This window comes from Leptonychotes weddellii, chromosome 5, assembly GCF_054177405.1.
Source record: "Leptonychotes weddellii isolate Sample4059 chromosome 5, ASM5417740v2, whole genome shotgun sequence".
NCBI lineage: Eukaryota > Metazoa > Chordata > Mammalia > Carnivora > Phocidae > Leptonychotes > Leptonychotes weddellii.
The window spans coordinates 15,183,750-15,249,312 of record NC_138373.1 but is presented as its reverse complement, the minus strand read 5'-3'; the positions used below and the strand labels follow the sequence as shown (position 1 = coordinate 15,249,312).

The 65,563-nt window shown below is 50.6% G+C and overlaps 8 protein-coding genes across 13 annotated transcripts in view; 4 read left to right on the top strand and 4 right to left on the bottom strand.

The window, feature by feature from the left end:
- The window catches only part of LOC102737498 (sesquipedalian-1-like), a 1,175-nt gene extending 437 nt beyond the window's left edge, over positions 1–738 (top strand). Inside the window, exon 2 of the mRNA XM_031033188.2 lies at positions 1–738. This exon is cut by the window's left edge and continues 75 nt beyond it. Coding sequence (XP_030889048.1) covers positions 1–566 — 566 coding nt within the window. The 3' untranslated portion in view covers positions 567–738.
- TBC1D10B (TBC1 domain family member 10B) lies at positions 729–11,152 on the bottom strand. The gene is made up of 9 exons (XM_031033179.2): positions 9,907–11,152; positions 6,921–7,020; positions 6,518–6,625; positions 6,321–6,427; positions 3,382–3,496; positions 3,190–3,255; positions 2,821–3,010; positions 2,324–2,478; positions 729–2,239 (listed from the first exon to the last, which is right to left on the bottom strand). The coding sequence occupies exons 1-9, from the start codon at positions 10,857–10,859 to the stop codon at positions 1,616–1,618; spliced, it is 2,418 nt and encodes an 805-aa protein (XP_030889039.2). The 5' UTR covers positions 10,860–11,152; the 3' UTR covers positions 729–1,615.
- A 3,591-nt stretch (positions 11,153–14,743) lies between these two features.
- On the top strand, positions 14,744–17,228 carry MYL11 (myosin light chain 11). Its single transcript, XM_031033190.2, has 7 exons — positions 14,744–14,851; positions 15,459–15,554; positions 15,805–15,880; positions 16,077–16,181; positions 16,288–16,366; positions 16,850–16,898; positions 17,029–17,228. The coding sequence occupies exons 1-7, from the start codon at positions 14,849–14,851 to the stop codon at positions 17,131–17,133; spliced, it is 513 nt and encodes a 170-aa protein (XP_030889050.1). The 5' UTR covers positions 14,744–14,848; the 3' UTR covers positions 17,134–17,228.
- A 398-nt stretch (positions 17,229–17,626) lies between these two features.
- SEPTIN1 (septin 1) lies at positions 17,627–34,829 on the bottom strand. 2 transcript variants are annotated; one of them, XM_081819711.1, is made up of 11 exons: positions 34,773–34,829; positions 21,236–21,326; positions 21,051–21,137; positions 20,700–20,823; positions 20,250–20,384; positions 20,038–20,155; positions 19,048–19,149; positions 18,829–18,928; positions 18,427–18,592; positions 18,096–18,186; positions 17,627–17,990 (listed from the first exon to the last, which is right to left on the bottom strand). In XM_081819711.1, the coding sequence occupies exons 1-11, from the start codon at positions 34,812–34,814 to the stop codon at positions 17,904–17,906; spliced, it is 1,143 nt and encodes a 380-aa protein (XP_081675837.1). In that variant the 5' UTR covers positions 34,815–34,829; the 3' UTR covers positions 17,627–17,903. The 2 variants fall into 2 exon arrangements, with proteins under 2 accessions (XP_081675837.1, XP_006738046.1); XM_006737983.3 differs by lacking the exon at positions 34,773–34,829 and adding an exon at positions 21,500–21,649.
- On the top strand, positions 29,573–34,147 carry ZNF48 (zinc finger protein 48). Of its 2 annotated transcripts, none has more exons than XM_081819710.1 (3): positions 29,573–29,761; positions 30,301–30,394; positions 31,534–34,147. In XM_081819710.1, the coding sequence occupies exons 2-3, from the start codon at positions 30,316–30,318 to the stop codon at positions 33,333–33,335; spliced, it is 1,881 nt and encodes a 626-aa protein (XP_081675836.1). In that variant the 5' UTR covers positions 29,573–29,761; positions 30,301–30,315; the 3' UTR covers positions 33,336–34,147. The 2 variants fall into 2 exon arrangements, with proteins under 2 accessions (XP_081675836.1, XP_081675835.1); XM_081819709.1 differs by lacking the exon at positions 29,573–29,761 and adding an exon at positions 29,835–30,133.
- A 3,523-nt stretch (positions 34,830–38,352) lies between the features above and the next one.
- Positions 38,353–49,787, top strand: ZNF771 (zinc finger protein 771). 4 transcript variants are annotated; one of them, XM_031033177.2, is made up of 3 exons: positions 38,353–38,443; positions 39,100–39,247; positions 45,691–49,787. In XM_031033177.2, exons 2-3 carry the CDS (start codon positions 39,107–39,109, stop codon positions 46,501–46,503), a joined length of 954 nt encoding a protein of 317 aa, XP_030889037.1. In that variant the 5' UTR covers positions 38,353–38,443; positions 39,100–39,106; the 3' UTR covers positions 46,504–49,787. The 4 variants fall into 4 exon arrangements, with proteins under 4 accessions (XP_030889037.1, XP_006738042.1, XP_030889038.1 ...); XM_006737979.3 differs by lacking the exon at positions 38,353–38,443 and adding an exon at positions 38,613–38,743; XM_031033178.2 differs by lacking the exon at positions 38,353–38,443 and adding an exon at positions 38,710–38,850.
- Positions 48,687–51,753, bottom strand: DCTPP1 (dCTP pyrophosphatase 1). Its single transcript, XM_006737978.3, has 3 exons — positions 51,591–51,753; positions 50,750–50,860; positions 48,687–49,180 (listed from the first exon to the last, which is right to left on the bottom strand). Exons 1-3 carry the CDS (start codon positions 51,689–51,691, stop codon positions 48,880–48,882), a joined length of 513 nt encoding a protein of 170 aa, XP_006738041.2. The 5' UTR covers positions 51,692–51,753; the 3' UTR covers positions 48,687–48,879.
- Positions 51,754–59,959: 8,206 nt separating this feature from the next.
- Positions 59,960–62,235, bottom strand: SEPHS2 (selenophosphate synthetase 2). Its single transcript, XM_006752407.3, has one exon. It carries the CDS (start codon positions 62,070–62,072, stop codon positions 60,723–60,725), a length of 1,350 nt encoding a protein of 449 aa, XP_006752470.2. The 5' UTR covers positions 62,073–62,235; the 3' UTR covers positions 59,960–60,722.
- Between the last annotated feature and the right edge of the window lie 3,328 nt (positions 62,236–65,563).

Genomic DNA, 65,563 nt, shown 5'->3' with positions numbered 1-65,563 from the left:
AGGCTCCAGACCGGGAGGGCATCTTGCTGAAGAAGGGAACCCGAAATACCAGCTATCAACGCCGCTGGTTCATCCTCCGGGGAAACCTCCTCTTCTACCTGGAGAACCAGGCGGACCACACCCCCCTGGGCCTCATTCTCTTGGAAAACTGCCAGGTGGAGCCGCGCCTTGGGGCCACAGAACCCTATGCCTTCACCATCCTGACCCCCAGGGCTGAGGGCACAGGTGGGCGGGCCTACAAGCTGGCGGCAGAAAACCAGGAAGAGCTGGGAGCCTGGCTGTGGGCGCTGGCTGGGGCGAGCTGGAGGCGGCTGGTGGTGCTACTGCCCCCCCTGGAGGCCCGGTACCGGGAGCTGTGCCAGGCAGCTGGCCAGGAGCCCAGCTCACCCCCAGAGGACTGCAGCTTCCTAGCCACCCTCAGTATCCCCTCCAGCTTCCAGGAGTTGCACGAGCACTTTGGGAAGGAGATCCGGGTGTTGCAGGTGGTACGCAGAAGGCCCCAGGCCAGTGCCAACGGAAGCAGCAGATCCCAGACACAGGAGCAGCAGGAGCTCAACAGCTGTTGATGAGTGACTGAAAGATGGACCAAAGGCCAAGAGGTACCTACCTGCCAAGACCAGCCAACTGCCTCAGGAGACACCCAGATCCCGGCCTGCTCCACTGTTTCCCACCCCCTGCCCAGTCCTTATTCTAACCCCCATCATCAAATAACAAAGCAGGAGACAGGCCCAGGTACAACAGCAGGTTCTTTTCTGGTTCCTCAAAGCGCCGCACAGGGTGGGAGCAGAGAGAGAAGAGAATGTAAACATTGGGTTCCACCCCCTGGAGCTCAAGGGAAGACCCCTTCCCCAGATAGGGGCTGGAGGGGGAACAAGGTGAAAGGTGGGGACCCTGGTGGAGACAAAGCAGAAGCCTGAGAATACACAGGAAGGTGGGTGAAGAGGAAAGAGAGCAAGGAGGATGGCAGGTGGGGAGAGGTCCCGGGAACATGGCCTGTTCCAGTGCTTGTCCCCTTAAATAAATGAGTGCAAGAACATTGTGGAAGGAGAACTGAAGGACAGAAGGTAGAGCGAACACCCCCACCCTGGACCCACCAGGTCCTCTGTACATAATTACAACACAGAGATGTCCAGAGTAGAGCGAGGAGAGCCTCGGCCCCCAGGCACGAAGAGGGGGAGACCAGCAGAGCTGAAGAAGGGAAAAAGGAACCCAGCTCCACTCACGGATAAGGGGAGCAACTGGTGTAAGAATCTGAAAACTGCTGATTCCCATCGCCAAGTCACCCCTGAGGTGACAAAAGGCCAATCAGGACTGCACCTGGGAAGGACCCCAGAGGGAATTGGGGCAGGAGTGACAGAAACCCCAGCTGGGCCCAACTGGAGGTAAGGGGGCTCCAGATTTGTTCACGGCTACCCCGAGGAAAGGCAGCTGCCCCGTGCACTCACTGTCCCAGCTGTGTAGGGATCAGCAGCTGGCAAGGAGATGGGGAGCCAAACCGCTTTCCCCAGAAAGAGTGACGGCCTGCCCAAGAAGCTTGGGGCAGCACCCCAAGCCGGGCCTGCTCTTGACTGAGGAAAACAGAGGGAGGCCATGCAGTCCAGCCCCGAGATAGAGGTCAGAAGTAAGCATCCTGCCGGGCCTCAGATGCCGAGGACCTGTCCCCACCATCCTGGGGGCCTGGGGGCCCATCTGCCTTTCGACGCAGCGAGAGCTTCCTGCCTTGGGCCTTCTTTTCCTGCTTCTGCCGCTCCTTCTCCTGCTCTTTTTCCCACTTCTGCCGCTCCTTCTCCTGCTTTTCCCGTTCTTTCTCCTGTTTCTGCCGTTCCTTCTCACGTTCCTTTTCCTGTTTCTGCCGCTCCTTCTCCTGCTTTCGAGTCTCCTTGCTGGAACCCAGTGGGGTGCTGTTGCCAGTAGGTGAAGGAAGGGATGGATGCAGTCCCTCAGCGGTGACCACAGGCCCTGGGGCAGGCCCAGCGCTGGCCCTGCGGGCAGGAGGGGGTGGAGAGGGGGCCCCCCCGGCTGCCCGGGAACCTCGGCTCTTGAGGCCAGGGAGGCTAAGAAGGCTGGAGGAGGGGCCCAGGGGTGGCTGCTGCCGCCGCCGCTCCTCATGGATGGCCCGGGAGCCGTGCAGTCGCCGAGAGGGCCGATACTGCAGCTCCCCCCGGGTTTCCCGCCACTTCTTGAGCTGGGCCGTGTTCTCTCGCTCAATCAGTGCTTCTGTCACCGGGAGGGTGGTCACCTAGACCGAGAAGGAACGGGGAGGGTGAAGGGGAGGGCGGGGACGCGCTGAAGCAGGTGCGGGCGGACTCAGGCCGCGGCCTACCTCATGCACCAGGAAGTCCTCCTGCATGCACTGCGGGGGCAGGTTGCGCAGCTGCTCCATGGTCTCGTACATGCCCTGGCAGGAGCGCAGCTTCTCCACCGAGCCCAGCGTGTGCCGCAGCAGCACCAGGGCCACCCGGAAGATGATCTTGACGCCTGAAGGGCACGGAAAAGGCAGCACGGGAGATCAGGGCTGGGCTCTCAGCCCATCCCATTTAGAAGGGACTCACGCGCCCTATCCCTGTCTTACTGCCATCCTCACGGATGGGGAAACGGAGGCCCCACGGAGGGAAATGAGCTGCCGTGGGTTTCAGGCTCCTGGGAGGGAGAGGAGGCTCCGGAATGATGGCAGAGCCAAGACCAGGCCCCAGTTTCTCCAGCCCCCGGACGGCGGACAGGGAAGCCTAGGCCTCAGACGTACCTTCGGCAGCAGGCCCCTCTCTGGCAGCCACCGTGGAAACCCCAGACCCCGCATGGCCTGAGTGGCTCCAGAAGTACCTTCACAGAAGAACATATCCCAGACGCGCAGCACTGACGCCCAGGGCAGGGTGCGGGCGAAGATGCACATGAACCACTCGGTCATGTAGAGCACGGGGTCAATGCGCTGCCGCCGCAGGTGACGGTGCGCCAGGGGGGAGGCCCGGCGCAGCAGCGCGAAAAAGATTTCTCCGTCCAGCTGAATGGCCTCCTGCAGGCGGGAGAGGCCGTGAGAGGAGGCCTACGGTGCCCCCGTGGGGTAGCACTGTCCCTAGGAGGGGTCCTCACCTCAGTGGGAGAGGCCCAGAGCAGAGGGACAAAAGGGCAGCAGGTGGGGCAGGACAAGGACCTCCCTGCAGCCTTGGGTGCACCCAGCCTTCAGACACTCACCAGCCCTGCGCTGTAGTAACCGGGGAGGTACTTGTCGCAGATCTGCACCAGGCACCAGAAAGCTTGCTGAGGAGGGCAAGAACAAGGGGCAGGGGGACAGGACCTGAGAAACAGGGAGTAGAGTGCTCCCCCATCACCACCGTAGGCCAAGGTCCTCCCAGGCCTCCCCAGCCAGGACCAGGGTATGCTGACCTCAGCAGGCATGTGCATGAGCAGCACGGCGGCCACTGGGGCCTGGGCCTGGCAGTAGCCCTCATCGGGCCGGTAGATCGTGTAGGCCTTCAGGATTCGGTACAGGTCCTGTTGCCTGTGGGTATTGGGAAAGACCATGCGGGCAACCAGCGGAGGTGGGGGCTCTCTGCCCCAAACTAAGCCTGCTCCCCCCAACCAGCCCCATTCCAGACCCCTCCCAGATCCAGTTCCAGATTAACCTCAGAGCTTCCCCACCACACACCTCCACTGGCGTTCCTAGTGCTGCCCATCAAGGTGAAGCCAAAGACTCCGACCATGAGCAAAGCATTCCAGGCTTCAGCCTTCCACCCTTGCCTGCACACCCCACCTGCTCCCTACCCATTCCCCGCACAGGCTGTGCTCTCTCTCCTTCATCTGCCACCATCCCATAGACCTTCAAAGTCACCTTCTTCAGGGAGCTTTCACTGCCCGCAGCATCAGCCCTCCTGTCGCACTGAATGCTTTCAGTACCTCAGAGCAGGGGCTCTCCCAGGGCAGGGCTCCCCTCATCTGCCTCACTGGATTGAATCAGGTCCCCGTCACCATGTCCAGTGGGCCCTGGTTCTTGGAAGCCTCAGTGAAGGCTTGGAAAGCCAGCTGTGCCTCAAACCTTTCTCTTGTCTCTGCATCTAAAAGAATAAAATCTCTGCCCTAGACCTGCTCCTCTTTCTTGAGGGCACCCCATCACCGTGTCTGGGAATCCCATTCAGTCAGCCCCACACTGGAAAAGAGAGCCCTACTTCACTCCCCGTGGCTGAAACCAAATCTTCTCAACACTACCTCTTGATTTTCATTCATATCTGTTCCTTCTCTCTGCCTCCACAGCCATTCCGTAGCTCAGACCTTCATTTCTTACCCAGAAAAAAAGTAAAAATGACCTCCTCTATCCCAAAATTCAGTCATTGAAGTGTGATCTTCATTTGTGCTTTATCTGCATACCTCCCTGCTATTTTTCACTTCATCTTTTTTCTCCACTTTGCAACAGCATCCATGAAATGACAGGTTGGATGCACTAGTTATTTTTTACCTAATACCTATTAAAATAAACATGTAATTCCCACAAGCTCCCATGCTTCATTCACCTACCTACCTGCATGTGTCCCTGCTTCCTCCCCTGTTGCTGTGGGTGAAATGTCTGTGGTCCTGGCCAAACACAGCCTTTCCACTTGGGCACTGCACTCCATCCACTCTTACCTACACGGGCCATCACCCCAGCAAGCCTCCCACCTCTCCTGCATCATCAGTTTTTCTCTCCCTACTAGATCATCCCCATTGGCATACCAACATTTGTTATTTACTCTTGCTTAAAAAAAATGTCTCTTGACCACCACCCCCCTTTCCCCTCCAAACACCATTTCTCTTCTTACCTACTCAGCAAAAACTTCAGGGTACAGACTCACTGTCATCAAGCTCTTTCCTCCCATTCTGCAGTCAGGCTTTAACCGACTGCCCTGTGCAAAACTGCCCTTATCAAGGTCACCACTGACTGCCACTGTGCTGAGTCCCGAGGTCAATCTGCAGACTCGACTTTACTTGACCCATCAGCAGTATTTCATACAGCTGGTCCTGAAACCCCTCTTTAATTTGCTTCCAGAAACCGCACTGCCCTGGTTTTCCTTCTACCTCTCCAGCTTCTGCTTCTAGTCTCCCTTGCTGGTTTGTTCTCATCTTTCCATTCTTGAAATGTTGGAGCAACAGGGCTCAATCTTTGAGCTTCCTTTTGTATCTACACTTGCTGCTTTGATGATCTCATCCAGTCCCATAGGTGAGTCCCGTCTAGAGGCTGACAACTCTCAATCTCCAGCTTACCCTCACTTTAAACTTCTCCCCAAATTCCAGGCTTGCATATAGCGTACATTCAACTTACTTGACATCTCCATCTGGACATCCAGTTAGCATTTCAAACCTCATATTCCAAAACTGAGCTCCTGATGTACCCCTCTAACTTCTTTATCCCCATTTTGCCCATCCACATCAGTATATAACAATTCCATTTTTCTAGTTTCTCAGGCCCAAAACCTTTAGAGTCAGCCTTAATTGTGCTCACTCTCTCTCCCTCTCTCTCACACACTCCACATCTAATCTGTTGGCAGATCCTTTTGGCTCTACCTTCAGAATATACCCAGAACCCAACCACTTCTCCCCATAGTTCCATGGCTACCAATCTGGTCTATCTGTCATGGTCTCTCTCCTGGATTATGGAAATGGTCTCCTAAAGGGTCTCTCTGCTTCTGTCCTTGTCTCCTTATAGTCTATTCTCAGCACAGCAGCCAAGACGATCCTTTCAAAACACAAATCAGATCAGATCACTTGTAACCCCATCTCCGTTCGCATTCTCTATTCCCCTTTCTTGCTTTAAACTCCTCTTTCATACCATTTCACATGCAACATACTTTTTCCTTCTTTGTCTTATTTATGTATTGTCTATCCCCACTAAAATGGAATAAGCCCCATAAGGGCAGGAGTTTTTGTCTCTTGTTAACTGCTGTCATCTGTGGCTAGACCAGTGCCTGGCAGATAGCAGGTGTTAAGTGTTTGCGGAAAAGATGAACCAACTGATGGAAAAAAGTCCACCTGAGAGCCACCTAATACCATCCTGCATGTAACTAAGGACTGATATATATACATCTTGGGGAAGCCTAGCAAACAGAACAAAAGCACAAGTGCCTGGGAACAGTTTTTAAGGGCCTTTGGTAATCTGGCCCTAAACTGCTTCTCCAGCCTCAGCTCTACCCAATCGCACATCCCAGACAGAGCTTACATAAACCCCCGGCCAGGAAAACCCTGCCCCCTGCTCTGTTCCCATCTATCCTTCAAAACCCAGTTCAGATGCGATCTCTTCGATACGTCGTTGTGCCTCCTGCACCCCCTCCAGAAGCCACGCGGTCAGGCCATCTCACCCATGCCCCCCTCGAGCGGCAAACATCTCATGGAAAGGGAACTGGCGGTGCAGGTCCTTCTCAATCACATCCAGCCACTTGGGGTCCCCAGGCGCCCGTTCCAGCTCCTGCAGTGGGACAGCAGGGATTAGCTCAGGATCTGGAGGGGACTGATGATACCCTTCACACCACGTCACATCCCCATACCCTGGACACACCTCAAACTTGCCGGGGTTCTGCTCCAGGAGTTCCTTGCTATTGGACAGGTACTGCCAGGCCTTGGCTCTGAGGGAAGAGGGGATCCCCTTCCGGCAGCGCAGCTTCACCTAAGACAGAACGGCAGGCAGGGCAGCAGCTCCAGGGGCTGGCAGAGCCTCCAGGCTTTCCCCAGCAGTCCTCGGGCTTCCTGGCACACCCCTCACACATCCCATTGGCTTGACTCCACTGGACCTGGCTTGGCCTTCTATCTTTAAAGCTACTCCTCCCTCCAGGCCCAAGGACCACCTGCCCCAAGTGTGGCCTAGAGAGCAAATACTAACATGGCTTCCCTGGACCACATGAGCCCTCCCTGCCCCCTTCCCAACCTGTCCATCACCCTGCCCACCACTCAGCCTTCCAAACCTTCTGGAAACGCCGTGACAGCCACTTATCCCAGTTACTGAACATCTCCAGCCATTTGAGCTCCCGCTGCCGAGCCACATCTACAGGAATGGAGCTTTCTCTGCAGGATGAAGGGAGCATGGAAGGGGTCAGGAGTGGTAGTGTAAAACATGGATTGCTGGCGGAACTGAAGCAAGCCACCTCCCCGATTTCAAATGAGAGACTGTGAGCTACCAAATATCAGGACATCTGGCCGCTTAGCCATCCACAGTCTAGCTTACCACACTGAAATGACTCCTCTTTGGAAGGAATCTCTGTACAGATTGTGTTCTCATGTTGGATCTCTATACATGCTGGGTGTGTTGAAATCCTGCTTATGGCACATACAAATTTGGGGAGAGGGTACAGAATATTTAAAAACCACACTTTGCATTAGACCTGGGTCCAAGTTCTAGCTTTACCACTTACTCACTGTGTGACCTTGGGCAAGTCACTGAATTCCTCTGAGCCTCAATTTCCACATTTGTAAGATGCAGAGGTTATAGGAGAGAACAAACAGCAAGTGCTCAGTATTGGCAATTATTATCCATAAAAGAAAATACAGAACAAATATATTTCTCTGCCTCCTTAGAAGCAACTATCTGAGTCTCCTCCTATCAGACTCTTGAGATCTCCTGGGCCATCTGCAATCCCCTCTACCTCCTCCTCCCTGAAATCACCCTAGGTTCCCAAGCAAATGAAGTTTTCCTTGCACTGTTTGGCCACTGTTCTGTCACAGCCTCACACTCAAGATGCCCCTTGAGTCTTGAAACAGTTACTTGTAGGAGCCAGTACTAGGAGGTGAGTGGAAGAAAGAGCTTGAGTTTCCAGACAGACCTGAGCTCAAATCCCAGTTCCATCCATTAGAAGTTGGGGAATCTTGGCAAGTAATAACCTGAGTCTCCTCCTCTTCTATAAAAAAGGGATGTCACCACCTACATCACAAAGTTATGAGAGGACTACCGAGAAACTATATAAAGGACTGGTAAATGGAAGGGCTCTTTAAATATTAGTTTCTTTTGTCTTAGAAGCCCCTTAAACACCTCTCATTAATTTCTATCTAAGTCAGTTCGAAACTCTACTAAGGATCAGGAAGAATAAGATAATATCTTTCCTGCCCTCAAGAAGGTCACAAGCTTGCAGGGGAGATAATTGCAATGTGGTATGGGAAATGCAATGATAAAAATGCACAGAAGAGGCACCGACTGGAGTAGGGGCAGTGGGTATCAGAAAAGGCTTCCCGGAGGAGGAGATATCTGAGTTATAAGCCACGAAGGACTGAGTAGAACATACTAAGACAAGAAGGGGGAGAAAGGCATTCCTGGCAGGTGGGAAAGCCTGCGTAGCAAGGTGGAAAGACTACAATCCGTTCAACAGGACCACAGTACTAAGTACATGGTTAGGAGTGGTGAGAGAGAACACCAGAAAGGCTGGCAAAGCCAGATACTAAGGAGCCTATCTGCAGAATAAAGCACTTGGGACTTCATCCTGTGGCCAGTGGGGAGCCTCTACAAGCTTTTAAGGTAACATGTGCCCCAGTCAGTCTTGCCTCAGAAGTATATTCCTCCAGCACAGAAGATAGATTTTAGAGGGACAAAATTACAAAGCATAGAAATAGCAACCAGCACGGTGCCTGGCACACTAGAGGGGCTCACTAAAATCTAATTCAATCCAAGTTCCTTAGGGCAGCATGGTATTGAGAAAGCCTGTCACACAGATCCAGATGTGAGTGGGGCAATCACTCAACTGCTTCAATCCTGTTTCTTCACCTATAAATTGGGTACAATGCTTCCTCCGTGCATGGGAAAACACCAAGGTCAAACTTCAGTTGCCTTCCTAAGACCATGAATGTCGGTGCTCAATCAAAGGTTTTCTGGTTTTTGTTGGATTATAAAACATGCTTAGAATATCCTCCCAAGTGTTTCCCCCAACCCAGACAGGTGCCCCCAACCCCAACACGCACATACACAACTAAATCCTACATTTAGTCAGCATTCGGACCAGCCTCAGCTGACTTCTGAGTGGGCAAAAAGATCCCTTCCCTAGGTGCTCACAAAATCCTGTGATGATCTCTAGGCTAAACCTTATATTGAAATCAACTCTTGAAGTATATGTTTCTCCCTCCAGATGATGAGCGCCTTGAAACAACTATTTTATCCAGCACAGGATCTGGCACCTGGGTGCTCAGGTGATGCTGTAGGTTAAACTGACCAGCAGGTTAAAGAGGTACAGGAACAACGAGCAGGATCCAGAGAGAGGGAAGGAAGAAGTCAGAGGCAATCACACCCCTACATCAGGAGTGACTCAGGCCCCTGGAGGGAACTAGGAAAGAGTAAGCCGGGCTGGGGAGTTGAGGAAATGGGGAAGAGGCCTCCTCCAACCCTTTCCTTCAGTAAGAACACAAGACTGCCCTTCTCTGTTTTGCAGGGGAGCCTTGCCTTCAGGGTCTCCCCTCCATCAACCAGACTTCCCCATCTCACCCCCCCATCAGACCTAGGGCTATGGGGGAAGGGAAATGCCTGCATCCCTCCCAGACTCCTTCCCCCTCAGGGACCAAAGATCTCTACCAGAACCCCTGCCCAGCCAGCCTTCCAGAATATCTGGCCCACAGCTGGAGTTTCACATCAAGAACCTGGGACGACCTTAGGTATCATGTCATTCAACCTTTCACTTTATGGAGAAGGAAACTGAGGCACAGAAATAGGGAAGACACTAGCTCAAGGGCACACAACACACTAAAAGCAAAGCTCAGACCCAGAACTGACACCCGGTCTGAAACCCTAACAGGCAAGTGCCACCAAAACCTCAGGATGCACTAGGCATGATAGGGATCACCAAGTATCTCACTCCTGCTGGAGCCATTCCCCTGGAGCCTCGGCTGCCAGAGTCTGGGCAAGGTGTATCATTTCCTCCTCCCCAACCTCTGCTTCCCTGAAGCAGTCCCACTGGGTGCCCACTGGGTACTCACAGACTGCCCGAATACTGGCTGCCCCCAAGGAAGCCATACTTGTCCGTCTTGCGCAGGGCCAGCCCATTTATCTCCGAGTCTGAGCCCATGGAGCTCACATCATCTGCCAAGGACTCCAAGGTCCCAGACATGAGGCTTACGGAGTCCAAGTAGCTCAGAGTGTCCGGGGCCTGCCCTCGAGGCCCAGAGATGCCGGGTCCCAGGCTGGACGTGGAGCCTAGGTCCTGAGAGTTTTCAGCAGGCTCCGGGGCTGGGGTGACCGTCACGACAGCTACCAGAGCCTCACATGTCCCTGAAGGCCCTGGGCCAGGCCCTGAGGGGTCCTCTAGAGCCTGTGTAGTTGATGCTGATGTTGCTGCTGCAGCTCCATGTCCACTTGTCACCTGTCCTGCTGTCACTGCTGCAACCCGCGCAGTCACTCCTGAGGCAACTGTGGTTCCCGGCTTGGGGGCAAGCGGGGGTTTGGCGGTCAGAGCCCCAGGAGCCGTTCTGGAAGGGGTCCTGGTGGGGGTCCCGGTGGGGGTACCTGGTCCAGGGGTGGGGGAGGCTCTAGCCTCCTCCGTCTTCGGAGAGTCTGCCCCCGGGCCCAAAGCCATGGACATCTCGGCTCCTGCCACTGCCGCGGGCACCAGGGGTTCTGAGCCAGCGGAGACCTGCGCCCTCGCGGCTTCGGATGAGGCCTCCAGCGTCAGCACTACCACTGTGCTGCTCGAGACGGTCGGGGTCGGGGCCGGGGCCGGGGCCGAGGTCTGGGTGGGTCCCGGTACCCAGGCGGGCTGCGCCTCCCCGGGGACCACCAGGGTGACCGGGGCCGAAGTGGCCGTGGTCACTGGCGGCCCCGGAGCCACCACCACGACGGGTCCGGCCCGGGAGCCGCGGGGCGGCGGCGAGGGGGCCGCGGGGGCGCCATGACGGCGCGGCGGGGCCACCAGGGGCGCCGGGCCCGTCTCCATGGCCGCGGGCCTCCCCTCACATCCCCCCGCCGGGGCGGCCGCAGAAGGCGCCGCCCCTCAGGCCGCTCCGCGCCGCCCGCCAAGGAAGGGGAAAGGCTAAGGGCGCGGCCCGGCGCGCGTCGGGGACGGGGGCGGCGCGCGGGCCGCCGCCCGGCGCGCGGAGGCGTGGCAGGGGTCCCGGGGCGCCAGGCGCGGGGGTCCCACTCGCGCCCTCTCACCCCTTGCGCTCTCTCACCGCCTCCCCCTCCCTCCTGCTTCAGGCGAGCGGCCGACCTCGCGCCTGCGCACATGCCCCAGTGCCGGCTAAGCGGCCAGCGTTTCAGCGTTTCACGCCTGCGCGCGGGCAGTCCCATCGCGCTCCTTTTTTTTCTCCCGCCTTGTCAGAGTGTTTGGACGAATAATAGGAGAGAGGGAACTGGGTTTCTGCCAATCGTTGGAAGGGTGGGTGGGGTTGGAGGTGGGAAGGGGCTGGGTAATTTGGAAAGAGGAAATGGAGAAGGCGGAGGGCTATAAGACCAATGAGAGGGTGAGTGAAGGCAGGAGGAGGTGGAACGAAAGAGATAACTAATAGAAAAGCGGGAAGCTGAACCTCCTGGCCAGTAAAAATGGCTGGAGAGTGAATGACCACGGAAGAAGGCGGGTGCTGCGCGAGAAGAGGCGAGCCTGGCCAATGGAAACAGTAAAAAGGGAGCCAATGAAAAAGGGGAGTAGGCGGAGGTCAAGTTGACAGACAGTGGTGTCTCTTTGGGCGGTGACAGACAGCCTCCGCAGTCAATAGGAAATGCTGAGGAATTCTTTAGATCTCCCAAGAAGGTCAAGAAAGAATGACAGCTGGGCGGAGGGGGGCCGCGGGCCATAATTGCTATTAATTTGCATCGTCAGCCAATGAGCGTATTCCCACACTTTAGCAACAGGGAAGGGAGATAGACGGCTGTCTCAGCCAATGGCAGCATCCAAAGGGTAGGGGAGCTGCCAGCAGGCGGTGCCAGCCCAGGGATATCGGTGACAACCGGAGACAAGCGCAGGAGGGGGTGACAGTTGGGGACAGCGCCGAGAGGGGGCGGGGGCCAGGGACATTAGAGCAGTCCTTAGCCAATAAGAGCGCCGCGCTGCTTTGCTTGAGTCCTTTTTGGGCTGCCATTCTCTCTCTCTCTCTCTCTTAAGTAGGCTCCACAGCCAAGGTGGGGCTTGAACTCACGACCCTGAGATGGAGAGCCGCATGCCCCACCGACTAAGCCAGCCAAGGGCCCCCTGGGCTCCCCTTCTCCATCCAGAGCCGCCTCACTCTGGTGGTCTGTAAGACCCCACCACAGATCAGTGCCCTGATCAAGTACTCTCAACCTCCACTGTCTCTAATTTTCATTCCGACCCGCAACCAACCTCAACACTCAAAGCCCCTACGACTATTACCAGAGCCCCCAAATCCTCTAAGTGACCCATCTCCCTGGATCCTCCATTTCCTATGGGAATCCCAAGCCCTAAGTCCTTCTCCTCAACACCTCCCCTCCCCCATCTATCTCATCTCCTCCCCAGAATCCAGGCTCTAATTCCTTGGACCTCATCCTCTGAGTGCCCCCCCCCATTCTAGTGGGTATCCTAGACCCCAAACCATGAATTCCCAGTAACATGAACTCCCATATCTGTGTTCTTATTCTTTGGGGGATCCAGGACCTGTCCCATCAACTCCTCTCCCATCACTGCCACACCTCTCTGTACTCCTCATTTTCTGCTAAGAAAGCAGACCCCAATCTCATGAGCCCCCAGGCTACCATAGATCACAAACACAAAGCCCTGACTTTAGGAGTCCCATCTCTCTCTGACCCCCATCCCTTTGAGCCTCAGGGTTAGAGGGCCCCAACTTCCATACAGAATCCACCATCCTGAAATTTCAGTCAGGCCTAGCTCCCAATGTCCCAGGTCCTCCTTGGTTTCTGAGTTCTCTTAGGCTACTCGTTCCCAACTCAGACCCAGATCCTGTGTATTCCCAGTCAGTGTCTGAGTTAGATACACAGCTCCTGATCTCCTTCTCCTCAATTTCCCCACTTTCCATTTGACCCCAGCTACCTGAGCACTTTCCCCCTTCCCCTCTTTGGAGTTTTTCTCCCCTCCCAGAACCCCGGATTAAGTGGGCTCCTCCCTGGGCCTAGACCCCCATGGTAACCGTATAAGGTGAGGCAGCTGTCGATTGAGGCAGGGAGGGGCCAGTGTAGGAGGCCAAGGGCAGCTGCTAAGTTTAGGGTGGCTCCTTCTCTCTTCTTAGAGACAACAGGTGGCTGGGCCCCAGTGCCCAGAAAAGAAAATGTCTTAGAGGCATTGGCATGAGACTGGAGGAGGGCAAAGGGAAGAGTCACCTTCCTCAGGACATCGGGTCCTAGAGGGAGCAAGAGAAGGAGGAGATGTGTGTCCTTGCCAACCTTGGCCTCCTGGGGCTTCCTCAGCCACTATTTCCCTAGGAGAGGGTACCTCAAAGTCACATAGTCAGCCAAACTGGTTCTTGCCCAGAATGAAGAAAGGAGCCACTGGCCATCCCAGCCACCGGGAGGAGGTGACCAACTAGCTTCCCTCTTGGTATTTGGACCCCCCTCTGAGTTCCAACTTTCACAATAGGATCCAAAGAAATGATTATGGACTCACATTAGATTATGTTCTCCTGTTTCAAACTTTTCCAAGGCTCCCGAGGTCTCAATCCTCAGCCTGGCATGGAAGACCCTCCAATTTCTGGTCTCCAGCCTGCACCCTCTGCTCCAGCCCCATCACCATTCTGACAACCTGATTTTTCACTTCTCCAGGCCTTTGTCCATCTGTGCTCTCTGCTTAGCATGTCTGCCCCTCCACTTTCACCTGACTTACTTTTCCTGGCCTTCATAAAGTCATCCCCATAGTCCCACACAGGGCTGCTATGCTCTCTACTTTTGTGCTCCTAATCAGCTGTTATGACATTTTCTGCCTTTATCCTGTCTCCACAGCTAGGCTGTAAGTCCACCAAGGCAAGGCATAAATATCAAGGTAATGATTATATTTCACTAAACTGTTTCCAAATAGTGTTCATATCCACAAGTTCTGTGGGATGGGGAAAACAAGGCCCAGGGAGTTAAAGCACAAAGTGCAAGATCACAGAGCAGGCTTTCTGCTCCAGGCTGTCTAGCCTCTTTCTACCTGGTCATTCTATGCTTGGCGTCTTTTCTTGAAACATCCTCCCTGCCCCCACCAAAGGGGTCGTAGAAGACCTTCTTGATTCTTCAGCTTCTCAGACAGCTGTCTCCCTTTCGACTCTGCCACTACCCCACAAACATACATATACTTGACTGTGAACTCCACAATGGGAGTGGGGGACTATGCTTGCCAGGGGGCACCCATGAGGCAGAGCCCAGTGCCTGGCATACTGTAAGTGCTCAATAATTTTACTGGCCTTAAATCTGGAGGGGTGCCTGGCTGGCTCAGTTGGTAGAGCATGCAACTCTTGATTTCTGGGTTGTAAGTTTGAGCCCCACGTTGGGTGTAGAGATTACTTAAAAATAAAAAATCTTAAAAAAAATACAAATAAATAAAAACATAAAAATGTTAATTTCAAAATAAGGAATGTTTTTAAAATAAATAATAAATCTGGACCCACCCCACTCAGGGGTACAGGGGCCTGGTTTATCTTTCTCCCAGTACAATGCCTCAGTTTGGGTCCTCTGAACTCTGGCACATTCGAGCCCCCTTTTGGGAAAGAGAACATCCCTTCCTGCCCAGGTCCTAGTGAGACATGCATCCCAAGACCCACTCCCTCCTCCCTCCCTGGGCTCCAGCTGCTGCCGGCCCCAAGAAAGGAGAGGCCCTGAGCCGGGCTATTTTGGTATCTGGGGTGGGCACCCACAGGGCTAAGGTTACCCTGGTATGTTGAGGGCTCCCTGGGGCAGGACTATATAACCCCAGAGGGACCGCCACAGGCTGACTCTGCTCCTTTCCAGCCAGAGCCACTGCCTTGCCCCCAGGAGACTGAAGACATGGTGAGTAAGAATCCCCCAGCCCCTACCCAGATCCCTCAGACCTCAAGGCAGCCTGACTTTTTAAAAGAAAGTACCTGATTCCCAGTCCAGTAAGAGGAAACAGATGAATCTTCCCTTTTTTGGCATTGCTAATGAGGAGCGTACAGAACGATGGCCTAAATGACCCAACCCAGTCTGCCCAGACTCTCCACTTACAGGAGACCCATCCCTCTCAAAGCATGCTCCATACCTTCCTGCACTCCCTCTTCCTAAAACCCTCTGGGACCAATCAGACAAGGATTCCAACTCCCATTTTATAAATGGGAGAGCTGAGGTTCAGACAGGGTGAATAAGTAGATCAGGGTCGCACAGCAAGTCTGGGACTCAGAGGAGGCAAGCTCAGGGCACTGAGAAGGGGACTCGACTTGTTCAGTAGAATGGAGGGTAGGAATTTGGGGATGCAACCAAAGCAAGTCCCTTCAGCAAAGAGCTCATAAGGAGGGGAAAGCCTAGAACCAGAAGAGTTGCTTTAGAAAAATGACTCAAAGAACCCTGAATCTAATCCATTGCCTCCAGAGAAGAGGAGGGATTGGCCCATGGACCCCTTTACCCATCCCTCAACTCCCAGGCACCCAAGAAGGCCAAGAGAAGGGCAGTGGCAGAGGGCGGAAGCTCCAACGTCTTCTCCATGTTTGACCAGACTCAGATCCAGGAGTTCAAGGAGGTGAGTAAGGGGAGAAGGGAGACTGAAGACTAACCAAAGGCCCCCCCCTGCCGCCCCTCCCCCCCAACACCCCCTCCCTGGAATGTGCACCTGTTTGGGGGGAGGGGAAGGGCTTAGAACTCGTTGCTCCCCTCCCCATTTGGCATGCAAGAGAACAGCTGGCCGGGGGCCAGAATCTGATCTGCCTGGGGTAGGGATGCTGAAGCCTGGCCATGGGGGAACTAACCCCCCCCACCCCTGCCTTCCACAGGCCTTCACTGTAATCGACCAGAACCGTGATGGCATTATCGACAAGGAAGATCTGCGGGACACCTTCGCAGCCATGGGTGAGCCCCTTATCCCACCCATAAAGATTCAAGGCTACAGAGTCCTGGGAATTCAGAAGCCTTGGGTTTCAGCCCTGCCGGTTCCACCCTGGGCCTCAGTCCACCCAGACGAAAATGGGTGGGATGGTCTGAATTTATGGGAAGGATCAACCCTTGGCCGCAGGACCCCACTCCAGCTTCCCCCACCCTGCTCCAGGGCGCCTCAATGTGAAGAATGAGGAGCTAGATGCCATGATGAAGGAAGCCAGTGGTCCCATCAACTTCACCGTCTTCCTGACCATGTTTGGAGAGAAGCTCAAAGGTGAATGAAGTGTCCTGAGTCTAAGCCCCCAGCTGCCCCTCCCCAGACCTTTCAGGGACAGACCCTTCAGGGACCCTTTAGCTTCATGTGCCTTCTGATCCTCCAGGTGCTGACCCTGAGGACGTGATCACTGGAGCCTTCAAGGTCCTGGACCCTGAGGGGAAGGGCACCATCAAGAAGCAGTTGTAAGTGACCCTCTCCAGCTGCTCACACAGAGAAAGCCTCCTTAAATTCTTTTTTTTTTAAGATTTTATTTATTGGGGGGCGGGGTGCAGAGGGAGAGGGAGAAGCAGCGACCAGACAACCAGAAGAAGAGAAGGGCTCAATCCCAGAACCCCGGGATCATGACCTGGGCCAAAGGCAGCTGCTTAACTGACAACCCAGGTGTCCAGGCCTCCTTAAATTTTTAGCAAAGGTTAGGTATTAAGGGAGGGGATAAGGGAAAAATTAGCACTGTGGAAATGGGCTATAGGATTACATTTTCACAGCACATATGGGAAGGGAAGAGCAAAAGCAGTGAGGCCAGACTGATTGGGAGACCAGAGAGGGATCTAGAGTGACTTGGGTTTTCAAGTTGATACTAGGAATGGCAACCAGGATGAGGTGGGAGGGAGTGGAAAGGAACCACGAAGCCCAATCTCAACTCCCCATATGTCACCTCTCTCCAGCCTGGAGGAGCTGCTTACCACGCAGTGTGACCGCTTCTCCCAGGAAGAGGTGAGCGGGGGTGGGGTGGGGGTGGGGTGTGTGTGTGTGTGTGTGTGTGTGTGAGGGCCCGGGAGAAGCAGAGGGAGGGGGAAGGGGAGCATACGGAACCGGTAGGAGACGCCCCTGAATCTTTCCCCAGATCAGGAACATGTGGGCAGCCTTCCCCCCCGACGTGGGAGGCAACGTAGACTACAAGAACATCTGCTACGTCATCACGCATGGCGATGCCAAAGACCAGGAGTAGGGGACCCACCCTCTTAGGCCTCTGCTGGCCAACGCCTTGCTGCCAGTCCGACCCCCCACCAGACTCTAATAAACTAAACTGGTCGTTGTTTCTTAGCGGCGGCGCCTTCGGTGCGTTTGTGGTAGAGGAACTCAGGTGGGGCGCGGGGCTGAAACACAGCCCCGCACGAAGCCAGCGCCCAACAAATGAATGAGTAATTAGTGGCTGGGAGGTCTGGGTGGGGCGGTTTCGTTCCACCAGCTACACCCGCCACTTACTCCCGCTGGGAAAGGAAGACTCGCGTGGCCTCGGGGAAACTGTTTTTTATTATTATTATTATTTAAGATTTACCCATTTATTTATTTGAGACAGCGAGCGCGCGAGCAACGGGAGGTTCAGAGGGAGGGGGAGAGAGAGAAAATGTCTAGCCGACTCCCCACTGAACAGGGAGCCCAAGGCCGCTAAATCCCAGACCCTGAGATCATGACCTGAGCCGAAATCAAGAGTCCCACACTTTAACCGACTGAGCCACCCAGTAGCCCTGACACTGTTTTTATTGAAGTCACAGCTTGGGTGAAGAGCGGCGGGGGTGGGGGCCAGGGGCGGGGCTGGAAGCTGGGGCGGGGCCGGGTGGGGGCGGGGCCAAAGGCGGGGCCACAGATTTGGGATTGGGAGAACCTGTTAGCCGGTGAGCCCCCCTGCGGGGGCGGGCCTCTCAGGCTAGGGCTCCAGGATTGGATAGGAGACCGACTGAAGGCGGAGCCGAGGTAAAGGAGGGCGGGGCGGGGTCCTCAGAGTGCGTCCGACTGCTCTCCCTGAGTCTGGCTCTGCTGCATCTGGGCCTGCATCTTCTCCAGCATCTCTTGCATGCGGCGCAGCTGTGCGGGGCAAGATTGTAGGCGTGGGATCGGGGAGGCCAGAGAGGGACTTCGAAGAGCACTTGGGGCCTTGGGGGGAGGAGGGGGAGCGAGGTACTTGCTCACCTCTTCATCTTTCTCGCGGATCAACTTCTCGGTCTCGGCCAGAGGCAGCATGGGCAGCGGGATCTCTGTGGCGCTCTGGCGGGAGAGCTTACTAGGGGGCATGGGAAAAGGGACAGGGAATCAAGGGCGGGACCCTCCGTTGTGGGTCGCAGAAGCGGGGCAGGGCGTGGGGCGACGTTGGGGTCTAGGAGGCAGGGCCATATGTCCTTTCAATGCCGTAAGCAAAGTGGGTGGGGGGAGATTCTGGAAGAGTCGTCTGGATGGTGAAGGCCGGGTCCGGGACAGTGAGGCCGGGCCTTGGGAGCCCCTGGGACTCAGGTCGGGCTCTCACCTACGGCTGGCTCTATCACGAGCCCCAGGCCGGGCCAGGCTCTGTAGGCAGCGGGCTCGGTAGCCCTCGTAGAGCAGATCGTGGGTCACCTCCTTCAGGTCCTGCAGGTGTGTTTGCACCAGCATCCGTCTCAGGTTCAGGAAGTCGCAGTGATGTGGGTTCTCCACTGAGGGGCGGACCGGCGAGCGTCAGGGAGCTTCGGGTCCAGCCCTACTGGCCGGGTCCAGTCGGCCCGGAGTCCTGCCCCGGCTCTAGGTGAGGGTCAGCAGTCCAAGGACCCCTCTTTTGGCCCTTAGGACCCCCGGGACGAGAGATCGCCCCAACTTCATATGTTGGGTGCGGTTGACTCAGAGGCATTCTGGGCTCCCTGTTGGCCTCAGAACGCATGCCCACCTTACTCACCCTCCACGGTACCCCAGGAGTAGCGGCGTCCCCTCACGGGTCGGGTCCCGCCGTCCCTCACGACCTCGCAGGAGCCAACGACTGCGAAAGGGATGCTTTCCTGGAGGGCAGGAGTCAGAGGTCACCGTTGGACGCCCCTGGGCAGAAACCTCGTTGTCAGCCTCCACCTCCTCATCCGCCTCCCCCGCTTCTTTGCCCCTTCCTCCTTTGCCTCTGCACCTTCATCTCTGCATCCTGCCTCTTGAAGTCTTCATCCTCATCAGAGTCACAGTCGGGGAACTGGTAGATGTTTATCTCCTCCTCTTTCAACTGGTCCCGGATCTGGGAGCAGACATGCACAGACGGTGAGAAACAGAGGCTGTGCGTAGCAGACACTGCATGGCTGGACACTGAGATACAGGTTCCAGGTGGTCAGAGACAGAGAGGAAGACATGAAAGACAGAGATGGTAACATACAGGATGCCCCAAACCAAAATCTCAGAGGGGCGCCTGGCTGGCTCAGTCAGTAGAGCATGTGACTCTTGATCTTGGGGTTGTGAGTTTGAGCCCCACAGTGGGTGTAGAGATTGCTTAAAATCTTGGGGTGCCTGGGTGGCTCAGTGTGGGTTAAGCATCCAACTTGATTTTAGCTCACGTCTTGATCTCAGGGTCATGAGTTCAAGCCCCCGTGTTGGACTCCGTGCTGCGCGTGGAGCCTACTTAAAAAATAAATAAAAATTTAAAAATAAATAAATAAATAATCTTAAAAAAAAAACCCTCAGACGATGAGAGATATAGATGGTGAAAAAGAGACAAAGACACCCTAACAGGGACGACTGAGGCCTGGAAAGATTGTAAAATGAAGCAGACACCAGAGGCCCAGGAGAGAGAGGCCTAAGCATAAACAGTGGGAGAGGCCTCTGAAGTCACGAGGTGGGTCAACATCCTGGGGCTGGAGGGATATCAAGAGTCATCATGCCTTTGCTGCAGCCCTCAGACAGGCCTCAGCCAAGCATCCAGTCCAGGGATTCTATTCTGGGCCTCCGGAGACATGGCTCCTTTCAGCCAGCTTACTACCCACCTTCCTCAGAAACTTTCTCCCACAATGTCTCTTGACACATTATACTTCCAAAAGGCGATCCCAAGATCAAAGAAGTCAAAGCTGAGTTCATGTTTGATAACGACTTCTGGCTTCACGTAGGACCAAAGATCAGAGGTCACCAGACATACCTTCTGCTTGAGGGCCTGGGTTTCCTTAGGCATCAGGGCATCTGCTTTGCCAATGACTGGGATGATGTTGACCTTTTCGTGAACTGCCCGGAGGAAGGCCACATCTAGGGGCCGGAGCCTGCACAGAGTGATTGGTCAGGGCTCAGCCTTAGGCCACAGAAACCCTCCCTCTCCCTCCCCAAATACCCCAACCCCCCAGGGTGTCCCCAGACCCTCGGCCAAAGGGTGAGATGAAATAGAGGCAGCAGTGGACACGGGAATCCTGAATGTTCTTCCGGTTCAGGCCACTCTCATCCCTCAGATACTGCTCAAATTGCTCCTCGATGAAGTGCACCACAGGGAGCCAGCTGGGGTGTGGGGCAAGAGAGTAGGTCAGAGATGAGGGGCCACAGGGCAGGGAAGGGGCCAAGGTTAGCCAGGACTGTGGGGGTAGGAACTAGCTTCTTGGGGTCCAACCAAAGACATCAAAGGAGATTGGCGGGGTTTAGGTAAGATGTCAGGAAGCACAGGGCACTCTGGGCCACATGGCCACCAGAAACAGGCCCCACCTTCTGGGGAGGGCAGGGGCAGAGCAGACCAGCCCTGGAACTGACTGACCCCTCAGTCTTCATAGAGTAGCCACATTGGGAAGCTTAGTCCCCGCTCCTTCCCCTGCTCCTCACCAGTCTGAGCAATCCACAGAGTCCCCAAAGCCAGGTGTGTCCACCAGGGTCAGCTTCACCTTAATACCCCCCTCCTCAATCTCCACGCCCCGGCGCTCAATGGTCAGTGTTTGTGTCAAGCGAGCTGTGGGGACGGGGAGAGGTCAGGGAGCTGGGTAGGGGTCTGAGCCAGGACTGATTTCCTTTCTCAGAATCACAGTTACCCCCACTCATTTTTCAGGGGAGTCTCAGAGAAAAGCAGTGAGCCACCCAAGTCCCCCAGAAAGTCAGGGGAGACCCAGATGAAAAGAAAGAGAGTGCAGCCTGGGGATGGGAGAGACAGAGTCCCTGGAGAGGTCAGGAGGGTCTTACCACTGGCTTCTGGCAGTTGCCGGTCCTCATAGAGATTGGTGAGAAACAGGCTGTTGATGAGGGTGGATTTTCCCAGGCCTGACTCCCCTGTAGGCAGGGCAGACCCACCTGGTCAGGTGAGCAGACAGCCAGGGTATCTGGAGGAAGCCTCCCCCAACCAGTCCCCTGTCCAAAACCCATCGGACCTGCCACCATGAGTGTGAAGTCAAAGCCCTTCTTGACGGACTTGCGGTGCAGCTGGTTGGGGAGGGCGGCGAAACCCACATACTCCTTGTCCTGTTGGTGGGGGACAGTGTGAGGCTGCTGGGAGCGGCGGGCTGGGCCCCCAGGATAACCTGACCTTGTGGGCGAGGAGAAGTCAGCCTGCTGTGGGTTGACCTGAACCTGGCTACTCTGGGGGTTGGGGGCTGAGGGCAGAGATGTCTGTATTCTGGGGCAGAAGGACTCACCATGGCCCTGCTAGCTGTCGCTGCACCTGCTGTCTCTCCCCACTTCCTCTGGTGGGGCAGGAAGTTGGTGTGGCAAATAAGGGGGCGGGCAATGTAGGAAGCTGAGATGCTCAAACTGGTGGGGAAACCCAAGACCAAGAATACCTGGAGTTCTCACTTCCTGGAGCCCTTTGGCTATCCCCCCCATGGGAAGCTTCAATACCTCAGTTCTCTGCACACCCTTATTCCATGCCCCCACTGTAGCCCCATCACCCGGGTAGATGGGGTGTAGGCAGAGAGGAAGGAAGCAGATTGGCGTCTCTAGCAAGTGAGATGAAGGCTTTGACTGGGATGGTTAAAAAAAAAAAGTTCCCAGGGTCTAAGTGGACCAAAAATCATAATAGGATTAGGGGTGGAAGGGGCCATTAATTTTCCTTACCAGCTCATGCAAATGATTCTTTTTCTTTTTTTTCATGCAATTGATTCCTTTTTTTTTTTTAAGATTTTATTTATTCATTTGGGGGAGAGAGAGAGAGAGAGAGCATTTGGCACATGAGTAGGGGAGGAGGGGGAAAACGGGGAGGGGGGAAAGGAGAGGGACAGAGGGAGAGAGAGGAGCAGACTCCCAGCTGAGCAGGGAGCTCACCTTGGGGCTTGATCCCAGGACCCTAAGATCATGACCTGAGCTAAAGGCAGACACTTAACCACTGAGCCACCCAGGCACTACTTCATGCAATTGATTCTTGAAAGGACTTCAAGTCTTTGGACATCACTGCCAGAGAGACCTTCCTTTAGAATCCTGGCCAAGGCAGTCCCCTGCTCTAGCCCCTTCAGGGACCTCCCAGTAACTTCAGAATTAAGTCTGAGCTCTGGCCTGGCAGCCAGAGCCTTCCACATCTGGCCTCATCACCCATCCCTCACTCCTCCTTGGAGAATGCCCACATCCTTCACTCTGCCCACATTGAGCTTTTTATTTTTTTTAAGATTTTATTTATTTATTTATTTATTTATTTATTTATTTATTTATTTATTTATTTATTCGACAGAGAGAGACACAGCGAGAGAGGGAACACAAGCAGGGGGAGTGGGAAAGGGAGAAGCAGGCTTCCCGCCGAGCAGGGAGCCCAACGCGGGACTTGATCCCAGGACCCTGGGACCATGACCTGTGCAGAAGGCAGATGCCCAACGACTGAGCCACCCAGGCGCCCCCACATTGAGCTTTTCCTTCTGCTCTTCCAGATCCTTCATGGGTTTGATTCAAAGATCTCTTCTTCCTCCTCTAGGAAATCTTGCCCAACTACCCCAGGCACAGTCATTTTCCCTCCTCCAAACTCTCTAACCCCTTCCACAGACCTCTCCCCAGTGCTTGCATTTATTTATCTGGCTATCTTCTCTACCGGCTGAGCTTTCTGAGGTCATGGACCATGTCCTCTTCATTTCTATATCTTCAGTGTCTTGCCAAGGCCTGCCGCAAAGCAGGTGCCAATAAATAATATACTAGATGAATGCGTGCATGGAGTAATGAGTGAATGAAGTTGGTCAGGGCCCAAGGCTAGCAGAACATGTAAAAGGAGCCTTGCTCTGGAGGCAGAAAGCTCTGCAAACCTCAGTTCTCCCACTTACTACGGGACCTTGGGCGAGTCATTGGACCTCTCTAAACTCCATTTTCCTCATGGTAAAATGAAATACACACATTTCCACTTGGTTATCAGGACTCGAGTAGTTTCAGATGACATGAGCTTTGGAGTCAAATCAGCTGTATGCACAAACCCTGACTTTAGCCTTTATGACCTGAGTCACCTCTCCAGGCCTCTAAAGCTTGTCTTCCTACTATGGCCTATAAGGCCCTGCTGGATCTGGATTGCACCTACTGCTCCACCTCATTTTCTTTCTCCACTGCTTGTGGTTCTATTTATTATTTCCCTGTTAGCCCCTGTTGCGGACTCAACTGTGTCTCCCCACCCCTCCCTGCCAAATTCATGTGCTGGAGCTCTAACCCTCAATGTGACTATATTTGGAAATAAGGCCTTTAAGAAGGTAATTGAGGTTAAATGAAGTCATAAGGGTGGAACCCTGATCCAATAGGTCTGGTGTCCTTATTAGAAGAGACACCCATGATCTCAGCCCAGGCACAGAGGAAAGGCCACGTGACCACGTGAGGCCACAGTGAGAAGGTAGCTGTCTGCGACCCAAGGAGACCAGAAACCAGCCCTGCTGGCACCTTGAGCTTGGACTTCCAGCCTCCAGAACTATGAGAAAATCAATGTCTGTTGTTTAAGACTCCCAGCCTGTGGTATTTTGTTACGGCAGCCGGAGCCGACTGATTCAGCATTGTAGCTCACTCCTACCCCTTATCCTAAGGCAACCACCCTAATGTGCTTCATGTGTAGTTTTTTGGCTTGTATACATTTTGAAAAATGTGTAGTATACAGTGCATGTTTACACAAAGGGTTATATATATATATGAATACATATTTGTTAACTTTTTCATTCAGCACTATCTTTTTAAAACTTTTTTAAAGCTTTTTTTTTTTTTAAGTAATCTGTACATCCAATGTGGGGCTCGAACCCATGACCCCGAGAGATCAAGATTGCATGCTGTTCTGACTGAGCCAGCCAGGCACCCCCTTCTGTACGATTTTTTAAGATCCATCCACGTTGCCATGTGTCTATCTTATTCTTACTCAAACTCATTTCTATAACTGTCCCCTTCATGTAACCTTGGACATGAAGTCCAGGACCTCTCTGGGCCTTACTTTCCTTATCTTTCAAATGGGATTGGAGAGGTGCCTGGGTGGCTCAGTCGGTGAAGTGTCTGCCTTCAGCTCGGGTCATGATCCCACGGTCCTGGGATCGAGCCCCACGTGAGGCTCCCTGCTTGCGGGAAGCCTGCTTCTCCCTCTCCCACTCCCCCTGCTTGTGTTCCTGCTCTCGCTGTGTCTCTCTCTGTCAAATAAATAAATAAATAAAATCTTAAAAAAAAATGGGATTCGAATCTCCTGCCGCATTAAACTCAGAAGTTGTGCAAGAATCAGAGGATTATAGAGACATCGTGATTAAGAGATGTATGATCTTGCTGTGTGATCTTGGGTATCTTACTTTTACTTCTCTGTGACTTCGTTTCTTTATCTGTTAAATGTTAAATTAATAATTCTACCTCTTAGGGTGACAGTGGTCTAATTATATGGTCTAATACACATAAAGCTTTTAGTTCAGTATCCAGCGTACGAGATGAGCTCCCACAGAAAGCTAGTATTGCTAGCATTACTTGAGCGGAGGACTGTGTCAGTACCAGCGTCTCAAATCTAGTGACTGCTCCTTGCTGAGGATCCAGACAGTGGATCGGTCGGGGATTCGGCCATCTGGGGAGACAGAGACAGCCACTAGTAAGTGTGCCAAAGAACACTGGTGCTAAAAATGTTGCGCAACAAGGATATAAACAGAGGACTTCAAGAAGCCAAGGGAAAGGATAATTATACCCCTCCTCACTCCACCGCAGCCTTTCCTCCTGCATTTCTTATCAAGCTGAACAGGCCTTATGTCTTAATTAAAACTCTGAGCTCCTCCCCCTTTGCGCTGCACAAATACATTTGACTCTTGACCAACACTGGTTTAAACTGGGGGGGGGCACTTACATGCAGATTTTTTTTCAACAAATACAGTATTATAAAGGTATTTTCTCTTATGATTTTCTTTTTAAAATTTTTATTTATTTTTTAAGAGATTTCATTTATTATTTGAGAGAGAGCGAGAGAGCAGGAGAGCATGAGCCGGGGGAGGGGCAGAGGGCAAGAGAGAAGCAGACTCCCCATTGAGCAGGGAGTCCAATGGGGGGCTTGATTCCAGGACCCCAGGATCATGATCTGAGCCGAAGGCAGACGCTTAACCCACCCACCCTGGTGCCCCCCCCCTCTTAAAGATTTATTTATTTGAGACAGAGAGAGAGAGTGTGCACGAGGCAGGGGGAGAGGCAGAGGACTCCATCCCAGGACAAGATCATGACCTGAGCCAAAGTCAGATGCTTAACTGGCTGAGCCACCCAGACACACCTCTCTTATGATTTCCTTAACATTTTCTTTTCTCCAGCTTACTTTGTTGTAAGAACACAGTATATAATACATGTAACATACAAAATACGGGTTAATCAATGGTTTATGTTGTCGTTGACGCCTCTGTTCTAGTAGTTAAGTTTCTGGGGAGTCAAAAGTTATACATGGATTTCCAACTGCAACGAGCATTGGAACCCCTAACCCCTGCATTGTTCAAGGGTCAACTGTATACCCAACTGGTTTCCAAAATCTTCCTGTCAGAAAAATTGGTCCCCCTCTCTCTATACCCTCTATCCCCTTGCACCTGTCCTGGATTCAAACTGATCATGTCTTCCCTGAGCTATTCGATAGCCTTTAGGGAAATAACATGTATATTCATTTATTTCTTATAAAATCAACATATTCCCACAGAAAAAAAAATAGAAAATACAATGGATTAGAAATATATGCATCTAATATCACTACTATGATATAACCCCATTTTGACTTTTATCCTTCTAGATTTTCTCCCATCCCTATTAATATGAATAAACATTTTTTTAAAAATTTTTATTTATTTATTTGAGAGAGAGAATGAGATAGAGAGAGCATGAGAGGGGGGAGGGTCAGAGGGAGAAGCAGACTCCCTGCCGAACAGGGAGCCCGATGCGGGACTCGATCCCGGGACTCCAGGATCATGACCTGAGCCGAAGGCAGTCGCTTAACCAACTGAGCCACCCAGGCGCCCCTATGAATAAACATATTTACAAAACTAGGATCATACTATAACTTGTTTGGAATCCTATTTTTGTCACTTCATATGTTCTATACATCTTTCTATAATACACGTGTATATTATAATTTTTTAACACATGTTCATTTTTATGAGAATGCCGTTTAACAATTTGATGAGTGCTTTTTCTTAAAGTTTTATTTTAATTCCAGTTAACATAGTTATATTAGTTTCAGGTGTACAGTATGATTCAACAATTCTATACATCGCCTGGAGTGCAACACACGTGCACTCCTTAACCCCCATCACTTATTTAGTCCTCCCCCGCTCCCCTAGCTCTGATAACCATCAGTTTGTTCTCTCTAATTAAGAGCCTGTCTCTTGGCTTAGTCTCTTTTTTCCCCCTTTGCTTGTTTTGTTTCTTAAATTCCATGAGTGAAATCACGTGGTATTTGTCCTTCTCTGATTGACTTATTTCCCTTAGCATTATACTCTAGCTCCATCCATGTGGTTGCAAAGGGCAAGATTTCTTTTTTTTATAGCTGAATAATAATATTCCATTGTATATACATACCACATTTTCTTTATCCATTCATTTATCAATGGACACTTGGGTTGCTTCCATAATTTAGCTATTGTAGATTATGCTGCTATGAACATCGGGGTGCATGTATCCCTTTGAACTAATGTTTTTGTATTCTTTGGGTAAATACCCAGTAGTGCAATTGCTGGATTATAGGGTAGTTCTATTTTTAACCTTTGAGGAAACTCCATACTGTTTTCCAGAGTGGCTGCACCAATTTGCATTCCCACCAACAGTGCACAAGGATTCCCTCTTCTCTATATCCTTGTCAACACCTGTTGCTTGTATAGTTGATTTTAGCCATTCTGACAGGTGTGAGGTGAAATCTCATTGTAGTTTTGATTTGCATTTCCCTGATGATCAGTGATTTGAGCATCTTTACATGTATCTGTTGGCCATCTGTATTATCATTGTTATAGATGCTTAGGACTTAGATTGATTCCCATTTTTCTCAGCGATAAACAGTGCTGAGCTGGGATGGACATGTTTGTGGTGCCATCATCGTGTACTTGTCCAGCCATTTCCTTAGGCCTTTCTATAAGGGGAATTCCTGAGTCAAAGGAAGTCACATATTTAAGGCATTTGTGCATATTAACAAATTGCCCTACAGAAAAGTCTCTTGGCTTGTAGAGATGACATGAATTATTAGTGACACAATATTCTATTTACCTGCTTATTACTCCAACAAATTATGTCCAGTCATTCATGCGATAAGGTTTGGGGCCTGTTCAGAGAAAGGAAGATCCTACCTTGAGATTCCTATGGGGCAGTTTATAGTAGATAGCTGTTTTCCCGTTTAATCATCTGGTTTAGTTCTTTTTCATCTTGCCATCAAACCTGCATAGCTACCTATGGCCCCACCAGGCATCCCTGGAGGGGCTTCTTTATCTTTAGACCCAAATTCAGACTCAGACCTAGTGACTCCAGGCTTTCTCTTCCCAAAGTTAAAGGTAGCTCTGTGAGTGAGTATGGCGTGAGGGCTGGCCACCTTTCAGGGGAAGATTCCTCCAAGAGGGGCTACCTCTTTGCCATTTGGTACCCTCTTACCTCTGTTTTCCAGCACAAGTGCCTGGCACATGGTGGGCCCCCAGGAAACGAATAAACGTACCATTCTATCTTCAGCTTCCACTGCTTTCCTATTATGTGAACTCATGACACATTAAAACACAACTATTCTGTTTTCCTCTCGGAGGATAGGTCTTAACCATCTTTGGATCTCAAACTTCTAGCACATAGTAGGTTTTCAGTTAGTGTGTGGACAGCTGTTCATTTCATTCCCTCTGCCTGGAGTTCTTCATTCAGCCCCCACTTTCAGCCCTCTCTGGACTTTGCAGAAATCTTAGCTGTTCTGAAAGGATTAGCTCAAAAAAGCCACTTTCTTTCTTGGTTGCTCCAGCCAGAAGAGTAAAAGCTGATATTTTGGGCTAAGCACTTTACACATATAACACATGAATTCTCAACCATTCAAATTAGCTATTATCATCCCCATTACAGTTTAGGAAACAGAAGTAATTTCCCCAGGGTCAAATAATAGTGAATGACAAGGCCAGGAATCAGACTGCAGGAATGGCCTTAAAGACAGAGTCCACAGCCACTAAACTGGACAGGTCTCTCTCTCTGCACTACACTCCTATCATATTTTGTTCATCAGGTTGGTAGGGAATCTGTCTCATCACCTGCACATCTCCATATTCTACTGGACCAAGAGCTCCCTGAGTTCCTTTGTTATTTTCAGGGCCTAGACAGTGTCTAGATATTGGTTGGTGATCCCTCAGTATGTGCTGATTGATTTGTGGCCCTGGTTTCGGTCAGTGTCTAACATCCATGCACACCAGGCGCCCAGAACCGTGCAGACTCATTCCCACAGCTTGGAATTCTTCCTGCTCTCCCACACTATCTTGTACTGGTACATGGAACTCTCCCACGTCTTCACAGTTTTTTCATGTTTGTGCGCTTGCCCCTGTAAACTGGTAGCATCCAAGGACAAATCTTACATGTGTTTCATCTCTTTATCTCAAACTCTTGGCTTAGCATTAAGGTGCTAATTAAATGTGAATTAATATACAAACCTCAGTCACCCCTCCCTACCATCAGATCATCAAGGGACACTTCCAGGCACTCCCCTCTTCCCCAAAGGCAAGCTTGCTCGGAGTACAGATACCTGGGAACACAGACCCAGGTTCCCCCTGGGTTTGGCCTTTGTAGGTCTGTCGACCTGTCCCCTAGTCTCCCCATGGGCTCTTTCTTTGTGTCTCTCTTTGTCTCTGCCTGTTTCACTGTCTTTTGTTCCTCTGCCTCTGGGCCTTCTTCTCTCCAGATTCCCTTCCTTTTCTTACAGCTCCTCCGACTGTGCTTCAGTGACTTCGTATCTCTATGTTTCTACATCTCTTTGTCTCTGGTGGCCAATCTCCTGCTCCTGTATTTTCGGGCCGCCGCAGTCTGTCGGTCTCTTTCTCTGTCTCTGTGTCCTCTCTGACTCGGGGCTCTTAGGTTATGACTTTGTGAGTCTCTGGCTCCGGGTCTCCGCTCCGCGCCCCGGGCCTGATTTCAACTGGCCACCTCTCCCCATCATTTCTCTGGAGTCGGCCTCTATCCTCTAGCTGCAGCTCGGGCCTCGGTCTCCCCCAGCCCAGCCCCCCTCCCCACCCCAACCCACCCCACCCCCGGCCCTAGGCCTCTCGGACCGGCCCCGCTTTGTTTCCTGTGTCTCGGCGCCCCGCCCCCGCCCCGTCTGGGGTCTCCGCCGCCCTCCGCCGCCCTTTGTTTGCCTTGGTCTCTCCCCCACCCTTTTCCCTGGGTCAGTCTTCGGATCTCTCTTTGTCTCTCCGGGCCGGGGAGGCTGGCGCAGTCGGTCAGCCCCGGAGGTCGGCGCGGGCGGCCCGACACAGCGATAATTAGGAAGAGTCTTCGGCCCTCATCACCCGGCTCCAGCCCAGGAGGTACACGGTTAATACCACCGAGTTCAGGCAACTGTCCTCGGCTTAGAGTAGCCCTGTCCGCGGCACGCGGCCTCCCGCCGGCCACCGAGCTCCGGAGGATGCGGGCGGCCCCCACAGGCGTGCAGCTCCTCCCGGGTCCTAGAGCGGCTCGGTGAGGCCCAGCGCTTCCGCTTCCCGTCCCCGCCCCCCGGCGGCCGCCCCCGGGACGCCTGGGTCCGAGCCCCCTCCCCATTTGGCGCGGAGCCCGCATCCCGGGGCCGCCGGCGGCTCGGGCAGCGGAGCCCCGCCGAGGAGCTCGCGAGGACGCCGGGGTGACATAGCCGGAGGCGGCCAGGAGGAGAAGGGGGCGCTGCGGGCCGGAAGGAGCAGCAGGTGCAGGGGCGGCCGGTTGCGCGGGCGGGGGTCACCGGGAGCCGCGCCCCGCACCTCGGACCCGGCCGCTGCCCGGTGCCCGCGCTGGCCGGCAGAGGGCAGCGGCAGGGCGCCGCGGGCTGCACATGGCTGTGTGACCGTGGGATTGTGTCTGTCCCCTTGCTCAGGGCGGCGTGCGGGCGATGGAGCGCGCGGTGGAGCCCTGGGGCCCGGATCTCCAGGGCGCAGAGGAGAGGGAGCAGCTGAGAGGCGCCCGCACAGGTGAGGGCCGGGACGGTGCGCCGCCAGGGGCAGGTAAAGGCCGGGTGGGGACTCCGGTGCTGGGCTCTGTCTGGCCGAGACCCAGAAAAATCGGACATGAACTGTGCTTCCAGGGGGAGGGGGAGGGGAGCAAAAACCGAGGTTAAGGAGCCAACGTTTCTGAGCACCTACTCTGCGTCAGGCCGTGAGGGGCTTCATCTCAAGGACTCTCCTGGCTCCTCGACAGTCATTACCAGCCTCACTGCCTCTGCCCTACTTCAGGCCTCCTTTTATCTCATCCTGACAATTGCAACAGCCTCCCTACATCCCTTTTCTCATCAGTGATGCACTCAGCAGCCACATTGATCCAAGTCCGGATTTAATCCTGTTTCCCTTCTCAAAAACCTTCCCTAGCTCCCTTCTGCCTACTAATCAAAAGCCTAGTGTTCGATCTAGGCCTTACATGCTTAATCGAGTCCCAACATCCCTTTCCAGCTTTATCTTCCATTCCTCTCCGTGGTTTACTCTTTTCCTTTGCTGTGAAAGCTTGGCCCTATCTCCTTATTTCCTTGCTCTCTTGTGACAGCGGTTATTCTGAGCCCACAATTATATTATTTGTGCTTGATCTTCTCTCTCCTACCAACGCTACGCATTTTGAGGGACAGGTGGGCGTCTGGGTCCTCTTAGGTACACGCAAGATGATTGAAGTAATAAATTACAGAGTGGGCTATAGAAATAGCAAATACTAGGTTTTCAAATAGAGACAGTATAATGTGGTTAACACAGGCTTGGGAATCAGACAGACCTGAGTTAGAAACATGGCTTTGCTACTTTCTAACCTTTCTAACCTTGAGTAAGTGACTTAAATTCTCTGAGTCTTCATGTCTATAAAATGGGAGTAGTAATAGTATTATTTCATAGCATTGTTTGCAAGGATTCAGTGATGCCTAGTTCAGTGACTGGCATATATTAAGGGCATGTTATAAGGAAGTTACCATTGTTAATGAGAGGCAGCAATAAGAAGTGTTTCAGAAGTTCAGAGGAGAGGGAGAGCATCCTTGTGACTGCAGATTGTCAAGGAAGCCTTCCTGGGGAAGTTGTTATCAAAGATAGGGGCTGAGCCAAAGAGCAGGGTCTACTACTCCCTTTTCTTTCTCCAGGTATAGGGAGTGAGAATGTGGAGATTTCTCAGCCGGATGAGTTTGAACATACCCCACAGGAGGATGACTTGGGGTTCAAGGAAGAGGAAGATCTGGCCCCAGGTCATGAAGTAGGAAATGCCTCTCTCAAACCTGAAGGCATCCAGACCTGGGATGACTTGTGGGTCCAGAGAGAGGGACCAGGAAAACCTCAGGCTCGGGACAGAGGTCCCCGGCTCCTGGGAGAGCCACGTTGGGGCCAGGCTAGTGATCGGGCTGCCGTGTGTGGTGAGTGTGGCAAGAGTTTTCGGCAGATGTCAGATCTGGTGAAACACCAGCGGACCCATACAGGGGAGAAACCCTACAAGTGTGGGGTCTGCGGCAAGGGCTTTGGGGATAGCTCTGCCCGTATAAAACACCAGCGAACTCATAGTGGTGAAAAGCCCTACAGAGCCCGACCACCAGCCCAAGGCCCCCCAAAGATTTCTCGGTCCAGGATCCCAGCTGGTGAACGCCCCACTATCTGCGGCGAATGTGGCAAGAGCTTCCGGCAGAGTTCTGACCTGGTGAAACACCAGCGGACACACACGGGTGAGAAGCCCTACAAGTGTGGCATCTGTGGCAAGGGCTTTGGTGACAGTTCTGCTCGCATAAAGCACCAGCGGACACACCGGGGGGAGCAGCCTTCCCGGCCCGTGGTGCCCAGACGGCAGCCTTCTCGAGCAGCCACGGCAGCCACACAGGGACCTAAGGCCCAGGACAAGCCATATATCTGCACCGACTGTGGCAAAAGATTTGTGCTCAGCTGCAGCCTTCTGAGCCACCAGCGCAGTCACTTGGGGCCCAAACCTTTTGGCTGTGATGTGTGTGGAAAGGAGTTTGCCCGGGGCTCAGACCTGGTGAAGCACCTGCGGGTGCACACAGGAGAGAAGCCCTACCTATGCCCCGAGTGTGGCAAGGGCTTCGCCGACAGCTCTGCCCGGGTCAAACACCTCCGCACCCACAGTGGGGAGCGGCCTCACGCCTGTCCAGAATGTGACCGTACCTTCAGCCTCAGCTCCACCCTTCTCCGCCACCGCCTCACTCACATGGAGCCCCAGGACTTCAGCTTCCCAGGCTACCCCTTGGCCCCCCTGATCCCCAGCCCACCCCCCAGCTCAAGCCCACCCCCACCTCCTCTTGGCACGAGCCCCCCGCTGACACCTCGAAGCCCTTCACACTCGGGTGATGGGCCTTTTGGCCTGCCTGGCTTGGAGCCAGAGCCCGGGGGCCCACAGGCTGGGGAGCCACCCCCACCATTGGCAGGTGACAAGCCCCACAAGTGCCCTGAGTGTGGCAAGGGCTTCCGCCGAAGCTCGGACCTGGTGAAACACCATCGTGTGCACACAGGGGAAAAACCCTACCTCTGCCCTGAATGCGGCAAGGGTTTTGCTGACAGCTCGGCCCGAGTCAAGCACCTCCGCACTCACCGAGGTGAACGGGCTCGGCCACCACCACCATCCACTCTCCTGAGGCCACATAACCCCCCTGGCCCGGCACCCACAGCCCCCCGACCCCGAGTCCGAGCCCAGCCCTCTGGACCCAGCCAGCCCCATGTGTGTGGCTTCTGTGGGAAGGAATTCCCCCGGAGCTCAGATCTGGTCAAACACAGGCGAACACACACTGGGGAGAAGCCATATAAGTGTGCAGAGTGTGGCAAAGGTTTTGGTGACAGTTCTGCCCGCATCAAGCACCAGCGTGGGCACTTGGTCCTGCGGCCCTTTGGGACAGGGGATGGTCGGGCAAGGCCCCTCAAGGAGGAGCCACCAACAGGACTGGAATGATGGGGTCCAGGGAAGATGGAAGCCCAGGAGACCAAAGGGAGGGTATCTGCTGCTTAAGCAGAGAATAAAGGGCCGGGGAGGTGGTGGGAGGGAGAAGGAGGGGAAGAAATGGGAGAAAGGAGTGAATAGATAGAAATAGAGATTGGAGACAATGACCTTGAAGCTCAGGAAACTGTCCTGGCTGGGCTCAGTCAGGACCTTGACACTATGGTCTATACCCCCAGCTTCTAGAACACTGCCTTGTATTCTGAATAGCGTAGGCGCTCAGTACTTACTGAATGAATAAACTGGCCTTAGCCTGAGGGCCCTTAAAAAACTCTAAATTCTGCTGCCTCTTAATCTAAGAATTGATCCCACCCAACCTTGCCCCTAGGAGACCAGCACCCTGGCCAGCACCAAACAGGGTTTGTTTGACCTTATGAGCCACAACAGTGAAACTTCAGGAGTTTTGGGTGGTAGAGAGGCAGGGGCATCTTGGAACCTTCTGATGGGAAGAGTATTGCTGTGTGGATTGCAGTATCCAGGCTCAGGCCACACTGGACATGGTCTTAGCCAGGAAGGGCGCTGTTGGACAGCCCAGACCTATCTGCCCTGGAGAACCCCAACCCGCCCCGACACCTGGACACTGGCAGAATAGACCAGAGACAGCAGAAGGGACAAACAGTCGAAGCCAAGCCCAGGTCCTGGTGGACGTCAGCAGACAAACTGGCTGGGAGAAGGGCAGGACTGGAGTGAGGAGAGGCCAGGGAAGCTCCAAGGCAGGACAGCCACATCTCCGTGTATCTCCTCGCCAATAAACTTTCTTGTCTGAAGCTCGGACTCTGCTTGTGTATGTGTGCGGGGACCGGGGGGAAGGGGGGAAGGTGTCAAAGCCTCACCACAGGTGAAGCCATGCGCAAACTTGTGAGGGTCCCTTGCCCTCTTCGAGCCCGTCAGATAAAGAAGTTGGAACAGTCAGCCGCTTTCCAGCTGTGACATCTGGTTGGAAAAACGGCCACCAGGTCTGTCAGCTGATGCCCTAGACCTGAGTTCTGGCTGCCCACAGGCGCCACCTACGCCACAACGTCAAGCGCGACCCCTAAAAGGAAAAACACGCGGCGCCACGGGGGTGGGGGTGGGGCGTAGGTCGGTGAGCGCCGTTGCTATGGCGACAGGTGGGGGAGAAAGGTGGCCGGCTGTCTAGTAAGGCGCGGAGGTCCCCGACACTGAGGCTCTGCCTACTGGGAAACCCCGCCTCCCTGAGACCCTTTTTTATTTGTCGAGAAACAGGTCATTTGACTGCATAGTCCAAAGGGAGGGCAAAGGGGACGCCTCTTTATCCCCTGGAAAAAGCAACCATATTTTCCCAGCGACCCATGCGTCATTAGGAGCAAGACTCCAATTCCTAGCTTTTTCCGAGGAGGGCGCCAGTAGGGAGGAAGGGAAGGAGGAACTGACCTGATTGGCCAGGGACAAAAAAGACGAGGGCAGTTCACCCATCTAAGAAATGAAGTACAAGGCCGCTTTGCAACTTCGCCGGTTGGGCGTCTCTGCTAGTCTCGGTGGGGGAATGGTCCCTGGATAGAGGCTCTCGCGAGATCTTAACCATCGGCCGGGCTTCCCTAGAAACCAATGAAAGCTGGCTTCGGCGCCCTTCCTCCCTATCTTCCCACCTCTGCCAAGTTGTAATACACGTTCGAAATGTTGCGTTCGGGCCCGGGGTTCTTGGCGGCTTCGGTCCTTAGGTGCACACACGCCCATAGGCCTGAATGGAGGCCTTTGGGGGGCTTTTGGAAGATCGCCCCTGCTGGTTTCCGTGTTTCCCCTCCTTACCAGCCGGCCTCCAAGCCCGCCTGCAGTGACCTTTGTAAAATTACATCTGTTTGTGTCGCTACCTATTAAAAACCCTGCCGTAGCTCCATATGTCTCCTCCGGAAAACGTAGCTCCTTGGCATTCAGGTTGGCATCCAAGGTCTTCCATTTGTGTGGTTTCAGCCCTGTGCTTCTTAAATATTGCTTCGTTTACTTGGAATGCTCATTCCTCCCCTCCCCCCACCCCCGACTTGCTAACCTCTCCGAGTCAGAACACTTCAAGCATTACTTTCTCCCAGATGCCTTCCCTGAACCTCCAGCCTGAGTTAAAATCTACTTCTTCTGAGCACTTGAAACATGGAGAACTTCTTGAGGATGATTAGTCACTCAACAGCATTACCAGTTGTGTGCTGGGTATGGGGGATAGGACGATGAATAAAACAAAGTCTCTGCCCTCAGTTTCTATGCAGAAGACAGACGTTGGACAAATAATTACAAGTGTAGGAAGGACTCTGCAGGAAGCATACCTACAGAAGAGAATCCTACCTGATTCAAAGGCCTCTCCAAAGAAATGGCAATTATGTTTAGACCTAAGGACTGAGTAAGCTAAGAAAGGAGGAGCGAGGGATGGTACAGGAGCTGGAGTCTTCTAGGCAGAGAGAAGAGAATGCTCCCAAGTCCTTGGGCATCAAGAACTGAAGTAGAGTTCTAGTGAGTCTGAAAGCAGTGAAATGCAGAGTAATGAGTTGTATGGTAAAGACTTTTCCAGATTCCGTTTTCTACCTTCCAGTCCCAGCGGGAGCCTAGCACACAATAGGCCTCACTAAATACTTTGGTGAGCAGTGTGTCCTTGGAACATGATGTGCTCTTCACAAGAGTTTACAGTCCCACAAGCTGCTACCTCCTTGTCAATAGGGCAAGCTCCCACTCTTCTTTGAAGGTCCTTCAGAGTTATCTCCTCAGAGAGGCCTGCACCCGATAACGACTCCCTTCCCAGGGGGTTATTGTTATTCACTCATCTTAACTATCCTGCCAGAACACTTATACACCTGCTGCTTTCCCACTGATACATATATATTTATGTTTATTCGTATATATTTATTTATTTATTTATCACAATCTTTTTTGCTAGACTATGAGATTCTCAAGAACAGAAACTAGATCTGAGTTCAGGTATATACTTGTACATGTTTGCAGAGCAAATGGACAGAAGTCCTTTTCCTCCTTTTGCAAACATCTATTCCAAAGCCCTCCCACAGCAGGAGACCCTTCCCATGGTAACTTTTCACTGTTCCCAGCTGAGTCTCCTCACTGATTGAATCAGGGCAAGTAGGTCTTACCTTTTGCTAGAAGTGGGGTTCCAGACATAACCTGGCCCTTCCCCACCTCTCCTCCATCTCTCATGTTACATTTCCCCTTGCTAACTCACTTGGCTCCAGCCACACAAACCTTCTTTCTGTTCCTTAAATATGTCAAGCTTATTCTCACCTTAGGCCTTTGCAGTTCTGTCTAGAACACTTTTCCTCCAGATTTTCAAATGGCTAATCCTTTCTCATCATTCAAGATTCATCTCAAGTATTATTTCCTGAGATGCCTTCCCTATCCACATGATAGAAGCCCCCAAGGGGCACCCGAGTTGGTTAAGCATCCGACTCTTGATTTCGGCTCAGATCATGATCTCAGGGTTATGTATAAGGATCTGGGCTCCATGCTCAGCAGGGAGTCTGCTTGAGATTCTCTCTCTCCCTTTTCCTCAGCCCCTCCTTCCCCTCTCTTGCTCCGTCTCATAAATGAATAAATAAATAAATAAATAAATAAATAAGAAAGCCCCAAACCATACCCATTCTATTGCATCATCTTGCCCTATTAATTTCATTATCTACAATTATCTTGTTGATTTACGTGTTTACATTTTTTACACTCTTAAAAGTGCCGTAGCAGCCAAGATTTTTGTCTGTTTTGTTCACTACTGCATCTCCAATACCTAGAATGGTGCCAGGCACATAGTAGGGCACGCACAACCAAAGTGGAGATCTTGAGTGTGAGTATTCAGGCATTTGCCCCCTTTCCTTGCTCTGAGGAAGAGCAAAAGTTTGACCAGATGTAATCCCAACATCCAATTTATGCCCTGGCCTCTGAAAACTGAGACTCAGCTTTGAGTCCTGGCTCTGCCACCAATTTCCTCATGTAATTTCATTTCTGAAAGATAATTTGGTGCAATAGAAAGAGCATGAGCTTTGGAATCTGCTATTTACCAGCTTTGTGACTTTGAGCAAATTACTTAAGTTCTCTAAGCTTGGTTCGTTTGTCAGAGGGAGACAATATCATTGATCCCCACAGGACTGTTATAAAGAGACACAGGGATCACAAGCACTTGCTGAATGTTATTTCTATTTCCTTTCTGAATCTTAGGTGCCCCATTCATAAAATGGGAGAATTGGCTATCTTTTTCTTTCTAAGATATATTTTTTAAAGATTTTATTTATTTATTTGACAGAGAGAGACACAGCGAGAGAGGGAACACAAGCAGGGGGGAGTGGGAGAGGGAGAAGCAGGCTTCCCGCTGAGCAGGGAGCCCGATGCGGGGCTGGATCCCAGGAGCCGAAGGCAGACGCTTAACGACTGAGCCACCCAGGCGCCCATGGGTATCTTTTTCAAGAGAAGTGGGAAATACAGATCCTTATACAAAATATCCCAATTTTAAAATGTGAGAAATTAAAATGTGTAAAAGGCCTCTATTTCTTAAAACTAATTTTTAAAAGTAAAAATGCCCCGAGGGCCAAACAAGATACTTCTGTGGACTGGATTTGAGCTACTGGATTTGGGCTACTGATTTTCCACTTAGGCTATTGGTTGTCAGGGATGCTATGACAACCCTTACTGTATAACTTGGGCAAATCAGTTTTATCGCCCTCCAGTTCAATTAGCTCATCCGTAAAACGGACCCATTCTTGCGCGGATCAAAGATCAGGTGTGTAAAACGCTTAGCATAACGCTGGCGCACAGTAGGCACAGCACACAGTGAGTGGCAGCGGTAGCTCTGCTGGCTGTCGATTTGGGAAGTACGCATTCAAAAAGGGCAAGACATCCCAGAGACAAGGAGACTGGGAAGGCGACGCCTGGAAAGGAGAAAAAATGGGAGAGGAAAAAAAGAGGGAAGGGAAGAGGTGAGCAGGCAACAGGGTCCGCCCTCCAGGCGGGGCGCCAGCGAGAGGCCCAGGCCGGGGCGGGAGCGCACGTGGCCTATTTTGGGCGGAGCGGACGCGCCTGGTCGCAGCGGAGACCTCCGAGGCGGCCACAGGAGACGAGCCTTGAAGGTAGGTTACAGCTGGTCTGCGAGGACCTTGGACGCCGGGATGGGGCGGCCCGGGGGTCCCTGGGAGTTGGGGTACAGCCGAAGGCGCCAGATCTGGGCTCGCCACCCTCCCGGGGCAGTTCTGGCCGGACGCCTGGGTCCTCTGGGCCCCTCCCCCTCGGGGGCGGGGTTAGGCGATCTGACCAATGAGCGGCCATTCGCGAGGCCCCGCCCCGCCCCGCCCCCGGAGCCGCGGCCTCGCAGAGTGCCCAACCGCCCGGCGCCCTGGCCAGGGGCTGTGCGAGCTCCGAAGCTGCGACTGGTGAGTGCGCAGCCCCCCAGGGTCTCCGCCCGGATCCCGCCCCCAGCCCGTGCCCTAGAGCTCTGGACCGCTGGCCCGGGCGCCGGGGAGTGACTCAGCGCGAGGAGGTTGGCGACTTGCTGGGGCTGGAGATTCGAACTGTTCAGGGCCTTGAATGCCGGGATGAGTGCAGAGAACGAGTGTCTTCGGAGCTGGTCCTGGGACCTGGGGCCGGGCTGGGGTGGAGGGAAGAGGGCAGTGCAGGGCGGGAGAAGCCAAGGCTCCTCCGCCTTGCTGGGGTCAGGGCCATGGGGCGGGGAGGCGGGGGGTGGAGGGGGGTGCGAGTCCTGAGCTTTTGACACAGCGCCTCGCCCTAGGACCAAGATGCCTGGTGAACAGCAGACAGAGGAGGAGGAAGAGGAAGAGATGCAAGAGGAGATGGTGCTGCTGGTGAAGGGTGAGGAAGATGAGGGTGAGGAGAAGTATGAGGTGGTGAAACTCAAGATCCCCATGGACAACAAGGAGGTACGTGTCCCACACCAGGGGGCTTGGTTACCCTCAAATCTGGTCATGTCCAGCCTTCCTCAGACAAACCAGCGATCCGGCCCCTACTTTCCTTTGAGTCTTAGACGTAGAATCTCAGGGTTGGTGGCCCATCCTTCTGCCCTACTGCCATCATACAGATGTTAACCTACTGCGCCAGCTGTCTTTGGTTTCCCATGGAGCTTGATGTCTAGCGGGATTGGACTGACAAGTAACCAAGCAGCTACAATCCTGTGTGATGGGTGCAGGCACAGGAGGCGTGGAAGCCCGGGTCTGGGAACTGCACGCTTCGGGGTGGGGGGAGGGGTGGTTAGGTAGGCAACAGCAACAGCTGACTCTGAGTAGCATTTGCTATGCACCAGACACTGTTCTAAGTCCTGCAAATCTGGAACGGAGGTAGTATTTCTTCCATTTTACAAGTGAGGAAACTGGACAGTTTGGTGACTGGCCCAAGGCCTTAAAGTTAGTAAAGGGATGACTTAGCTGAGACCAGTGGGGATCTGAGATTTAGAAGGAACGGCCGGATTCATTGCTCAGGGAGGTGGGTGGGGCACTGGGAGAAGTGAAGGCAGGTGGTTCAGCCATGCTGTAGCCTGGATGAGAGTAAGGTGGTTGGCAGGCTGGGTGGGACCTCTCCTCTGGGTTTTATCCTGAGGGTTTTGAAGGTTTAAAGAGAGGACTTTTAAGGAGATCCGAATAGGAGTTAGAATTCCCTCTGGGAGATCCTAAGTGCCACCAGGTATGTTTCCACTTCCCAGAACCTTTTAGGACTCTCACCCCCAGCCAGAGGAGCCCTGAATCCTATTTGGAGGACTTCTGTTGGGCGGGGTTTCTGGGCCCAGGCTCCCTCTGATTTCTTCCTGCAAGGGGCCAGTTCTCTGGGAAAGACAGTTCTGCTGCCCCCTAGTGGGTGTGTTGGGCCCTAGGGGGAGGGGGCTGGCTGCTTTGGCAACCGGTTCCAGTCAAAATAACTGTCTAGTTCCGTTTTCCTCAGGCCTCCTTGGTCTGTCATCCTAGCACAGCCTGCCTCTTCTGGCTCTGTGGATCCCCTGATCTCCACCTTTGGCCTACAAGTTAAGAACCCAGACTCCAGGGGCGCGTGGCTGGCTCGGTAGAGCATGTGACTCTTGATCTTGTGGTTGTGGGTTTGAGCCCCAGAGTACTTAAAAAAATAAAATCTTAAAACAAACAAAAAAAAAAGAACCCAGACTCCAGAGCTTAGGTGGACTTCCAGCTCTATCACCTTCCAGCTGTGTGACCTTGGGTAAGTTTCTTAACCTCTTTGTGGCTCAGTTTCCTCTTTGTAAAAGGGAAATCATAACAGCATCTACTTCTTAAGGTTGTGAGGACTAAATGAGTTAGTACTGAAAAGAGTTAGAACTGTGTCTGGTGCATAATAAACACTATGTAAATATTTGCTGCTGATAGTCCTTCTTCTCCCTACGGTTCAGGACCTTGCACTAGGACATCCTTCTGGAGATTTTCAACTCCTTTTTATCAAAGAACTTTCTGGGCTGAACCCCGGGGCTGGGAGTGAACAAGGACACCAACCTGGAGGCCTAGACAGAGGACTGAGGGCAGACAACTCAAGGCAATGGGGAAGGCTTCATGGAGGTGACTTTTGACTTGGTGCTTGAGATGCAGTGGTGATCTGGCAAATGGAGGAGAAAGGGCATCCCAGGAGGAGAAATAGCAAATGCAGAGGCTCAGAGGAGATGAGGCCAGAGAAGTCGGGGTAGCCAGAGAGTAAAATGGCATTGGAATCCAGCATAGGAATTTAGAGCCTCAAATCAGAGGAGGGACATGACTGGATTTTCTATTTAGAAGAATCATTGGCTGCTATGGGGAGACCAGGCCAGGGAAGGCTGATAGCCTGCTCTAAGGTTGTGACAGCAGTGGAGAAAAGATGGAGAGAAGGGGATATTTGGGAACCCCGACTGGACTGGCTGGAGGTAAGGATGAGGAGGTGGAGAGCGGGCATGTCTAGTCATCAAAGGTATGTAGGGCTAGAGTCTAAATGGTACCACGTAGCGGTGAAAAGCATTGGTTCAAATCCTAATTCTACCATTTACCAGCTTGGCCTCGGCTTTTTCATCGGCAAAGAGGGGTAATGAAAGTTAAGGTCCTCGAATGCCAGCCTGAGAAGTATCATCTGGGTTACTGGGTCTGGGGGAGGAGGCTGGAATTGAGGATTGCACACAGACACCCTTTGAACATTTAGCACTGTGCCCACAACATAGCTCATTAATTTGCTGTGTGGTCTCCCTGAGACTCAGTTTCTAAAAATGGTGATCTCGAAAGCTCTTTCCAATGCTGACATTCTGTGACTCCTTGCTATCACCCAGTCCCGTGGCCAGTTGTTGTCCAGAATAGACCTGAATTATGCGCATTCGGGCCGGAGTATCCTCTCACTGCCTGTCAAAATCTAGTCTATCTTGAATGAGTAGAAAATATTTTCTCAGAGGGCTCTATACACATCCAATTCTGTCTCTCTTTGTTTAAACCCTTGAGTGGTTTCCTGTTTCCTTCAGGATAAAGTCTCAGCTCCTAAGCCTGGCATTCAAAGCTACTCACCATCCGACCTCACATCTTGGCTTATCTCTAATCACTCAGTACCCATCCCATGCCCTGACTTCAAACACACCCAACCCTTTCTCATCTCTAAGACTTTGCCCATGTGGTCTTTCAGCCTGTAAAGCCCTCTTCACCTTTTCCACCTGCTTTCTCCAGGAGTAGCTCTTCTCTCTTCTAGATCAGGTTTCTTCACTTTTGACATGCATACAAATCACCTGGTATCTTGTTAAAATGAAGATTTTGATTCTGCAGGTCTGGGGTCGGCCTTGAGATTCTGCATTTCTAGCAAGTTCCTAGTGATGCTGATGTTGCTGATCTGTGGACCACAATTCCTGTAGCTAGGAGCAAGAGAATAGGGTTGTTATTTTATACTTTGTACCAAAAAAGGGAGATCCTGACTGCTAAAAGAGCCTAGGGGAGGGAGACAAGCTGTGTAGGTGATCTCCCAACTTGCCAATGACAGAGAATTGCATCATGGCTAAGAGAATGGGTATTTTGGACAAGGACGGACTCTCAGTTCCAACCCTGGCTCTGCCATTGATGAGCTGTAGGGCCTTGGGTAATCACTTTACTGCTGAGTCTTATTTCCTTGTTCAAAAATGGAGCAGATAGTACCACAAAAGAAAGGGTTGTGAGAGTTTAAAACAAGAACATGGGTGAAAAGCACTTAGCACAGTTCCCGGCACATAGTGAATCCTCAATGAATGGTAGCTGTTGTTCTTAATTTAGGAAAGTAATGGCTAGGGGGAACAGACGTGTTTGCCCTGATTTAAAAAAACAAAACCTAAGCAGGAAGACAAAATCACAAACTTCAAATACTTGGATTTTCCTGTTATGATATTACATTGATTGTATACTCACAGTACCTCGTTATAGTACAAATACCGTTCTAATATTTAAGTCTACTAGCTGTAGATTTAAGACGTAGAAAGGCCTTTAATGATCTCCTAGCCTGGTATTTGCCAAGCTTCAGTGACATGTATGTTGCCCACCTGTTGTGCTCATTTATTTACTGCTTTTCTTCAGATAGATTCACATCGTTTTACTAAATAAACCTGCCTTCATCTACACGATATTGATGGAACTGTGGGTTTCATGTGATCTATTGTTTTTCTAATGTCCATGAAAATAAATACATAATGATTATAATAAGATAGTTTTCCTGCATAACACCTAGAGTCCTCTTGCATCTTGTGGTGTGCATGCTTCAAGTCGGGAAATTCTTATCTCACCTAGCCTACCTCGCCTTCCTTGGGACACTGAGGCAGGGGAAGGGAGTGACTTGCCTGGGGTCTTAATGAGCTAGACCCTGGCTCAGTTGGTAGAACATGCGACTCCTGATCGCATGTATTTGAGGGTCACGTGTTTGAGCCTCACGTTGAGATTACTAAAAAAATATATATATATTCTTCCTGGGGCATCCAAGGCCCCTTGTCCTGAAGCTGGAGATACTAAGGCTACTCGTGTGAAGAATTCCTTTCTCATAAGTCAGTGAACCCAGCATAAGGAAGCCCTCAGTCTCATCAAAGTCATCTTACAGAAGGGTGCCAGAGAAAAATGGGCCAGAAAAATGTAAATATAATGAGAAAAATTCTCTCCACAATGGCTGACGTGTTGAAATAAAGCCAATAGATGTCAAAACCAGGGCAAGATTGGAAAGTATTACCTTGAATTCATACTGAGCCAAACCTGCTGTGGGGAGTTTCTTGATTTAAAGTATCAAGTTGTATTTTAACCTTGAATCCCCCTTGGAGAGCACCAGGGACTTGGAGTCCAGCCTCTGTCACATCTTGGCTATTCTAGTGTGGGGAAGTAAGTGTAGCCTACTGGGAAAGGGTGAGTGCTCTAGAGTCAGTCCCGACTCCCCCTGGCTTTGTGAATATAATCTCAATGAGCCTCTGTTTTCCCAATTCAAAAGATAACACCCGATTCAAGGGGGTGACACGAAGCTTTAATACGGTAATGTACATAAAATAGCACTGTCAAAGCCTTACAGTGTAATGTTATCACCGTTATCACTATAAATACTGTTTAAAGCAGAGTTCCCATGGCTGGTCACTAATTTCCCAAACTGCCTTGTTTTCCAGTTTCTGAGTTGGTTACCGAAAAGCTGCCTTTTTATAAAGGATCTTGAAGGACTTGAAGTTGCCTTCCTTGCAACTTCAGAAAGAAAAGAGCCTTACTATTCCTTGTCACTCCCCTCTCTTAACAGTTTCCTTATCTATAAAATGAGAATAGTAATAACTACTTTGTGGAGATTGAATGTGGGGAGAAGCTAACACTGTCTTGTCCTTAATATGTGCCAGGTATTTCATTTGGTCTTGAATTAATGTGCCTGTCTGGTTCACGGTAGGTGTTCAATATATCACTTTTGCTAGGATGAGCATTCTCTTTTCTAAGAAGAGAGCAACGTGCCCCCAGTATTCCTCTTCACTCTGCTGTTAGTACAAAATGTTTTCTCTTCCCCTGCCTCTTACAAAACATTTCTTTTCTTTTTTGGATTTTATCTCTAGAGGCTCAGACCTCATGAAACCAGCTCATTTTCAAAATTTTCCATTTCAGGCCTTGCTTCACAACTTAAAAAATGATAGGTGCTTGCTCTGAAAAGTTTATTAAAGACTCTGGACTCGGTCCCGGCCTGGCTTCTAAGACACCATGCCCTCCTGGCTCTCCTGCCTCATTAACTGCTCCTGCTCAGTCTTTGCTGGCTGCCCATCTTGTTGCCTCAGGTTCTCTCTGCCCATTACTGGGGTGATCTCATCCGGACTCAGCTTTAAAAACCATTGATAGGCTGACAGCTTCCCAATTAACATCTCCAAGCATAGGCCTCTTTCTGCTCCAGATGTGTCCAGGAAAACTGCAGATATGCTCCAAAACAAATTTCACTTACCACCTTGCTTCTCCCACTGCCCTCATCTCTGCAGACGGCCACTCTACCTTTGCAGTGGCCGAACTCAAAATCCTTGGAGTCCTTTTGACTCCTCTCTTTCATTACACCGCCTATCCAATCTATTATCCAATCTGTTGTCTCAAACTGCAAAATATATCCAGAAGCAGACCACCTTCACTTTCCACCTGTCACCTGGGTCTGAGCCACTTCTCTTCAGAGATGGCGGCAGTACAAGTAGCCTCCTCACTGGGCTCCTGCTTCTGCCTTCTCCCCTCCTTTCTGTTCTCAACTCCAGCAACCCGAGGGTGACTTAAAACGAGTCCGATCTGTTCAGGTCCCTGCTCCAAACCATCTGACATCTCTATTGCTTCCCCATCTCATTCATATTACTTGGCCCTAAGCTAAGAGATCCCCTCCAAGACCACCCCATCCATCACTCTATCCCTCAAGCATTCTGCTTTAGGCACTTTTTCATGCCATTCCTGGAACTCAACAGGCAAACTCCCCGCAGGGCCTTGCTGGTCCCTCTGTAGCCTGCTCTCTCACCTCCTTTAAGTCTTTGCTCCCGTTATATCAGTAAGATTTCTCAGCAATCCTATTTAAATGTGCAGCACCCACTCCCTGCCCCAATACCAGCACTCTTTATCCATTTTTCCTGAAGCAGTTTTTTTTTTTTTTTTAATTTAAGGTTGAATCCCCAGTGCCTAAGCAGAGTCCGGCACATTGTACGCGTTCAATAAATATGTCGAATTAACGAATTGCTAGAATGACACTAGGCCTTGTGATACATGCGTTAACATACTATCTCATTTAAAGCGCACAACCGCCCCGAGGCGGGCACCGCCGCTTTTTCTATTTTACAACGGGAAACTGAGAGGCTGCAGCTTGCGGACACCCCGGCCTCCGGCTCCCGCGCCCGGCTGTCAGGGCTGACGTGTCCCCCCTCCCCCTCTCCCCGCAGGTCCCGAGCGAGGCGCCAGCGCCGTCGGCCGACCCGGCGCGCCCACACGCGTGCCCGGACTGCGGCCGCGCCTTCGCGCGCCGCTCCACGCTGGCCAAGCACGCACGCACGCACACGGGCGAGCGGCCCTTCGCGTGCACCGAGTGCGGCCGGCGCTTCTCGCAGAAGTCGGCGCTGACCAAACACGGCCGCACGCACACGGGCGAGCGGCCCTACGAGTGCCCCGAGTGCGACAAGCGCTTCTCGGCCGCCTCGAACCTGCGGCAGCACCGGCGGCGCCACACCGGCGAGAAGCCGTACGCATGCGCGCACTGCGGCCGCCGCTTCGCGCAGAGCTCCAACTACGCGCAGCACCTGCGCGTGCACACGGGCGAGAAGCCGTACGCGTGCCCGGACTGCGGACGCGCCTTCGGCGGCAGCTCGTGCCTGGCGCGCCACCGACGCACGCACACGGGCGAAAGGCCGTACGCATGCGCCGACTGCGGCACGCGCTTCGCGCAGAGTTCGGCGCTGGCCAAGCACCGGCGCGTACACACGGGCGAGAAGCCGCACCGCTGCGCCGTGTGCGGCCGCCGCTTCGGCCACCGCTCCAACCTGGCGGAGCATGCGCGCACGCACACGGGCGAGCGGCCCTACCCGTGCGCGGAGTGCGGCCGGCGCTTCCGTCTCAGTTCGCACTTCATCCGCCACCGTCGCGCGCACATGCGGCGCCGTCTCTACATCTGCGCCGGCTGCGGCCGGGACTTCAAGCTACCCCCTGGCGCCACGGCCGCCACTGCCACCGAGCGCTGCCCAGAGTGCGAGGGCAGCTGAGCCGCCGTTCTTGTCGCCGCGGGGTTGCGAGCGTCCGGCTTGTGGGGGGAGTGGGGGCGGACACGCCGGGACCCCCGACCTGGGGCCGCATTAACCAGGACCTCCCTGGCTCACCACCAGGGGCTGGGAAAGGGTGGGATGGCAGGCCTGGCTGCCTTGGAACTGGGAGGCAGGGAGAATCCCCTCACTGGGAACCCTGGAAACAGTGCCCACTCCCCGCTCACTACAACCCCTTGACCCGTGTTAGTGAATAAAGTATTATATCCTCGCCCCTCCTGTGCCTGTGAGTGAGGCGGCGGGGGGAAGGAGGAAAGTTGGCGTCTTACCCAGGCTTAAGAGACTTGAATTAGGGAGCCAAGTGGGGCAATAGGCCCAAAGGGGTTCCCTGAACTGGCTTTTTATGTGTGGGGGCAGTCCTCATAACTTCAGGTCTGGAAGGGTCCACAAATACAGCATATTCTGGTCAGGCAGCCGCTGCATTGTTCAGTGAGCAGGCATGAACTTCCTTCTAGGAGAGATGGGCTGACTTCATTTCTTAACTTGGATGCCAGCGTGCGGTGTCAGGAAGGCACAGGATGAGGAGCAGGACAGGAATTGAAGGGGTGGCAATTCTTACACCCCAATCTGGACACGTTGAGTGTGAGGTAAACGCAGAGGAGTCAGAGAGGTGACTGGAAATAATAGCTTGGGGATTCCAGGTCTGGAGTGCATGATACCCCTTCTAGAAGAGGGTACCCAAGGAAAGTCTGTGAAAGAACAGCCAGAGCTGGAAAGAAAACAGAAGCGTCCTGTCTGGGAAATCTAAAGGAAAGTGTTTCATGGAGGGAGTGGTCACTCTGTTAGATGCTGTATCTGTAGCTCAGGGAAAGTGGTGAGAGGAGGAGTGGGGGTGAAAGCCATCCTTGAGTGGGTGAGAGCATAAATAGGAGAATGAGGAAGCCTAGTGGATGGATGTAGACAACCCATTTTAAGAGGCTTGGCTGTGAAAAGCAAGAGGGAAATGGCTGGAGGTTTGTTTGGTGAGTAGGGAAGAAACTTGATTATGCGTTATATATGCTGGTGGCAGAGCTGATAGAAAGGAAGAGAAGTTGGTTATGTAGAAGAGAGGGGAGGTAACTCATGGAGAGGACATACGATAAGAGACCAGTAAGGATAAGGTTCCTGCTGTCACTAGTAGGGAGAGGAAAGGTGGGTTTGGGAATACAAAGCTGAAGCAGTTCTAATCGGCAGTGTTTTCCCTGGCAAGTAAGAGGTCACTGGTTAAGAGGGAGTGAGGTCATTAGTAAAAGGAATGAGACCAGTAAAGAGGAATGCCTCATTTTACTGATGTGGAATTAGGCTCATGGGGGCAGCAAAAGTAGTTCGGAGGGTTTTCCCCGGCATTACTCCGCACTGTGAGGGAGGTAGGCCGTGGGTATCCCCGAAAGGGAAGTGATGTGCCTGAGGTCACACAAGGGGTAAATCATACCCAACACTATAGGTGCAAGTGGCAATTGGCCTTGGGAGGACAGGGGAGGAGGTAAGGGGCCCTCTCCAAGATGAGAGGAATCTCTCTGTTCTCCACGTCTGACACTTGACCCTAATTTGTGATGAGGGCCCAGGGAGAGGAGCATTAGGCTCTCACAGGGTTGGGGTCCTGATGGACAAAGATGGGCTTTAGGCCCAGGACCCTCTTAACTGTTGACATTTCCTGCTCTGGGCCCCTGACAGTTTTGAGTTGAATAAGCAAACAGATAACTGCAAACTTAGAAAGTCCCTCCTATATGCCAGGCACTGTCCTAAGCACTCTACTTAAAAACAACTTAAACCTTACAACCCTATAAGGTAGATACCATTATTTTAATTTTAGATGAGGAAACCAAGGCACAGAAAGATTTAAGTAATTTGATGAACGTCATCCAGCTCGTAATTATCAAAGATGGCATTTGAATCCAGATAGCCTGGCTCCAGAATCTGGGCCCTTAACCAATGCTACATATAGCCTCCAGTCCCCTTTAGAGGCCCAGAAGGGCTAAGGGAATTGACATCAAACAGGGATCTTGCCAGAAATCCACTCTCTCTGCCCTGTAGGTGGGAGGTATACTAGAGAAACATGGCAGCTGGGCTCAGAGGCATCCCTGGTGCCCTTCTCCAGTACCTGCTGAGATAGAGCCTCCCCAGTCCCTCCAGGAAGAATCTAGAAGTTGCTAACCAAAACTTTTATTGAGAGAAAAATACCAGGAGGCTGTCTTCTGGAGGTTCTTGGGCCTCAGACCTTACGAAGTAGGGCCCCCAGGCCCCTGATCTGTTAGGAAAAGACTAGAACAAAGTTCCACGGCCAGGCCACTCTCTGCTTCTCAGATGCCATGCTGAGTTGCAAGTCCTGTGCCCGTGTTTCTAGGTTGAGGCCTGGCCTGTGGACTCACAGTCAAGGTCTGCAGGCCCCACAGCTTGGTCTTCAGAGGTGGCCCCATGGGGCAAGTCTGTATACTTGAGGGCAGAGCCGCGGGACAGATGTGCTGGGTAGCGCCGGCAGTTGAGGTCCATCTTGGAGAGCACCGCTTGGGGCAGATCCACATGGCAGCGGGCTGCTAACGCTACCAGGTAGATGAGGACGTCACTAAGCTCTTCTTGAAGGGCTGCCCGTTCCCTGGGGGGCCAGGCTTGGGGGCCAGGCTCCTCATCAGGCTTCCACTGACTGGGGGCAGAACACACAGATGCTAGCTAAGACAATGGGCTCCACCTCTCTTAGGAGAACCCCAGTCCTTGCAACAACGCACTCCCATGTCTTAGGAAGTTCCTTCAAGGACAACTCAACCCACCTGGGCCCCAGGCAGAGTCAGGGTGGGGAAGAGACCCCAGCAGATGATTCATCCAGACCTCTGTGTCCCAACCTGAGCCAAGGACTGGCCAAGAGAACATTTCACTTGTTAAGACCCAATTCTACTTCTCTCCAGCCCCAGCCACTGCGACTCCAGACTAATCCCCAGACTTGGACCACTGGGAAAGCTTTTGCTAACTCACCTTCTACTCTTGCCCAGTACCATCTTTTAAACCTACAAATTACATTTTGTCCCTCCGCTGCTAAAATTTCCCCAAATGTACTTGGAATAAGATCCAAACTCCTGGATTTTGGGCACCTGGGTGGCTCAGTCGTTAAGCATCTGCCTTCGGCTCGGGTCATGATCCCAGGGTCCTTCCCTGCGGGAAGCCTGCTTCTCCCTCTCCCGCTCCCCCTGCTTGTGTTCCCTCTCTCGCTGTGTCTCTCTGTCAAATAAATAAAATCTTTTTTAAAAATAAAATTAGTTTATTTATTGTTACTCTCCTTGTACTGTGAAGGCAAGAACCATGTCTTTTTTTTTTTTTTTCCAAAGATACTATTTTTAAGTCATCTCTACACCCAATGAGGGGCTCGAACTCACAACCCTGGGATCAAGAGTTGCTCCCACTGACTGGGCCAGCCAGGAGCCCCAGGAACCTATCGTGTTCAAGGCTTCATTCTAGAAGCCCTAGCACATAGCTGATGCTCATATATCTGTAATGAATGAATGGCTTGCCCTCACACTTATCTCTGTGCTCTCATTTCTCCATCCCCAAAGTGACTGCCTTGGTTTAGGCCTACCTTACCACCTCTTGCCTGATCTGTATCAGCCTCCTCATAGGTCTCCCCTGCCCCAATTCTCTTGCTGACCCAATCCACCCTGCAGAAAGGGATCTTTCTACCACTCAAATCTGGTCAGGTCTTCTGTCCAAACTCCATCACTTCCTAACTCCAGCTCTGTCACTCTGGGTTCATATTGCCACCCCTCTATTCCACAGCCCCATCACTCGTTCTGTAGGTATCTACTGCCTTTCGTGCACCAGGCACATGGGACACGGCAGACAACAAAACAGATACAAAATCCTTGCTCTCCCTTGAAAAGCTTACCCTGAAGAAGTCTCAGAATCTCCCTAAATTTAACTTGCCCTTTCCCACTTCACTGCCTTTGCAAATGATTCTCAAGGCTGGAATGCCACTGGGAGGTAGGTCTTCTAAAGAACACCCTCCTTTCCACCCCAGAGGCTGCCACCATCCCTTATGACCTGGGCCTGCCTTGCTGTTTTCACACCTTTCTTTCCCAGAAGACTGGGATGCCCCAAGAGGGCAGGGACAGGTGAGTCCTCTCTATCCCCAGGTACAGAATCCAGCATGGATAGTTAATGATCAGATAAATGTTCCCCTCCCCCATAACACACAGACTGTTCCAAGAAGGCTTCATCTACTCACAAGAGCTCCGCCAACTCCCCGACTTCCCCCACCAAGGCCAGCAGGAGGTTCCGAGGCTGGTGGAACTGGCCCCAGTCTCGTTCAGCAGCAAACTCCGCATGGAGGCGGCGGCTGAAATAGAAGAAAAGTGTGGAAGTCCTGGTTCCAGGGTTAGAGAACACAAGAGAAGACACAGCCCAGGCAGGCATCTCAGTGATATGCAATGGGGGCATAAATATCAGGGGTTCGGCAACGAATTCCTTGGATGGCCTTAAGCAAATCATTTCTTCTCTTTGGGACTTGGAACCCTCGTCTATAAAGTGGGTGCGCCCTACACAGACCCTCAACTCTATGGAACACTAACAATACCCTCTTTTCCATTATTCCACCTCCTGCTGCTGCTTCTGCAGTTTCCTCCACCTGAGGAAGAGTCCTCTCTCTGCATATCGAAATCCTACCGATTTTACAAAAGTGCAGCTCCAGGGACACTTCCCCCTAAGAAGCCCTCCTTGATTTCCTCCAGCAAAAATAATATCACCCACCTCTCAGCACTGCATTTGCCCCGTCCTACCACCCACTCCTGGAGGGCAGGGGCCGGGCAGAAGCAGCATCAGAAGTAGCAGCCCAATTTCCCCGAGGCTGGTTCTGGTATTACTCACCGGGCGTCACCATTTCCCCTGCCTTTGGTGGGCATCACTAAGCCCATTTTGCAGATAAGGAGGTTAGATGACTTGCCCGAGATCAGCCAGCCGAGCGGGGACCCCAGCATAGCTGCTAGCCTTCTTCCAGACCACGTGGAGGACCCACCCCAGTAGGAGGGAGAAAGGGGGCGACCTCCCCAGGCCGGGCAGGGACGGCTTACATGTCCTCGAGCGTGGGCTCCGGGCTGAAGCTGAAGGGGCCGGCAGCAGCAGTGCCGTCTCCCCCCGTGTCCCCACGCGCGTCCCCATTCGCCCGAGACATGCCGCCCACCACGCAGCAGTCGGGATGCCCTGAACAACACCGCGCCAAGCTCGGAACCCGCCTCCAAGGCCCCTGACCAATCACAGGCGATCACGACTACTTCCCGGGGCGGAGCCGCAGGAAAGACCAATTACTTCTGTGGACTTTACTGCAGCCCGCCCTTTACCCCGCGGCGTCGGATTCTTCAGTCTTGGACGATAGCATCTTAAAGGTATAGAGACCAGATTCGACCGCGAAGAGACAATGGACAGAGGGCGAGGAGGGTGCAGGCGCGTCGCTTCTCTTGTGGGCGCCAGATGGCGCCAAAGAGAAATGACGGAGCAGGGGAGGGGATGGGGCGCTCCGTGGAAAACCCCAGAAAGGGAGGGTTTAAGCAAGAAAGGGAACTTTATTATAATGATACAAGAATGTCTCCAGGATATAGGAACTAGGGTAACCGTTCTAAGCATTTTACATATTTAATCCTCACACCAACCCTATGAGGTAGGTAATATCGTCATCCCCATTTTACAGGTAAGGAAACAGAGAGATTGAGTAATTTAACTCAACGGCTGATAAGGTGGTAGTCAGGTTTCAGTTCTAGGCAATTTGGTTTCAGAGTCTGTTTTTTTAACCCCTACCCTATATTGCCTCAAATGATGATAAGTACAATGGAAAAAAAAAATTATTTAAACACTTTGAAAAGTGGGGGCAACGTTAGATTGCATGATCCAGGGAAGATGGGGTAAGCATTGTTGGTTAGCAGCTCAACTGCCTTTTCCCCTCCTGCATTCTTGCATAACCGTGATTTTATTCTGGTGTTCACCCTCCTCTACTTGATTGATCATGCGGCCCCATTGCCCTGGCCTGATCAGTTTATGGGTGAGTATATGGCCTAGTTCTTGACAATGAGAAGTTAGGAAGTCTGTTGGAGACTTCTGGGAAAGATTCTCAGTTCTTTTGTTAAAAGATCACAGGATGTTTCTACCTTTAGATGTTAGTATGTGAAGAAATCTTTGTGTGGAGGGCTAGCCCACAAACTGGCAGATAGGAAGATAGGAAGGACCTGGATCCTTGGTAACATTGTTGGGACACTTATTTCCCAGAAAGGTCCTAATTTAAGACTCTGGTTATATAAGAAAATAAATCCCTTTATTGGTTAAACCCCTTTAGTTGGGTTTTCTGTTACTTGTCTTTGAGAAAGTGACATTTAATCTGAGCAAAAATCAAGGGGAATAGAGCTCTAGGTAGAGGGATCACCAGTGCTTAAAGCAGGAAAGTCTTGGCATGTTCTAAAGACAAAAAGAATTCCAGTGTGGCAGGAATATGGTGAGCAAGGGGGAGAGTGGTTGGATGTGGTATTAGGGAAGTGACAAGAGGCAAGATCAGATTGATCAACCATGGATTTTATTTTATATTTTATTTTATTTTGGATTTTAAGTATTATGGAAACCCTTTGGAGGGCTTTGGCAGGGAAGTTTTATGATCATATTTTGTATTTATGAGCCCTCTGGCTGCCATATTAAGAATGAGGGCAAGGGTAGAAGCAGGGAAATGAGTTACTGCAGTTGCCCAAGGAAAAGATGATGTTGACTCTGGGCCAGATTGATGGTGAGTGAAGATGGAGAGAAGTGGATGTATTGGGGAGATATTTTTGGAGTTAGATCTATAGGCTTTGTTGATTTTGAATTAGAGGTATGGGAGAAAGGATAGAGTGAAGTATGTCTTACAGATTTTGAATGTTGAGCAACATGGTGGATGGTGGTGACTTATACGGGGATGAGGAAAGCGAGGTGCAGGATTGAACACACATGGCATCAGGAGTTTGGTTTAGAACAAAGCTAATTGAAGCTACATATCAATTCGGTGGATTTATGAGACTAAGGTTTAGAAGAGAGATCAGGGCTACAGATTCATATTTGGTAGTCTCAGTCATTAGACAGTACTTAAAGTCATAGACTTGGAGAAGAATGACTACTACAGGAATCTAGATAGACAAGACTAAGATTTGGGGTACTCCAACATTTAGCAGTTGAGCAAAAGAGAAGAGACAGGTGAGATAACAGGAAAATCGAGAGTGTGGTGTTATAGAGGCTGAGGAGGAAAGTGTTCCAAAATGAGTGGACATCTGATTTGGATGCTGCTGAGCTGCAGGGTAAGAAGAGAGCACAGAAGTTGCTGCTGGATTAGGCAACATGGAAGTTGGATATGGGATTTGGGAGAAAAGAGGGAGTCCTGGGTAACTCCTGGGTTTCTGGCTTGGGTGAATGGATGGATAATTTTGTCATTTGCTGAAAAGAGGACACAGAAGTTGGGGTGGAAGGGAAGATAATGAATTCAGTTCGGGGCCTGTTGAGTCTAAGATGGCTCTAGAACATCTAGATGATGTCCAGTAGGCAGGTGGACATACAGGTCTGAAGTTCAGAACACTGAGCTGCCTATGGATCTGGGAACTGAAAGTACCTTCCATAGCACCTACCCCGATGTTTGCTAAGCTTCTCCAGACAAGAATCCAAAGTCTTTTACTGGAATGTAAAACACAGCTTTCTCAGGAGTCCTCTGCATCTCAGATTTTTGAAGAGTCAGGGACCAGGACTTCTAGAGCTCACAGGTCAGATGGTCCTTGGTGATTGACAGGAAGGAGGAGACACTCTTTGTGGGACTGCCTCTGCCCTCCTCCTAGGAGCTCCTGACTGAGCTTGTAAGGCTTTTGCCAAGCATCCTGCAGAACATCCCAGTTCTTTGCTCCATTGCATTGTCCTTGGAAGACCAAGCAAACCCAGCTCCAGCACAGCACAGGGTTGGAGGGGTGGGGAAGGCCCTCATGCGGGAGAGGGAACAGACCTGAACATATAATTGGCCCCATGATCTGGACCCTTCATCCAGACTCTTTCTGTACCCTCTGCCCCACATCCATTCACTTTTCTCCATTCTCCTCAGACACATCTTAGCAACCCGACCTCCCTGCTTTAGTCAGGGCCTCAAAGTGCTTGGTCTTGGCTTTTGGTTCACATTTGTGATTAGCCTTTACGAGCCTATCCCTTTAGGGACTGGGTGCCCTAGTCTTTTCGACCAAAGGTGTTTTCCCAGTGTAGGCTAATAAATATTTAATGACAGGATGGGCAGGCTGGGACAAGTAAACATGAGCATGCACACACTGTCCTTCTGTTATGCAAGAGTTTGGCTGGCATCACCACTGGACCCACCCATGTGCAACTGATCCCAGTATGGCTTTTGGAAAACACTGGAGTGGAAGAGGTGGCAACGATTGGAGAACAAAGTAACAGGGACCCATAAACTGGGTGGGTGGTGTTGGGGTAGGGAACCTGGGCTGCTAAGATCCTAGAGATAATAGAGGATGATGGCAAACTAAGAATCAGATGACTGGGAACCCAAACACCAATGCCCTTGGGGAGATTGTTTCTTTTCTCTGAGCCATGATTTCCCTATCTATGTAATGGGGCTCTGGCCTAGGCAGTCTCCAAGGACCCTTCATGTGTGTGCTGGGAAGGCCGGGACAATGTGTATTTTGTTTGTATCACAGTGCTGTTCTTACTGGAGGTAGAGCCATTGACCTTGTTGGTTTTGAACTGAGGGATGGCAGAAATGATGCTACTATAATTAAAAGTATTTGTTACTTATTAAGTTTTTCAGGGGGAGTCATGACAAAGGTTTTGAGAAATCTCCAGGCTAGCCCATTCAGGCTGGGGAGTCCCCAGCACCTTTAGAAGCCCTTCCTAGGGCGCCTGGCTGGCTTAGTCAGTAGAGCATGTGACATGTGACTCCTGATCTCAGGGTCATGAGTTCAAGCCCCACATTGGGTGTAGAGCTTACTTAACAAAGAGAGAGAGAGAAGTCCTTCCCCAGTCTATGTATCCAGACTTATTCCCCTACACCCATGCTTAAATCCAGCCAGATGATCCCCACTCTCCCTAATTTTGCTCATATCTGGAATGCCCATTCCCCCTTCTCTGCATATCCAAACCTAAATTCTACTCATTCTGCAGAGCCCTGCTTCAAAGCCACCTCCTCTGGGAAGCCTTCCTAAACTTCCTCCAAAATGGAAATAATTTGACCTCCTATAGCACTTAATCCACTCTAATCCATATGTCACTTACCATTCTTCGTCTTGATTTTGGGGTGATGGGTGTCCCTGTTCTAGATCTCCTTTTAGACTGAGTCTCCTAGAGAACAGAAGCAGTGTCAGGCTTTTGTTTCCCCAGGGCCTGGTACTTGATTAGATCTAATAAATACTAATTTATAGGACCATGTCTCATGGGATTCTCTCCATGACTTCCCTGCTGTAGGTGGGTATGGCTGTGTCTATTTTACAGATGAAGAAACTGAGGCCCAGGGACTTATCTGAGATCACCCAGAAAGGTGAATGTTGAAGCTCACCAGTACCCCTCAATGCTCCTCATCAAGTGAAAGAAATCTCCCTACCCCCACAAGGGAGTAAAAGAGGCAACTCAATATTTTTGGTATGAGCTGAGGTCACCGTGCTACTGCGTTTTCTTCTGTCCTTCCGTCCTGTCTCTTCATCTTCTTTCTCTTCCTCTATCTTCAACTTCCTCTCCTTTTTCTTTTCTGCATTTGGCTTCCTTTTCCTTTTCTTTCTCTTTTCGTCCATCACCTTCCTTTCCTCTATTTGTGATTCTGCTCTGATTTCTACCCAAGGCCGTGTCCCCTCCACCACCTGCTGCCTCTCTTTTGCTGCCCAGCTCCTCCCCAAGGAAAAGATGGATGCCTATCTTGCTCTCAACCCCTAACCCTTTCTAGGTTAACTAAGAGGATGCAGGCCAGGGACGCATCCCATCGTTTTCCTCCCCTTTTGTACTGCCCACTCCAACCAGTTAGAGAGCTGTGTATGTGGACAAACAAAACCAAGGCCTGAATTTCTTCTTCAAAGCCTTGTCTTAAGAGATTGGTGATACCAGCCTCCACCGCTAGGAGACACCAAGAGCAAGGAAAGTGTGGACATAGAAGGTGCTAGGGTCCCCAGCGTTTATCCTACTCACTCACTCATTTATTCAATATATTCTGAGCACTAACTACGGATCAGACAGTGTTCTAGGTACTGGGGATACAGAACATCTCCTGCCATCTTGGAGCTCACATCCTAGCAGAAAGGGACACTTAGAAGGTAAACTAACACATTCTCAAGATAATTATAGATTAGGGTTAGAGCTATGAAGCCAATAAATGAGGTAGGTGATGAGTTGGGGAGTCGGTAGGTATTGGCTGATGTCAGAGAAGGTTTTTATGAGGTTTAATTTGAGCTGAGACAGGATTGAGGGCGAGCCTGCCAGGTAGGGAGCCTGAGGTGAGGCTCCAGACAGAGGGAACTGCAAGTACAAAGGACCTCGATTTGTTTGGAGCTCCACAGGAAGGCTAATGAGCTAGAGTTTAGTGAGAGAGGGAGGGCAAGTGCCATGAAATGAGGTTGGAGATATGTAGCAGGGATTGTATGGAAAGTGATTTAAGAGCTTTGAGTAGGAGAAAAGCTGATTGAATTTTTAAAAATGATTGATTGTTGTAGTTAGATAGTATTTACATTACAACTATGTAAATGTTCATTGCTGAATGCTATATATGATTACATTTCATTTGTCACACAAGGTTTTATTTTTTGTTGGAGTTGATAACTGCCTCATTTTTTTTCATTTGCTAGTTTTCTATATAATTATCACTAATTCTTTTTACATCTTCCATTAACCTTCCAATATAATTTTTCACAAAATCAAATGTATCAGTACTCAAATAGGTCCATTTTCCTTTTTCTGGGAGCCTTTGGGCTCCTCTTCCTGAGTGATGTGCCTGTTCCAGGCTGCTCGCTCTCTAGGCCTGCTGTAGAGCTGTTATCTTGAAACCTCCCTTCACCTTCTCCTGTGCTGGCTTGGGTTTCCTGAACCCCATGTTTTCCTCTTTCCCAGTTTGCCCCCTTATTTTCCTAGAGCACATCTTCCAGTAGTTTCTTGAGAAAGAGTGCATGGGATGAAACCACTTTGATACTTTGCATGTCTAAAAATATATTTTTTTATACTTTTACTTCCAGCCTTGGAATGTGCTTGTTTGTAAAATGTGGCTAGGTATAGAATTACACAGAGAAAATCATTTACCCTCAGGATTTTGAAGGCGTTACTTCATTGTCTTTTAGCTTCCAATTCCCTGTTGAGAAGTCTGATACCATTCTGATTGCCAGACCTTTCTACATGCTCTTCCCCTCCCCCCAGAAGGTTTGAGGAGAGCATAATGATTAGAAGTATGGACTCTGGGGGCATCTGGCTGGCTCAGTCAGTGGAGCATGCAACTCTTGATCTTGCCGTTGTAAATTTGAGCCCCACACTGGGTGTAGAGATTACTTAAAAATAAAATCTAAAAAAAAATAATAATAATAATAATAATGGACTCTGGATTCACACTGCCTAGCAGTTAGCCTGCGCAACTTTGGACAGATTTCTTAATCTCTTTGCACCTCAGCTTCCTCATTTGCAAAATGGGGTTGTTGGCAGTTCAAATGACTTAATATATATAAAACACTTCTCTTTATCGCTGGTATTTTAAAATTTAATAAAATTAGTGTAGGTCATTTTTCATTCACTATGCTGGGAAGTCAAGAAATGTGTGGTATTTACAACTTTTTAAATTTTAGACAACTTTCTCGTATCATTTCATGTATGTTTTTTCTTCCGTTTACTTTATTACCTCTTTTTGGAGTTCCTCCTAGATGTTGAACCTCCAGGCTTACCTCTAATTTCCATAATTTTTTTCTTCTAGTGTGCATCTTTTTGTTGTTCTACTTTCTGATAAATTTCATCTTCTAAGTATTCTAATGAATTTAAAAAACTTTAGCTATATTTTATATTCTAAATGCTTTGTTCTCATTACCTTTTTATGAACCCTTTTATCTTCTTTACCTCTGCTTTCTTTTTTTTTTTTCTTCTGCTCCCTGTTTTGTCTCTTTACTGAGTTTTTTGTTTCTTTGACTTCTTTTCAAGTTAGAGGCTCACCTCAAATGTCTGGTGACCCTTGACCGCTTATATCTAAGAATGAGGCATTGAAAAGAATGTGCTTGAAACTTTTCAACTGGGAGGCTTCCTGGTACAGGGATTTTCACTAGGGGCTCCCTAAATGTTTATAGGTCTTTTTCCTGGGCACATTTTTTTTCTCCAGAGGAGCAAAGGTGGTATAAGCTTCCTGGACTGTGTTTTTAATAGTTAAGGGGAGGAAGCGCCTGTGTGGCTCAGTTGGTTAAGCGACTGCCTTCGGCTCAGGTCATGATCCTGGAGTCCCGGGATCGAGTCCCGCATCGGGCTCCCTGCTTGGCAGGGAGTCTGCTTTTCCCTCTGACCCTCCTCCTTTCATGCTCTCTGTCTCTCATTCTCTCTCTCTCTCTCTCAAATAAATAAATAAAATCTTTTAAAAAAAAAAAAGTTAAGGGGAGGAAGGGGGCTGGGGCAATCTCTTTCAGTCTTTATTTATTTATTTTTTTAATATTTTATTTATTTATTTGACAGAGAGAGACACAGCGAGAGAGGGAACACAAGCAGGGGGAGTGGGAGAGAGAGAAGCAGGCTTCCCGCAGAGCAGGGAGCCCGATGTGGGGCTCGATCCCAGGACCCCGGGATCATGACCTGAGCCGAAGGCAGATGCTTAACGACTGAGCCACCCAGGCGCCCCTCAGCCTTTATTCTTGTTTTTGTTCAGGCCCCCTGTCCTTTACTGTGGTATCCCCAACTTTGCAGTATTTTTAAAATTAATTTTCCAGGAAGTAAACCTCCCTTTACCTACAGAGGTGAGAGGCAGTCATCTGGCTATGTGACGTGGGGGAGAGATTTGTGAACTTCAAAGATCTAATTATAATTTCCCTGTTGTATAGAAGCTTTCAAACAGTATCTGTTTTTATCCCCACGCTTGACCCCTTAGTACCTCCAGAGCACATTGCCTTGCTTCCTGTTAGTATTCTCCAACTCGGAAGGCATTTACTTTGGCTTCCTCTATTCTTAGTTACCCTTCTTCCACCTACTTTCAATCTTCCAAGAAGTGTTAACCCCTTTCTTTTGCTATTTCCTCTCCCACCAGCTAGTCCTTGGGGTTTATGCCTGTTTTGAGTCCTCTGCTACCAATGCAGGGGGAAGGCGCAAACCTAAATCTAGGTGTTAAATCCTCTGGTCCAGAATCTGGGAAAACATTCTCACTCTCCACTTGCCAGACTCTAAATGTATCAATTGGTTCATTTTATGACTGTAAAAGATTCAGAATTCCAAGAATCCAAACATTAGCCAGAAGAATTTTCCCACAAAGTCCTTTTTATTTATTTCACTAGAAATTACTCTTTATTGATTAAATCACCAGGAATTTTCAGCACAAGATTGAACATCTTAATGACCACCAAGGTTTGGGCTCTGGGGCTTGTTCTGCCTCTCCCAGTCCTTAAAGGGGTTTAGAGAGAGAGACGTCATTAACAGAGACCAAATCAGATGGTTGCAGGTCCTCCTTTCCCAGTCATTGGACAAGCTGCTCAATTCTTGTCCAGAGCAGGAAAGAGCCAGTACTTCAGAAAAATCTAATAAAGAATTTGACAATGCATGTAAGATCTCTCTTAACAATTTAGATTTACCAACAGTATTGGTCCAAACTTACTTGCTTCTGATCTAAATCATTTTGCAATTTACTTTTTTTTGGTGTGTAGGTAATTCTAATAAATAACCTCACTCCCTGTGCAGACAACCCAGTGCCAAGAAAAAAATCCCTCAAACCAGATTAGCCTCATCTTGCTCTTGGAAAGAAGTAACCTCTTGGAAAGAGGTTTTTCTGCTCCTTTTCCACATACGAGATGAACAAACCTCCCCCTGAAGTCCAAAATGTTACTTCTGGCCTTGGAATGTGCAGCTTGTGATGGGCTGATTCAAATCACCTCGAAAGGGCCACTGGAACTACTATGCAGTGCAGACAGCCTTCTTTGGAAATTTCTTCTTAAAATAAAGTTCTGAGAATCGCTAATGATTGTGTACAGAGGCTCTAAGGTCCAAACAACTTCTGCTATTCCATCTCACGAGCTAGGCTCAGAGGAGGCACTGGAATTGTCAGGAGCAAGAGCAGCAGCAGTGGCCCCACGAGGTAGGACCTCAATAACTCGAGGCTTGTCAATGATCCGGGCTGTCCGGTTTCCCTTTTCCACAATACCGACGATCCATGCTTGGTGACCCTCTCCATACTTGGAAGATTTGATTTCAGAACAAAAGCGAGCTGCCTGTTCTCTTGGCAGACAAATCAGTAATCCCCCAGAAGTTTCCGCTGAGGTTCCCTGAAGGAGCCCAAAGCGCCCACTGGCCTTGCTGATGGCAGCCATCTTGGCAATAATTGGCAGATTATGAATGACAAAGGACACCTCGTTTCTTTGTTGTTTTGCAAGGTTCTGAGAGTGTCCTAGGATGCCAAAGCCTGTGATATCTGTGGCTGCGTGTGCATTAAATGTGTGCATTAATCCAGCAGCAGTTCTGTTTAGGGTAGCCATGTTGAACATGGCTTCCTGATAAGCCAGCTCTACTTCTTCTCTGGAGACCACCATATTTATTTTATTCCATCTCTCGGGATTATCCAGCCATTGGTGGGCATTGACAGCAACTTGGGTTCCTAAGGGTTTGGTTAACACGAGCACATCCCCAACAACTGCGCTGTCGGGCATGATGAATTCATTTGGCTGACATACCACAGTGGCAACCCCACCGACGATAATCCAAGGGTTTACCACCGTTTGTCCCCCAGTCACTGCAGTCCCTCCTTCCTCAGCGGCATCACGAAAGCCTTTGACCATGAGTGGTGTTATCTTTTCTCGCTCCTCCTCAGTCATACTCTGGCTGACGCTGAGTAACATCAACATGTTGTCACATTCAGTAATGCCCATGGCGTAGAGGTCACTCAGCACGTTGGCACACGCTATGCGCCCCATCATGTAGGGATCTTCCACCAAGGGGTAAAAGAAGTCCGTGGTCTGCACCAGTGACAGGCCCCCGTGCCTCAGGGGTATGACGCAGGAGTCCATCCCAATGCCCAGGGCTGGAAAGGTGGCGTTGGGTTCGGCCCCGGCCGGCAGGCCGCCTTCCTGGGCCGCCTCTTCATGGCCTCCGACCAGGCCCAGGCCCAGGCCCAGCGGGGGCCGCACGTCTGGCCGCGTCAGTCCCGCCAGGAGTTTGAGCAGCGTCTCCTGGGGGACCTTGCAGCCTCAGCCCTTCATGCCGGAGAAGCCGGTCAGCCGCCAGCTCGGGCTGAGGCCCAGCGCCTGGGGCTCGAAGGGCCGGTAGCTCGAGAAGCCCCGGCCAAGAGACAAGCCCGCGGAGCCCGAGCCTTCCGCCGCCGCCACCACCTCGCCGCCGGCGACCGTCACCGCGGCTTCCGCCATCGCGCCTGCCGGGCAGGGAGGGAAAAGAGGAGAGGCGAGCTCCCTTCTATTTTCTACTCCAGTTACTACGGACTAACAGATAACACGGCAGAGATTCTCCCCGGCGCCACTCGCGCCCCGGACTCACTGCGCCCCGCGCGCTCCTGGCCTTCCTGGGGGAAGAGCCGCCGGCCTCCCCTACTTATAGTCCTAGTGATTGACAGCCGTGCCATCCAATGACGACTTCGCTACCGAGAGGCGGGCTTCCTTTCGTCTAAAAGATAAATTACAAATCAACCAGCCGCTTGAGAAATTGGTCCCGGCGAGGTTACGCGGGAGTGCCATGGTTCGCTCCTCTAGTTGTAATTTAAACGATCTCTAGGGAGCGGCTGGCGGAACTTTGCGCCCGCAGAGGCAATTTAGCAAGTGCAGCATTTTCGAAGACGAGGAGTATCGGTCACATGGCAGATCTCATGCAGGTCAGAATTGTCCTAGGGTCATTTGACAGCGCTCGTGACCAATCCAGGATAGGAAAATAGCCCAGGGAAAAATTCGGAAAGAATAATGAGAAATTAGATATTAAATTACTACCATTAAGCAAAAAAACCGTAGCATCAAAATAATGAAATGTTAAAATGGGCTTCAAAGAATTTTAAGGCTCAGGGGAGCCTAGCTGGCGGGAGAGCATGCGACCCTTGATCTCGGTATCGTGAGTTACAGCCCCACATTGGGGGCAGAGACTACATTTAAAGAATAAGATCTCAAAGTCTTTTAAGACTCTTAAGTCCACCACTGTGTGAGTCACTTTCCCTCTCCCGGAATCAGTTGACTCATCTGGACAACAAAGTGGCTTATCTTGTTCTGTTCTAAAGTTTCTATGTATCTTTAAGTTATTATGTAAGAGTATCTGTGATGTATCCATTAAGAGCAATTTGCCAATATCTATTAAGAATATAACTGCACATAAAAAAAAAAAAGAATATAACTGCACATAATACCTTTGACTCAGCAGTTCCAATTCTAGGACATCCTACAGATGTACTCAGAGCTGTGAGTGGGAAATGATAGAGTTGTTTTATTTTGTTTTGTTTTTTTCCTGTGCTGTTTGTAATATCGACATAGTGGAAACAACTTAAATGTTTATCAATTGTGATGAAGATAAATCGTGGTACATTTATATGATAGACTACCCAAGCAACTCTAAAACAGAATGAGAAAACATTGATGTAATTATATTGATAATAGTTACAAGCCTAAGAGGCACAGTTCTAAATGCTTTAGTATATTAACTTAGTTCTTACAAAAACCTTTGAGTTAGGATTCTTTCCACATTTTACAGGTAAGGAATATACTGCACAGAGAGATTAAATGACCTACTCAAGGTCATAGCCAGTTTAGAATGGAGCTGGATATGAATCCAAGCAATCTGTTCCAAAGACCACCAGGTTATATTGCCTGTGATGTTTGTTAAGAGAAACAAGCAAACTTCAGAGCAATATTTATAGAATACTATTATTTGTTGTAAAAGGGGGGGAAATATATTCAATGGCATATTTCTGGGAGGAGAATCACCATAAACCGGTGAATTGATTGCCTCTGGGGAGGGAATGAGGTGGTTGGGGATGGGAGATTCTTCATTGTATTGTCTTTTTGTTCCTTTAACATTTGGAACTTAAACATTTTTTTAAATATTTGAGTGTATTACATACTTAAAAGAAAAAAAAAAGAACAACCTGCCTATGGGACTATAAATTGGTGCAACCATTTTGTAAAAGAGTTTGGCCTTAACTGATTAAATCAAACATGCACAAATTCATGCATTTCACCCATAGGTGGAACTCCCCAGCAATTCTACCCATAAAACATGCCCTAGAGAAACTCTTGCAAAGGTGCCTCAGGAGACACGTGCAAGAATGTAGGAGCTCTGGAGATTGATTACACGACAACGTGAAGGTACTTAACACTACTGAACTATACACTTAAAAAAGGTAAGATGGTAAATTTTATGTTATGTGTATTTTACTACAATTAAAAGTATAAAAACACAGGAGATACTTATAGCTCTTATAGTAAGTCATTACATTTGGTTTTATTATTAAGGCATGGAGTAAATTGGAAGAAACTCGAACGTTAAAATTAGACTGAGTTGCAGTCTTGGCTCTCCTAATGACCTTGGGCAAATTGTCTAACCTCTAGGACCCCTTTTCACTACCTATAAAATAGTCCTTTCACCTGAAGATAATGACAGAAACCAGACGGAGTGTTTATGAGAATTAAATTTTAAAAATGTGTGTGAAGCTCCTAACACAGTTCCTGGCTGATGATAAGCTGTTCATTTTAACTACTGTTAATGTGGATGTAGGGGCTGGAATTTAAATTCACAAAAGTTGTAACATCTTGGAAATTTTTTTTATAAAAACAAGTCCATTTGTCTTCCTAAAGAAAAAGAAGACTGTAATGCCAGGACACTGGAAACAACCTGTGTGTCTGTTAACAGGGAATGCATAAACGAATCACGGTATAACTACACAATGGAATATTGTTTATCTGTGAAAATGAATGATAGGTCTAGGCATCATCAATAAGAGTAATCTCAAAAACAAAATGTTGGGAACAAGAAGCCAGTTGCAGAAGAATCCATAAACTAAGATGCCATTTATATAGAGTTCACCAGGCAAATCAATATAATATATTGATAAGAGATGCAAAATGACAAAAAATGTTTTTAAAAATAAGAGAGTGGATGATTAACAAAATTTGGCATAGGGATTACTTCTGGGGAAGGGGGCCTAGGGGACCCGGACTACGTTAAGTTCTGTTCCTTGGGCGGGGTTATAGTTACATGATGTTCTTTAAACCATACACATCTATTTTCCCACGCTTGTTTTGTAAGCTGTATGTTAACATTAAAAAAAAAAAGAAAATGTGCTGTATTTTAGAATTAAAAATACTGAAGGTAACTGAGGGTTGCTGGAGTGGAGGGGGGGTGGGAGGGATGGGGTGGCTGGGTGATGGACATTGGAGAGGGTATGTGCTACGGTGAGTGCTGTGAATTGTGTAAGACTGATAATTGATGAATCACAGACCTGTACCCCTGAAACAAATAATACATTATATGTTAATAAAAAAATAAAAATACTAAAGGGAACATGAAATAATGAAAAAGCAAGAGATGTGGAAGCAAAAGACCTCTGGATATTGTCTGACCTTTGGGTTTGCTGTCAGTGAGCTGTCTGCCCTTGAAGAAGTGATATAACCTCTGTACACCTTAGTTTCCACTTCTGTAAAATGAGGGTCATCATCTCTGCTTAGGATCTGGTATAGGGGTCCTATGAAAATCTCAACTATGAAAGTCTCCTTGCAAAATGTTCAGTGTATTGTACCTGTGAAGGATCTTCCTATCACTAAGGGAAAAATGGAAACACTTTACTACATCTGTAGTCACCTCACCTGGGTTAAAAAGTGACTAGATCAGGTGCCCCTGTTATATGCTCTCTTTGTTCTTTGGACTT

What these genes read in the sequence shown, in the direction of transcription:
- TBC1D10B (XM_031033179.2), bottom strand. Translation starts at nt 10,859, where the DNA reads ATGGAGACGGGCCCGGCGCCCCTGGTGGCCCCGCCGCGCCGTCATGGC. An exon ending in AGCCAGTATTCGGGCAGTCT is followed by an intron (nt 7,021 to 9,906) that starts GTGAGTACCCAG and finishes TTCATCCTGCAG; the next exon opens with AGAAAGCTCCATTCCTGTAG. An exon ending in TCATGCACATGCCTGCTGAG is followed by an intron (nt 3,256 to 3,381) that starts GTCAGCATACCC and finishes TGCCCTCCTCAG; the next exon opens with CAAGCTTTCTGGTGCCTGGT.
- MYL11 (XM_031033190.2), top strand. An exon ending in GGCACCATCAAGAAGCAGTT is followed by an intron (nt 16,367 to 16,849) that starts GTAAGTGACCCT and finishes ACCTCTCTCCAG; the next exon opens with CCTGGAGGAGCTGCTTACCA. An exon ending in ACCGCTTCTCCCAGGAAGAG is followed by an intron (nt 16,899 to 17,028) that starts GTGAGCGGGGGT and finishes ATCTTTCCCCAG; the next exon opens with ATCAGGAACATGTGGGCAGC.
- ZNF48 (XM_081819710.1), top strand. Translation starts at nt 30,316, where the DNA reads ATGGAGCGCGCGGTGGAGCCCTGGGGCCCGGATCTCCAGGGCGCAGAG. An exon ending in GCTGAGAGGCGCCCGCACAG is followed by an intron (nt 30,395 to 31,533) that starts GTGAGGGCCGGG and finishes TTCTTTCTCCAG; the next exon opens with GTATAGGGAGTGAGAATGTG.
- SEPTIN1 (XM_081819711.1), bottom strand. Translation starts at nt 34,814, where the DNA reads ATGGGTGAACTGCCCTCGTCTTTTTTGTCCCTGGCCAATCAG. An exon ending in TCTGTGGATTGCTCAGACTG is followed by an intron (nt 20,385 to 20,699) that starts GTGAGGAGCAGG and finishes CCCACACCCCAG; the next exon opens with CTGGCTCCCTGTGGTGCACT. An exon ending in ATCTCACCCTTTGGCCGAGG is followed by an intron (nt 20,156 to 20,249) that starts GTCTGGGGACAC and finishes CACTCTGTGCAG; the next exon opens with GCTCCGGCCCCTAGATGTGG.
- ZNF771 (XM_006737979.3), top strand. Translation starts at nt 38,628, where the DNA reads ATGAGCGGCCATTCGCGAGGCCCCGCCCCGCCCCGCCCCCGGAGCCGC. An exon ending in GAGCTCCGAAGCTGCGACTG is followed by an intron (nt 38,744 to 39,099) that starts GTGAGTGCGCAG and finishes GCCTCGCCCTAG; the next exon opens with GACCAAGATGCCTGGTGAAC. An exon ending in TCCCCATGGACAACAAGGAG is followed by an intron (nt 39,248 to 45,690) that starts GTACGTGTCCCA and finishes CTCTCCCCGCAG; the next exon opens with GTCCCGAGCGAGGCGCCAGC.
- DCTPP1 (XM_006737978.3), bottom strand. Translation starts at nt 51,691, where the DNA reads ATGTCTCGGGCGAATGGGGACGCGCGTGGGGACACGGGGGGAGACGGC. An exon ending in GAGCCCACGCTCGAGGACAT is followed by an intron (nt 50,861 to 51,590) that starts GTAAGCCGTCCC and finishes CTTCTATTTCAG; the next exon opens with CCGCCGCCTCCATGCGGAGT. An exon ending in GGGGAGTTGGCGGAGCTCTT is followed by an intron (nt 49,181 to 50,749) that starts GTGAGTAGATGA and finishes TTCTGCCCCCAG; the next exon opens with TCAGTGGAAGCCTGATGAGG.